Source organism: Rutidosis leptorrhynchoides, chromosome 9, assembly GCF_046630445.1.
Source record: "Rutidosis leptorrhynchoides isolate AG116_Rl617_1_P2 chromosome 9, CSIRO_AGI_Rlap_v1, whole genome shotgun sequence".
NCBI lineage: Eukaryota > Viridiplantae > Streptophyta > Magnoliopsida > Asterales > Asteraceae > Rutidosis > Rutidosis leptorrhynchoides.
The window spans coordinates 345,517,108-345,589,196 of NC_092341.1; the positions used below are offsets into that span (position 1 = coordinate 345,517,108).

The 72,089-nt window shown below is 34.0% G+C and overlaps 2 protein-coding genes across 2 annotated transcripts; both read right to left on the reverse strand.

Annotated features, from left to right (window-relative positions):
* Positions 1 to 9,540: 9,540 nt before the first annotated feature.
* On the reverse strand, positions 9,541 to 10,498 carry LOC139867373 (RING-H2 finger protein ATL74-like). The gene has a single exon (XM_071855740.1). The coding sequence runs from the start codon at positions 10,334 to 10,336 to the stop codon at positions 9,794 to 9,796; it is 543 nt and encodes a 180-aa protein (XP_071711841.1). The 5' UTR covers positions 10,337 to 10,498; the 3' UTR covers positions 9,541 to 9,793.
* Positions 10,499 to 22,673: 12,175 nt separating this feature from the next.
* Positions 22,674 to 41,178, reverse strand: LOC139869156 (uncharacterized). The gene is made up of 3 exons (XM_071857478.1): positions 40,793 to 41,178; positions 40,636 to 40,705; positions 22,674 to 23,135 (listed from the first exon to the last, which is right to left on the reverse strand). Exons 1-3 carry the CDS (start codon positions 41,176 to 41,178, stop codon positions 22,674 to 22,676), a joined length of 918 nt encoding a protein of 305 aa, XP_071713579.1.
* Positions 41,179 to 72,089: the final 30,911 nt, after the last annotated feature.

Genomic DNA, 72,089 nt, shown 5'->3' on the forward strand with positions numbered 1-72,089 from the left:
TATATATATATATATATATATAAACCGATTATTGGACTATCAACTAAGGACTGCTATTATTGGACAATTAAAATGAATTAAAATATTGATTATAACATATGAAACTAAACAATTCTTCAAGTTTGCCACTTGATTTCATCTTAAACCTCATTTGAATCTTGACGATTCCAATCCGTGTTCAAACCTTTCATGATTCTTGAAAACACCTCGATTTGATAACCAATGATCCAGATCCGTTAACTTTGAAAATACTGACGAAGCAGCATGTAGTAAATGGTCTTAATGGCCAAAGGTGATGATAAAAGAATGGAGCGTTGGGAACGCTCGATAGAAAATATTTGGTACTGAAAAACAGATTGAGCTAACCATAAAGGAAACCAAGGAGAAATACAAGTAACATACCCTAAATTCATAGAACCTAGATAAATCTGGATCCGATAAAATCTTTAGAGAATATCTTGCTCCAAAGTCATATTAAAATCTTGCGGAAAATTTTTCTTCATCAACCTTCAAACTTAGAAATTCCAAAATATCATCATAAATATCTTCGATATTTCTGAGGATATTTTCATAAATACTCTTGTTCGAAATTATCTACCTCTTCGTGTTTTCAGTATTTCATTATATTGGAAACTTCTGTAAAATGTAAATATAAATTATGAATGTATTGTGGAGAAGTGTTGGGAATTGAAGCATGGGTTAGTATAATATAATGACGCTTGACCAACGTGATTATATTATAGTAAGTCATGCTGAGTTTCTAATGGAACGTGATGATTCACAGAACATGACGTCATCATGTGCCATGTTACATAACTCTTTCATTCTACTTAACTTCTGAACATATCAAGAAAATGTATTCCCGATAGTTCTATTTTCTGTAATTTTGATAAATTTGAAAATCAAATCGTGCTATCACGTTCCACCCTGCTTAAAACATTATAATCATTCGAAACTCTATATCTACGAATTCTGGACCATTATCCGCTTGATTTGAAGTCGGGAAGAGAAAACAAGAGCATGGAGCTCCGAAAAATAAAGGAAAATATAAAGCCGATCACAAACACATAAATTACAAACCATGTATATCAATGTTTATCGCGACATAAAGACACGGGAGAATTAAAAACACTATAACCCCAAAGGCAAAGTAGAAGAAAGTAGATTTCTCTGGTGGAAGTTGGAAAAGGAGAATGAATGTTGCGATAGTAAGGATGAGGACAAGGATCAGAACTGGATTGAGCATTTTCACAATCGTTTGAAAGTATATGTATCGAGAAAGAAGGAATTAGAGTGATGAAAATAATGAAATGAAAGAAGTTCATTTATAGAGAAGATACCAGACGAAGCAATCGAGACAGATAATCGCATTAAATTAAAGAGGATCCTATTTTTCCATAAATCCCGAAGAATCAAATCATATAGATATCCAAGATTTTCTTTTAAATCCCTTGAATTCCGGAATTCAATCGAGACAACATCAAAAGTTAAGACGAACCTTATTTTCCAAAAATTCAACCATGACTAGTCAAAAGTTTTGATGAAATTTATCTCTCTCGTTTCACTATTTAGTGATAGCTTCATTCGTACCCTTCGAGTAATCGAATTGTCTTATTCATATTACTCAATAGTGATAAAACTCTATTTATCAATTCATATTCGTCATGAAAACATTTTTATTGTTAGTCATGACGACCTCGATCAAATTTCGGGACGAAATTTCTTTAACGGGTAGGTACTGTCACGACCCGGAAAATTTCGACTAATTTTGAACCAAACTCTCGATATGATTTAATATTTTTGACACGATAAGCAAAGTTTGTTAGGTTGAGTCTCAAAAATTTTGAACTGATTCATATTTTCAATTGACCTTCGATTATTCTCGACGATTCACGAACAACTAATTGTAAATAGATATGTATATATAAATATATGTATATAAATAATGACCTAAAATATGTTAATAAACTATTATATGATTTAGTTGTTATAATTTATGAACTAATAAAATATATTATTTTATATATAAGAATATTACCTGAAAACGTTAACTAAATATTAAATGTATAAGGTTATACTTTAGAAATTTATTTGTTTCAATACATATATTTAATATATTTAATTACATAATAAAAGATATAGTCACTAATATTAATTTGACATGGGCCTTAACTGTTGTCTTAAACAAATTAAGCTTTGAAAAATTGAAGTCTTAAATGAGCCTTTTATTAACTCATGTAACTATGAATTAGGCCAAGGATTTTATAGACACATTTGAGCATGACTTGAAATAAAATAAAAATCGTACACATATCGACACATATAGATATTACCCTGACTATTTTTATCAAAGCATGTGGGATTGATTTCTTAAATTCTATTATTGATATTACTTTAACATATTGTATTATTATTATTATTATTATTATTATTATTATTATTATTATTATTATTATTATTATTATTATTATTATTATTATTAATTTATTAATATTAAATAGAATATATAAAAATAAATAATTACGCGTGAATTTTGTTAAGAGATCACAATCAATTTCGTTTGTTTCTTCCATTCTATTTTACTCGTGATTTATTGTTGACAAACAAATTTGTGTAGGTACCAGAAAAGTAGTGTAAATCAATTTCTGCTGTTGCTTGATCTGTCCATTTCTCTCTATGAAATATATATACATATACAATGTATACACTTAGTTGGATGCATACACTAAAATAAATCAAAACACCACCTATAACTCATTCATCCACCATCTTCACTCTATCCACCTTTCATCATGAACACCGCCGACGGACCACCACCGTTTCATTTTTTTTAACCAAGAACACCATATAAACCCACCTACATGAAAACCACCTGCAACTCTTTTCTATTTCTTCTCATGTTTACGTTCGAAAGCAGTCACCAACCAACACGTACCACAATCTTTGTCGTTACTGCTGTAAACCCGTCACTTTAAGCCACCATGTTCGACAGAGTTTTGCTACTTCTGTTACTCACTATTTTCTGTTTTCCCCGTCTTCAAGTTTTATTACAGTCTACAAGCATCACACACATATAGTTATATGATACGTATACATAAAATGATTAATCAACTCTCATCTCTTCATCACCCAAGCTTCACGGCCACCATGATCGACCACCATATTCATCACCACCAAAGTACACCACTAACCTCCACCACTGTAGTAGACCACCATCACTCTTCGTTCTCTCTATCTCTCTCTCTCTTATTTTTTTTTCATGAATTCAAGATCTCCATCACTTCACTTTACTCCCTACAAACCACCGAAAGACAGTCTACTGCAGCTGCTATTGCTACGCTTATTACTTCTGTTTTTTTTATTCGAATATAAATTCAATCCAAAACGAAACCACTTTTTGTTGATTGACCCCATTGAACCCAGTTATTTTTTTTTTGTTGTGAGCACACCACCACCATGAATCGATCATTATTATTCCTGCTGATACTCATAAACAATACGAACCACCATTTGTTTTCTCCCTTGCTACCGCCTGGTTTCATTTATCTTTCCGAGTACTACCCCTAGACGAGCAGCATGCTGATCAGAATCAGCTTTTGATCGCAAACAGCTAGATTGCTGCTTCATAAGCAGTTGTCGAAATTGAGTAGGTGCCAATATGGATATTTGTTAAGGGGCAAAGGAAGTTGTACGAAGCCAAATTGTGATTCGCTGTAGCAGAGAGTGATTAGGTGACCTTTTCTCAATGTATACCAGGGATTTCTTCAGTTTAATAAACCATCAATATGGTGTCACAAAAACTTTATCAATTACCATGCATTGAAAATGGATCAAAAGGACAAAGTGGGATGGTTCCACTTACGAATAAAAAAAAAGAAAAAAAGTGACCAACTAAAGTTTCTTGGATGCTATTATGTTGGCCACTTAAATTAGGCTCATGTTATGGATTACAATAATAAGAGTGATAATAAAATAAAGATGGTAATGATCCGTAATAATGATGATAATTTGATGATGATGAGTATGTCGATGATGATAATGATGTCGTGATATAAGAGGATGAAGGGATAGAATTATGATGATGATCATACGTGATATATGATATGATGGATGATAATAACCGAATTAGTTTAGGAATATATAGATTTAGGTTGGGAATCAAATCACAAAAGCATAGCAGAACAGTTGGTTAGGGAGTTTGTGTTAAACCAAGAGGTCTCGAGTTCGATCCCGGTTTGAGGCATTTATTTTTAGAAAAGGGCTTAAGGTAGTTTACTCATTTTAATTATTATTATTATTATTATTATTATTATTATTATTATTATTATTATTATTATTATCATCATCATTATTATCATTATTTTTATTCATTATTATTATTATCATTATTATTATTATCATTATTATCATATTACAACAAATAAAGTTTTTTTTATACTTAAAATATAATTATTACATATACTATAATTATATTAATATTTCATATAATTATATAACAAACATATTATCATTTTTTTTTGTATAAATATTTATATATAACAAATTAGGTATTTTTAATATAAAACTAATTATATATAGATATTAATATAACTATATAAATATTAATTATTTTAAATATATACAAAAATTAAATATAGAAAATATATTAACTTAAGATATAATATATGAATTTGTTCAATTACGACTATATGTGTTAATATATATATAAATGATATAGGTTCGTGAATCTGAGGCCAACCCTATACTTGTTCAATGACGTCATATGTATTTTTACTACAAAATACAGTATTGTGAGTTTCATTTGCTCCCTTTTTAATTACTTTTGCAATATATATTTTTGGGCTGAGAATACATGCGCTGCTTTTATAAATGTTTACGAAATAGACACAAGTACTTAAAAATATATTCTACGTTGAGTTGTACCACTGGCATACTTCCCTGTAGCTTGGTAACTACTATTTACATGGGTATTGTAAACGCGAATCCTATTGATAGATCGATCGGGCCTGACAACCCCAACCGGACTGGACGACCAGTACTCAACGGTTGCACAGTACTTCGTTTTGTAGACTACACTTGGTACGGTGTAGTGAGATTTCATAATAAAGGGAATATGCGACGTTGATTAAATGTTAAGTATGATTACCAAGTGCTCAACCACTTAGAATGCTTTACATACACTTGCGAGTGTATTATGTTTATGATTATGAAATCTTGTGGTCTATTAATATATTGAAATGATGGTTATGATAAACCTATGAACTCACCAACCTTTTGGTTGACACTTTAAAGCATGTTTATTCTCATGTACGAATTAAGTCTTCCGCTGTGCATTTGCTCAATTTAAGGACATTACTTGGAGTCGATCATCGCAATGGGACCAAATGTTGATGACTTCGTCCAGGTGGATTAGGACGGGGTCGTTTCAATATATATATATATATATCTTACGTATGAGAGAAAGAAGAAAAAGATGTAAAATTTCGTCCAAAACTCGCGAACTTTTTAGGACCAGGCCTGGATTTCAGGGCCATGCGATCGCATGGTTTTTGTTCTTCCAGGCCATGCGATCGCATGGCCAGCTGGGAGAGCTCAAAAGTCTTTAAAAATGTGGGCTGCTTATTTATTTATTATATAATATAATATATATAATTAAATATAATTATATATATATTATATTATATTCTTGTACTCCGTTGACTTGTAATTTTAGCTCCGTTGCGTCGCGCGTTGATAGTTGGTTCATGTCTCGGTTCTGGATTTTCGAACGTCCTTGCGTACAATTTAATATCTTGTATTTTGCGTTCCGCGTCTTGTACTCTTGTAATTTTGAGACGTTTCTCATAAATAATTTGAACCATTTTATTTGTACTTTGTACTTTTGAGCTTTTTGGTCGTTTGCATCTTCAATTCGTCGAATCTGTCTTTTGTCTTCACCTTTTATTATTTAAACGAATATCACTTGTAAATAGAACAATTGCAACTAAAAGCTTGTCTTTCTTGAGGGATAATGCTATGAAATATATGTTTCTTTTTAGCATTATCAGTGACTAACAGTGTTTGCTTGTGGTGAAGGTGGTTCTTGAGGTGATGGTTTTGGGGTGGAGGTGATCGAAGGTGGTGATTGATGGAGGATAACAGAAAAACAATAGCAAGAAAAAAAAATGGATGGTAATGTTTTCTATGATTTAAGTGTATGCCTAACTCTAAGTCCTGAATATGTATATGTATACATATATGATATATAGGTGTGGTTGATTGATGCCATAACAATAATTTATTACAATTATGAAGTCGACATGTAATAACACGCACAAGGTTCTTCAAACAAGAAGAAGAAAACAAGAAGGAAATAAGTCAGATAATGATGGCTAACAGAATCGTACGATTTCTACTATTGATCAGGTTGTTTGTATTGAGAAAAGATTTGGACGTGTAACAAATTGGGGACAGAAAGATTCGTTCAGTACGTAAAGGAAGAAGAAAAAAATATATAAGTAGAAAACGATTTGCAACTACTCTGTTTGTTGTGGAGATCGACCTATAACAGACTTTGGAATGTATTGTTGTTAATCTCATCAATTAGAAACAGTTATCATCAATCAATTTCAGTAATTGAGTGAGATAGGAAACTGATTTTTGGATCTTATGAATTTGAATACGTATTTACCTATTTTTATATAATTAACCATATTATATATATATATATATATATATATATATATATATATATATATATATATATATATATATATATATATACACACCTGAATATGTATTTATATATATAAATCTGTATTTATATATCTTGTTTATATATGTATGTATATATATCAATTTCTTAAATTTTGATATTTAACAAGTATAAACATATTAGTATTATTAATAATACTAATAATAATATTATTAATGATAATATTATTAATAAAGTGACTAGTAATAATAAATGATAAATAATAATATTATTAACAATAATGATAATTTTATTATATTTAATAACTAAATGATAATAATAATCTTATTAGTTATAATAATATTAATATTATCAATGATAATAATATAATAACTTACATATGTCAAAATTTTATATATATATATATATATATATATATATATATATATATATATATATATATTATATTTGAAATAATAATATTTATAATACAAATATTTATATCAATATTAACAATAATAAGAGAAATGATAAAAATATTAATATAACAATTATATTCAATCTTGCAATTAAATTTAATATGATACTACTTATTATTTATGTAATATTATATTATGTAATGATATTTACAGAATAGTTAATATTTATATATTTATATATATTTTTAATAGAAATCATAGATTTATAATAACATATACCTATTTATATATATTAACAGTACTTAATTATTCTACATGTTATTTTTCATTTTAAATTCCAATTATTTAAAGTATACCTTATTAAATCAAATTATTATATATTCTTATATTTATATTTATATAATATATACATATTTATTTACAAGTAGTTGTTCGTGAATCGTCGAAAATAGTTAAAGGGCAAAATGCATTCATGTAAACTGTTCTAAAATTTTGAGACTCAGCTTTACAGAGTTTGCTTATTATGTCGAAACCATATGAAGATTAAGTTTAAATTTGGTCGGAAATTGTCGGGTCGTCACATTTCAACCGGCTGTTCAGGCTCGACAACAACCAGGAAGCTACGGTCAACAACAAAATCAAGTGGGAAGCTGGTACCTGGTCCTCAAGCTGAGATTGGAGCAGAGATATTAATGGGAGAAATAGCGATGAACTTCAAGACCTTTGCAACTTATTGAATTCGTTTGTGAAACAGGATACTCGGATCGACACATGGAATTGGAAACTTGCAAGCAACGGGATTTTTACTACAAAGAAGCTTACGCGAATTATCGATGATATTTATCTCCAAGATGGTAGAACTCGGGTTGAAACATTGAGAAACAATCTAGTACCACTAAAAATTGAAATCTTCATATGGAGGGTTTTAAACCGAAGGATCGTGGTCTGTACCGAACTCGACAAAAGAGGTATAGACCTTGATTTCATTAGCCCATTAAATGGTGGAATATAGGGGTGGTTGCCAATCTTGGCATCAATGATACATTTCGGGGTAAATGCAACCGCCCTCTTTCTCCTCTAGGATCGTGTATTTGGCAAGCGGTTGAGTGGACATGCGCATACCTTATTTGGAGTAACCGTAACAAAAAAGTCTTCTCAAATAAAAGTTGGATTGGTGCAACGGCGCTCATGGAGATTCAATTAAAAATGTTCGAATGGATTGCTCCTCGTTTCAAAAAAGAGAATATAGAATGGTTAGATTGGTTATCTAATCCAATCAAGTATTGTATTGTGTGACGTTTCCATTGTTCTGTTAGTTTTATTGTTGCTCCTTTAGCAACGTGTGTCGTGTTTTTCGATAGATAGCTCCTGTTTCAAGTATGTAATGGAGCTATGCCTCGTATTGTATGGTTTTTATAATATTAATCCAATTGCTTTTCGAAAAAAAAATAAACTTATAAGCTCTAACGAACTTATGCACGCAATCGAGTTGGATCAGTAACGTATCATCTAACACATAATACAATACACCTTAGACAGCCATTAACGCAGTGTGATCGAGCTTTTTTTTGCCCCCATCACGCCTCCATAGCGCCGCTATGGGGCGCGAGCGTATTTTTTTCCGGCGTGATTCGAGCTTCACGGTGGGTGATGGTGGGAAGTTGCGAATGAGAAAGGGACATGTGGGCAATGGTGCAGGAGGGGTTTCAGGGAGCCTTTTTGTATTTATTTTTTTTCTTAAATGTATTACTCCTATATATATATATATATATATATATATATATATATATATATATATATATATATATATATATATATATATACTACACTACATCTCATATCTATATACACTCATTTAATCCCAACTCTCTCTACAAATCTAACATTTCTCAAAATCTCAAAAAATGTCTCAACATCAAGATCCAAACGAGCCCGACCCGAAAGAAAGGAAAAAAGCTTTGAAGTTCAAGAGAAAGATGACCGAACGTTACAAAGAATATCTTTCAAGCGACGAGGACGACGCCGAGTAGTTTTAATTTCTAGTAATTTAATAAAGTAATGGTGTAATGGTATTTTAAGATTTCTTAAGTTTTGTTTTTTTAGGACTTTAATAAATTGTAATCGTTTAATTTTATTAATTTAAGTGTTTTTATTAATATAAACTATTTTATATGTTATATTTTTATTAAAAAAATGATTTTTGTAAATCAAATTAATCAAACAAAAAGAAAAACTAAATAAAAATGTGGGACCAATTTAACTCATCACGCCCACCACTACAAACTCCATCACGCCCTCACCCCATCACATTTGACAACTCACCGGTATACCTCACAAAAATCTCAAAAAAAACCCCATCATCCCAATCACCACTAAATAACGTTTTAAATGAAAGAGTTGACATTTTTAAGAAATAATTTAAAAAAAATCCACTGAACTTGTGCATTGAGTGATTATAACGTATAAGTTTAAAATTAAAAATGAACATCACCCAGCATGAAAACTATCCTAAATTTTCTGGCCACTACCGGAAACAAATCAACCAAAGATCTCCAACAAGTCAGACACAACGAATGTACGTGTATCTCTAACCATATGTCAATACACCTTACATTAACGAATTGTGATATTTTCACAACACGGTTCGATTAATTTATCAAAATTTTTAGTAGATTTATCATCATCCTACATGAAAACCCTCTTATAATCTTTCAACCACCGGTGGCAAGTCAACCAAAGACCGCCGACAAGTCGGACACGACGAATGTGAAGCCAACCATATATCAATACACTTCACATGAAACCCATGATTACATTGTGGCAAGATCCTAACTTTTTCACCATCCATAAACTCTCCAAGACAAATAGGACATTCACTTGCAGGAATCTCAACTCCGGTGCCGTACACCACCACCGGAATCTGCTTTAACACCTTTTCCTTAACCCCTGCTATCACCATAACGCCACCAGTTCCATCACCACCATCAAAAACCAACCTCCGTCTACATCTTAAAGCACAACGTACAATCGAATTCAGCCCCAATGCACAAACTAATGAACAAAGTAAAGCAACTAATATAATCATCATATTAGTATCAAAATTTGCTTCTTTGTTATATGATGAATGCTGTTGGCTGCTACCATCAATAGCACCTCTGTTTTCCGCTGGCGCCAGGTTATTTGAATCCAGTAGCAACCGTTGCATGATAATATATTTTTTTACAACTCCCAAATCCAGCTTCATTTATCAAAATTTTAGCTCCTCATAAATTAATAAATAATGTTTAAGGATTGTTGAAATCGAACAACAAAAGAGATTGAGCAGTGGATTCATTGTAATTATAAACTTTGTTACTTGAACAATTAAATCTCTTGAACTTGAAGTAATTAGGGATTCATGGGTGGATGATATGAAGGATGAATAATTAAAAATTTTAATGAAGTGAAGTTTCTTGATTGTGTATTAAATTTTTTATTTGATCTAGTTATAGGGGAGGTTGTTGGTTTTTGTGGGGTCTTTTTTTATTGATGAATAAATATCTTGGGTGGCTTAAGAATTTTTATTAAGCACCTGATACTTACTTGATCATAATTAAGAAAAAAAATTATACTCCGTAATGATTTATTCCAAAGAAACTTAGCCGATCACATTCTTCATTCCAATTCTTAAGTTTAAAACTTTCCTATTTAAACCTATTATTTAATGTATAAAAAACTTATAGTTTCTTTTTATGTTTACTTTGGTTAGTTAATTTGTCTATTTTGCAAACTTAGATTGTTTTTTTTATTAGCAAGGAAACCCCCTTTTTATGAGCACATTGGCTCTCCATAGAGGTTAAACCTCGGGTAATCAAGTCCTTGAGCGCGAGACCTGGTATCGGGAGAATTGTTGTAAAAAGATAAGTTTGTTATTCTAAAATATATGAAGATTTTGTTAACAAAATACTCAGTACATACTATTAACAAACTGCTGTCAACTCTATCTTAAATTTCACATATAGAGATTATTAAAATTCTTTGGTTTCAAACTTTTTTTTTAAACGGCGACTTTTGCATCAGCGAATCGTTTATTTCAATGACTCTCATTATTCTTGGTTTCAAACTTTGCATAGAGGCAAACATAATACTCCGTGTATATATATATATATATATATATATATATATATATATATATATATATATATATATATATATATATATATATATATATATATATATAAACATTAAAACAAGATTACATTACATTACATTTATATTTATGTTAAGAATGGAAAAGGGATTGATCTTTTGATATGATAAGTTTGTATGACGAGTATATGATTAAAGGATAAAAGTATATATTGACATAAACTAGTTGTGGAGCCCTCGCTTCGCGCCGGGGGCTCCGTTTTGAATGCGAGTTAAAAAAAAAAGTCTTGATCTATTTTGTAAAAAAGAATTTTTTTCGACATCTAATATTGAAGGGTTGTTCCTTTGGTGAAAGTTGTTTCTTTTAGCGTTAAAGTTAGTTGATCTAATTTGTAAAAAAGAATGTTTTTCGACATCTTTTGGTAGCATTGAAGGGTTGTTCCTTTTAAGAAAGTTGCTTCTTTTATTGTTGGAGACAAAAAAAAAATGTAGCACAGTAGTGGCCTATGTGGGTCCTACTGTTTGAGCGCAGTGTACAAGTCGGTAAAGCGTGGTGGGTGTTATTATTCAGTATTTTTGGTGTTAGTGATGGGATAAATAATAATTTAGAATATAGGTATAAAGTGAGGGGTTCGATTTGTATTTTAATGGAAGTTAGGGGGTTAGGTATAAAGTGGGGGTTCAATGTGTATTTTAATGAAAGTTGGGGGGTTATGTTTGTGAAAAGTGAAAAACTAAATAGTACTATTTATTAAAAATAAGACAAATTTTGTCTATTAGTTATAAAAAATAATAATTTAGAATATAAGTATAAAGTGGGAGGTTCGATTTGTATTTTAATAGAAGTTAGGGGGTTAGGTATAAAGTGGGGGGTTCGATTTGTATTTTAATGAAAGTTAGGGGGTTATGTTTGTGAAAAGTGAAAAACTAAATAGTACTATTCATAACAAATAAGAAAAATTTTGTCTATTAGTTATATTGGTAAATTAGCCGCAGTAACTATCACATGATGACTTAATAGTTGACGTTATGATATATTCATGATAGTTTCGGGTTCAAAATTATTATAGGGGTGGTCTAGGACTAGGAGAGGGTTGAAAACGGTAACAAATGTTCACGGGATGATCCTATTAAACCACGCCCATCTGAGTGAAAATAACTTGTCCAGTTTATAAAATAGCCGTACTAAACAATTAAAGGGACCATTTATTTTTATGTTAGTAATCCTAGCTTACTCGGCATGTTTATTGTTAGTTTGTTACATAGTAATAGTCACGGTCATCATACTCTACACGGTTTTTACAATTACTTGTGACAAAGACACTTGTACGGGTTTATTAATTGATCGCACGTTACTGAATTATAATTGATGAATATGAAAACAACGATTGAAGACATACTAACAGTTGGCAAATTATGTTTGTGATGGCAGACAATGACATTCAAATAAGCCAAAAAGTTTGGCAACACCGGATTTGTTTGCTCGACGCCATCTCACGGTCATTCTACCATCGTGTACTGGTGTCAAGGTCTACGGTTACGTGTTGGTGGGACCTTATGTTGAAGAGCTGCTATTCAATTGAAATTGAAATTCATTAAAAGAAGGCAATGTTTATCATCTAAGGAATTCTTCGTTTGTGGTGGTGTAACCATTTTGGGTTAGACGCTATTTAGGATCTTAGAACAAAAGTGGACTCAATTTAGAGGCGGAAAATACTAGAACAAGTTTTAATCGAATAAACTCTAACTTTCGGGATCGATTATCAAACCTATAAGCGATTGGAACGACTTCTAGAGTTATTATTCGTGTTGGGTAGACTTATGATCAATAACTAGACGAAACTAGACGGTTAGGGTATGTGTAGGGTGAGTAAACTATCAAAGTTACTCGACACCCATATTTTAAATTTTAAATATTTATATTTATATATATATTTTTTTTAATACACTATTTGAGGAGCAAAAGTTGGTCGTCTCCTCAGTATAAAAACGACATCCCAAAATGAATTTAAATACCCGGCCCCTCAACAATCAATCAAACTACAATTTTCCAGGGGTATAACCCGTCAAATCGTTATTCTATTAAAAAAATTTAGCCAAATTACACCACAATTTTTATCGGCCCGTATCTTCCCGTAAACATTAAACATTACAATCAACCATTGAATGCACAAATTACGTTTAGAGTAATGCATAAATTTTTTCGGCACCACCGTTCAACTCGAAATAATTTTATGAACACAACGCAACTAACTATCCGCGAAACGGACACTTTTTTAAAAAAAACGCTAAACACACCGACATCTAAAACAAGGCTTAACACGTATTCGCTTCTATAAATACATAACACTACGTTAAATATAACTATGAATATGTAATCCGGAAGGCCCCGACGCAACGCGCGGGCTGATCGGAATCTCGTTTACACTATATGTGGACACAGTCAATCGACTATGTCTCGACTGACTACATCAATCGGTCGTCTGTGATCATATTATTATCAATTAAACATTAAACATTACAATCAACCATTGAATAGTCAAATTACGTTTAGAGTAATGTTCGATAGACAAATGACTAAAGTAACATGCAAAGTAAGAGGGGATCTACATAAAATGCACTAATATCGAGTATCTTTCACTTTATCTAGTTGAGTTGGGATCTTCGGTGCTACTGGGACGTCAGTTTGGCAGAGATTGGTGATTGTGGATTTAGATCGGTGTGATTCACTATGTTCAGTTGGTGGACACCGTTTATTGCAATGCTGTATGGTGTTTATATCAGTTAATTTTGTATTTATTGGTGTATTAGTTCAACATATTGAGATTTTAATAAGGTCTAAGTCAATAAAAAAAATAGATGTAACAAAGATCATATGAGCTTCTAATCCGTCGCAAGTATGAATCAGTTCAAAGACAACTAAATCTTATAATCTATTTTTACTTTAATTTTAAATTCTAACTCTTTTACTCTATTAAATAAGAAGAATTTGTCACATTTAGGGCCATGTTCTAACTCTTTTACTCTATTAAATAACTCTTTTACTCTATGAAAGAGTTTCTACTGACGGAGGACATGACTTCGGATAGGAGCATGTGGAGGAGTAGAACTAGAATAATTGAGTAAGCTATTAGGTGTATGTATGCATGTCTGTATCTGTACCTATATATATATATATATATATACGGATGTATCTAAGTGAATATATTTAAGTTATTTCTATGAATGTATCTATACGTATATGTGTTTAGGTATAGGTATTTATACATGCTTATGTGTGTGTATGTATCTATGTGCATGTATCTAGGTGTATGTATGTATGTATGTATGTATGTATGTATGTATGTATGTATGTATGTATGTATGTATGTATGTATGTATGTATGTATGTATGTTTGTATCTATACTTAGGTATATAGATCTATGAAAATACCTATACGTATATATGTTTATGTATTGGTATATATACCTGCCTGTGTGTGTAGGGGTATAAATTTATGAGTGTGTATGTGTATGTGTAGGTGTATATGTGTGGCTGGGTGTGCGGGTGGGAGGGTGGGTGTGTATTTTGCTTGTTGGTAGGCCTACTTGAAATTACATGTCTATGCGCACTATATTACCCTTGATATTTGTCCTATTGTTATGCTTTACTTGCTATATGTGTCCTCTCTTTATGGCTACTTTGTATGGTTGCATCTTTCTAGGCGCACATAACGTTTACAGGTACGTATCATTTGCCCACATTTTTTGTTTTTATGAGCATTTCTGACCGGAGGTCCTTAGGAAGCAATCTCTTTTGCCTCTAGAGTAGAGGGAGGGAAGACCTGATCTAGGCGCGGGTTTTATACCCGAGGGTGGATTAGTGACTTCTTTCTAATCTAGGGTACGAGGAATGATTGTCTACACTCTACCTCCCCCATACCCTACATTTGTGGGATTGGGTATTGTTGTTGTTGTTGATGTTGTTGTTGTTGTGTTAGGGCCATGTTCATTTTCAGTGCAGAGCTTGCAACCTGAATTTATCCATTCACACAATGAGATCATTTCTTATTACTAGATTAACTTACTTTTATTTTTCATCTAAATATTTTTTATTTCTTCAAAGAAAATGTAAAGTTTATAAAATTACTATTAAAATTATTAAACTCTGAAAAAGAGCCATTCTAAAAAACACAAGGGTGGTATGGTAAAAATTTGACTTAAAAAAAAGGTGAACTCGCTTAAGGTCTCAGGTTTGAATGACTCTTAGTACAAAATAAATCCGTTGTACTGGCTATTCTTGACTACTGGCTATTCTCAAAGCGGGATGTCGTCTTGATGTAAGTCGGTTCGTAAAGTGGATCAGAAACTTAGGTATACCAAAAAAATCATTAAACTCTAAAGTAGTTTCATTTACTTTTATCAATATCAATTTATCAATCATTTTTAAAACGAATTAAAATCAAATATTACTTTTTCTTATTTTTATTCACCTCATTCAGTACAACTAGCCCAACTCGCCTTTAGTGATGGATCAAAAGCAATAGCCTTTGGTAATGGATCAAAAGCCCAAGCCTTTATATAGGCATTATGCAACATGAAAATTGAAAATTTCAAGTATCATTTGATGGGATTATCACCAAAAAGCTCATTTTTTTGAACTTGTTTGCGTGAAAGCCCATAAAAAAAAGTTTGACAATTTACCCTCGCAAAGAGCAAGATGCCTCTTGCTCTCTTGCGTCCTTGCGACCTTAGTCCCACTTGAGAGCAAGGAGCAAGGTGCCTCTTGCTCCCTTGCTCCCAGGTGGAAGCTGTGAAGCCCCGTACAAAATCAACGTGTACGGATCATCAACAACAGGTCCATTACACGGTATAATACTACATGCTGTTTTAAAACAAGTTTTGCATTCATGAAAATGTGACGTCTTTACCAACGTCATATGTTTTACAAAAGATGACGTCTTTACCAACGTCAAATGTTTTACAAAAGATGACGTCTTTACCGACGTCAAATGTTTTATGAAGATAACGTGCTTCTACGAATAGAAAGCATTAACATAAGTACGTGACACAAAGGTCATTACAAAACCATTGTTCAAATGTAACATAAGTTGTGAATGCAAAGTAAAAGTTCCATGATTGAGACATCTCTAAACAATGCAGCAGAAGTCTAACACAGCGAGTCTGTAACAGCAAGTCTATAGCACCAAGACTATAACAGCAAGTCTAACAGCGGAAGCAACAACGTCTAAGCACCTGAGAAATACATGCTTTAAAATGTCAACACGAATGTTGGTGAGCTATAGTTTGTTTGTAATCAGCAATGTAATGTAGACCACGAGATTTTGTATTCAAAACAGTATCTCAAATCCGTATGATAAAGTATATGCTTATCCGTGGACACCCGGTAACTAACTTAACGTAAAATAATATATCACCCCCTAAAAGTACTCTTGGCGAGTGCGTAAGTTTACGAAGTATTAAACACCCGTTGGATGCTAGCGCGACTAGCCCGAGTGGGGATGTCAAACCCTATGGATCCATATCTAAGATTCGCGTTCACCGGTTCATAAACCAATGACTAAACGTTACCGAGATAAGGGGAATCTTTGTGCCGTTATGTCACCCAAACATATATAAAGTTTAAGTACTCGTGTCTAGTATGTAAAACATAAAAAGCGCATGTATTCTCAGTACCAAAAATAGTTAAAGTAAAAAAGGGAAGCTATAACTCACAGTGAATGTGCGGTAAAAGTCGATATGAAAGGTATGCAAGTAGTAAGTCGGTCCGAAAGGTCCTAAACCTAAGTCAAAGGTTACTAAGTCAGTAAATGGTACCCAAAGGTTTAAACGTACATAAGTAAAGTCCTAAGCATCATCATCGTCATCATCATTCGTAAAAGATAAAGTAAGTTTTCAACAAGAATAGAGATCGAAATAAAAGGCAGACTTCAGACAGCTGCTACGACCTCTATACAAACTGAAATGACGCGCCGCCAGTGGCCAAGGCTCCATATGTGAATCCTCGTACCGCTATCCAATTTTCAGATCCTAACTCGATGTCGTTTGACCGTGGCGACGGTTCAAGCGCGAGTAGGTCAGAATTTTCAGCACGTCGTTACAAAGGCGTAGTGATTTTCAGAAGGCTATAAATCCCAAAACGTATATCGGATTTAGGCGAGTCTTGAACGAAAAGTCATCTACTCGAACCAAACTATCTGAAAATCAACTTTACAGAAGAGCCAGGAGTCTGATCAGACCCCGAAAAACAGAAAACAAGTGCTCTAGTGGGTTTCTTGGTGCTTGATGCTTATCACGGTTCTCATCCTTGATGCGTATAAGCCTCAAGTGTACAACTCTTCGATGTTTTAGCATCACTTTGACCAAGTTTCAACCATCAACACACAACTAAAAGTAAAAGCTAATATTCTACAAGTTTTGAACATCAAGGTTGACTCTTTATTGCATAAACACAATAAAGCTTCAACCTTTGTCCTTTTGGTACAAGTTTATGCATCTTCATCATATGAGATGATGAAGACTTGATCTTTATCACCACAAAAATCATAAAAAGGTTCCAAGTAAGTGAGATCTACCATAATAACTTAGATCTCAAGTGTTAAGAAACCCTAAGCTAGAAAGCTTGGATCTTTACAAGATTAACGAGACCATAAGCTAGAAAGCTAAGATCTAGTAAAAGTAATGAGACCATAAGCTAAAAAGCTAAGATCTTAAACAAAATAATGAAACCCTAAGCTAGAAAGCTTGGATCTTTAATGTTCTTGAAGATCCTTGTAACAACCCGAACCAAACCCGTGTAAAATATCACAAATAAAAAAAATTTTGACTGGCCAGCATATGGCGCGGCGCGCGAACCCACCTGGGCAGACTGCTATCCCCGGTAACCAAATACACAAAAATGTTTGGTCGTTTCCCGACATAATTAGACGAAACGCTTTCACCCACAAGTTCATATATGTAAAACTAACACGTTCCATTAATAAAATTAGTTTTACAAAGCGGGGTCCACACGGCCCAATTTACAAGTTTAAATACAAAATATGAGTTTCGACCGCCAAAAGTTTAAGTACCAAACTACACTAAGAGCATGGCGTTTGGGATTACACTACCCAAGTCTCGGTCAAACTCCAAGAACTAACACTTCCAAAAAGCGTCCCCTAATCAATAAAACGGGATCTCTAATCCAAGATAATGCCCTTACCCTTGTCCACAATTGAACCTATAAAAAGGTAAACAACGAGAGGGTAAGCAAAGCTTAGTGAATGCAATAATTATACACGTACATATATAATATATCTACTTGCAAATACTTACTCGCATACCGTATACATGCCAGCAGTCACAATTAGCTTATCGTCCTAAATACAAGCTATAACTTCCCATAATCAAGCTAGCATAACCAAAAGTATATATAACATGAACAAAAGTAATATGCTTACACTACAACACAATAACCATGGTTAACCAATCGTACAAGGAACGGTGTTTAAAGACCGTCGGTGTTCACAACAACCATTAGTGCACTTAACACGTCGCACACTAACCCCTCGGGTGGCATCTTAGCACTTCGATACTTCACCCCGGGTGGTGTCTTAACACATCGACACTTCACCCCGAGTGGTGTCTTAACACATCGACACTTCACTCGTTACATCTCACGAAGTGGCATCTTAACACATCGATGCTTCACTCCCGAGTGGCGTCTTAACACATCGACACTTCACTCGTTACGTGAACGTGGTGTCTTAGCACATCGACACTTCACATATCACCCTACACAAATAAACACATTATATATCTACGCATATAATTATTCCACTCACCTTTCGCCTTCGGTGAATCAATAAACCAAGCTTGAAACTTCAAGGTAACGCACCTATTACAAAGTATATATAATCAATCATTTGTTCAAGTTGGTCAAACTCGCAACACTCACCATTTCTAGGTCATTTTGACCCATTTGGACACCTAACCCTAATATTGTGTCATCTCGCACCAAAACCCTAATCATTTGCCAAGATAGGTTCAAAACACATTTTAGAACAAGGTTTATGCACTAAACGCAAACATTAACCAACTTAGGTCCTTTTTGACCCGTTTGGCCCGTTTAGGGTCAACACACCCATTTCGGGTCATCCACTAACCCACTTAACATCCATTTACATAAATATTGGTGTTCTAGCAATTTACTAACTAATTAAGGTTTATTAACAACAATTAATGCTTGAAAACCCCTAGTTAGTCATCTTTGAGTCAACATAACCCAATTTCACCCAAAACACCCAAATTCACTAACAAATGGGTCTTAGTGTTCATTTCCTACACAAACCCTAACTCTTAAACAATTAAAACAAGAAAATTATGTTTAGGGCTTACCACAACTATCAAAACGTAGTAAATGAGGAGATGAACAACTTTAGTGCTTGCACTTTGACCCGATTCGAGTTTCTTCTTCCTTAATTTGAGCTCTCTCACTCTAGAATCTAACTCTCTCTCTATAATTGATTGGAAGATGATAAGGTGGGTGAATATGGAGTAAATGACACTCCAAACAACTGATCCAAGCCTTAAAGTCGAACCTTAAGTGGTTTTACCAAAATGCCCTTAAAATATCTAATTTAAAAAGAAAAAGGAATCTGTCAGCCCGTAATGGCGCAGCGCGCCATAAGGCCGCGCGGCGCGCCATATGCCCAGTTCAGCTTCTTTTGCCTTTTAATTATATACAACGTAAACCCCACAACTTGAATCACTTATTCACACATATGTACTGTGAAATATTTGGGTCTTACAATTCTTAAAACAAAAAGCTAGATCTACAAGTTACATGAAGATCATAAACACAAGTTTTGATCTTTTTAACAAAATAAAGAGATCATAAGCTAGAAAACTTAGATCCAACAAAGTAAATGAAGATTCAAAGCTAGAAAGCTTGAATCTTTCATGTTCTTAAAGGATTCAAATCAAAGTTTGAATCTACAAGATATAACAAGATCAAGAAGCTAAAAAGCTTGATCTTATGATGATGATGATGATGATGTCGTGTTTAAGAAGAAAGAAGGAAGAAGAAGAAAATTTAAGAACTTACAATTTTAGTGTGAGAAAGACTTTAGAGAAAATTAGAGAGCAAGTGTGTGTAAAATGAGGATGAGATCAAGTGTGAAATGGGAGAATGAGAATTGATATTTATAGTGGTGGAGTGGTGGTGGGTGTCTCCAAAACCGTAGGCACCATGGGGGACAAGGGGGGGACAACTTTTGCTTTTTGCATGGTGGTGGTCTAAAGGTGGTGCTTGTTGTTGGGATCACATGCAACATGTGTAGTAATGGTTAACAAAAATGCTAGTATGTTGGCTCATCTTAATGTGTTTTTGTCCTACATTTTAATGGGTCATAATTCCATTAAAATTAGGCTAACTTAAAAGTCCATTAGCTAGAGTAGAGTGGGCTAAGTCCATTAAGGTAAAAAGTTCATTAAGACTAACTAGTGTGCATTAGTAAAACACTAAGCGTAATTAAGCAACCAATAGGCCAAGTAATTGTCATTAGAAAATAACAATTAGTATTACGTAGTCATAATATTCCAATTATGACAAAAGTTAAACGTGTACCGAGTACGTAGCTCGCTTTAAACGCCAAGTGACACTAACGGTCATAAAAGCATTCGAGGATCAAGTTAAGTGATTAAACACTTAATAGCACATTTCAAGACATTAACGAAAGTAATTATCATGAAATAAGATCTCAGAGCATAAACTAGCTCAGTACGAACATATACGCAGAATCGTGAAAGTATAGAGCACAAAAATATAAGTCGAAAAAGTCGAGTCGTTACAGAAGCAAGGATGCAAGGTGCATCTTGCTCCCTTGCTCCCAGGTGGAAGCAAGGACGCAAGGTGCCTCTTGCTCCCTTGCTCCCAGGTGGAAGCAAGGACGCAAGGTGCATCTTGCTCCCTAGCTTCCACCTGGGAGCAAGGGAGCAAGAGGCACCTTGCTCCCAGGTGGAAGCAAGGGAGCAAGAGGCACCTTGCGTCCTTGCTTCCACCTAGGAGCAAGGGAGCAAGAGGCACCATGCTCCTTGCTCTCAAGTGTGACTAACGTCGCAAGGACCCAAGGCGCAAGGGAGCAAGAGGCATCTTGCTCCTTGCGAGGGCAAATTGTCAAACTTTTTTTTTTATGGGCTCTCACGCAAACAAGTTCAAAAAATGGACTTTTTGGTGATAATCCATTTCTTTTTGCAACTATCATTTTAATCACTGACGTTCAGGTAAATTCGTAAGAAGTTTCATTTGCAAACTTCACTCGCAAATCGCAATACACCAACTTCACTAGCAACACCGATACACATGTAATAACCCGGTAAGTGACATACGAAAAAATAAACCGATACACATGTAATAACCGATACACATGTAATAACCCGGTAAGTGACTAAAGTTAATGGACATATTTAACAAGAGTTGGTGACAGGGATGATTTTGGGATTAAAAAATCACTTTAAGGACTATTTTTGCAGATTGTTTTTGTAAGGGATGAAAAAGGATAAAAAAGACTTAACACAGGGATGATTTCAGTAATTTTGTCTATAATAAATATTAGGTTTCACTAAAATTAAGTCACGTATATCTAAAAGGTAGTGATAATTTCATTTATGTTTTTTATTCATCAACTATAAAATAGTTTCTTTCTAGTATTATCCTCTAATAATTTGAATAAGAAAATTGTATAATACATTATTTAGGGACAATATAGTAATTTTAAGTGGCTTTAGCAAAAAGAGAAGTGAGAATTTTTTTTTTTGGAACGACAGAAATTATATTAAAAAGCTAGCGAAAAAGCTAGAAAAAAATTACAAACTAAAAAATAAAATAAAGAATTACAAAACAAAAAGAGGGTCTTGTAGCCATTTCACCTAATTAATTCTACGTTTGTAGAATCTATAGAACAACCAATTGAACTCGAACGCCACTATAGCATCGAACACATGAGCCTTCTTGAATTTAGCGTTATCGAAGAAATGACTATTGCGCAACCACCAAATGTTCCAAAAAGTCGAAGAAATTATAACATGTAACACCATCCGTTGTAAGTTCGAAATAGGGACTCCATCAACCCAAAGCCAAATGTCATCTAAGGAAATCCAATGAGGGATTTGAAGGTTAAGTCATTTACTTAGTTTACTCCAAATCTGAGCACTAGTGGAACAGTGTCAAAATATATGGTTTTCATCTTCTTGAGGATGATCACATAGGCCACAGTTAAGGCAATTAAATGTAATGCCTCTTGACGCCAAGTTAGAGCGTGTAGGAAGACGATATAAACGAAGACGCCACATGAAAACATTTATTTTAATAGGCATGAATTTGCACCAAACTGATGGCCGAGTAAAGGCTGCACGTTCAGAGGCATCAAGTTTCTAATTGTTGTCACATAAAAGATCCTGGATGGGTCTCTATCCTAAACCCAAACATCGTTCTCTGAACTTGGAACCAATGAAGTGATCAAGATGGAGAGACTTTCGAGATGAGATGTTTCTGCCCCTCCACGAAGCTGCCTTCTCCATGACCCATTTAGAGCAGAACCCGATAAGCTATCCGAGACCATAACATCTTTCAACACCTCAAGAGAGAAAAGTCTTGGAAAACGAGTTGCCAACGGGAGACCTTCCAACCAAGGATCAAACCAAAAGCTAGTAGACGTCCCATTACCAATTTTTACACACATCAAGCTAGAATCAAGAACCTGAGTTTCGTACAAAGAATCAATACAAGCCACGATGGATTTCCAAGTGCCACGCATTGAGCTGTTGGAAGGTAAAGAAGCACCACTACCTTGACCATGAATTGTCCGAATAACTTTCGACCAACTTGAATGTTTGTTAACAAGGAACCTCCATTTCCACTTATATAATTGATAATGCTAAAAACAAACATATAATTCATAGCATTATTCCTCAAGAAAGACAAGCTTTTAGTTGCAATTGTTCTATTTACAAGTAATATTCGTTTAAATAATAAAAGGTGAAGACAAAAGACAGATTCGACGAATTGAAGACGCAAACGACCAAAAAGCTCAAAAGTACAAAAGACAATCAAAAAGGTTCCAATTATTGATAAGAAACGTCTCGAAATTACAAGAGTACAAGATTCAAAACGCAAAGTACAAGATATTAAATTGTACGCAAGGACGTTCGAAAATTCGGAACCGGGACCAGAGTCAACTCTCAACGCTCGACGCAACGGACTAAAAATTACAAGTCAACTATGCACATAAATATAATATAATATTTAAATAATTCTTATAATTATTTAATATATTATATTTATATTTAAATCGTCGGTAAACAAAGAGCCAAACTCCTCTGAGCTGTAAAAGTAAACTCCGCGACTCGCGAAGTTTGAAGGCCAAAAAGGCCGCGAGTCGCGGAGCCCCAAATTCAGAAACCCCCTATAAAGCTCGCGCATTCTGATCGTAAAATATCATCTTTTTCTTCTTCTTCTCATACGTAAAATATATATATATATTTATAATTTATATTTTAATTTTAATTATAATTCTAATAATAAGGGTATGTTAGCGAATATTGTAAGGGTGTAAGTCGAAATTCTGTCCGTGTAACGCTACGCTATTTTTAATCATTGTAAGTTATGTTCAACCTTTTTACATTAATGTCTCGTAGCTAAGTTATTATTATGCTTATTTAAAACGAAGTAATCATGATGTTGGGCTAATTACTAAAATTGGGTAATTGGGCTTTGTACCATAATTGGGGTTTGGACAAAAGAACGACACTTGTGGAAATTAGACTATGGGCTATTAATGGGCTTTATATTTGTTTAACTAAATGATAGTTTGTTAATGTTAATATAAAGATTTACAATTGGGCGTCCCTATAAATTACCATATACACTCAATCGGACACGATGGGCAGGGTATTTATATGTACGAATAATCGTTCATTTAACCGGACACGGGAATGGATTAATAGCCACTAGAATAATTAAAACAGGGGTGAAATTATGTACATGGACACTTGGTATAATTGATAACAAAATATTAAAACCTTGGGTTACTCTTAGTCGACATCCTGGTGTAATTATTAAACAAAGTATTAAAATCTTGTTACAGTTTAAGTCCCCAATTAGTTGGAATATTTAACTTCGGGTATAAGGATAATTTGACGAGGACACTGGCACTTTATATTTATGACTGATGGACTGTTATGGACAAAAACCAGACGAACATATTAAATAATCCAGGACAAAGGACAATTAACCCATGGGCATAAAACTAAAATCAACACGTCAAACATCATGATTACGGAAGTTTAAATAAGCATAATTCTTTTATTTCATATTTAATTTCCTTTATTTTATATTTAATTGCACTTCTAAATATCGCATTTTTATTATTATTGTATTTAATTGCACTTTTAATTATCGTACTTTTTAATTATCGCTAGTTTATTTTATCGCACTTTTATTATTCGCAATTTCATTATCGTTATTTACTTTATGCTTTAATTTAAGTCTTGTATTCATTTTTAATATTTTACATTTGGTTTTAACTGCGACTAAAGTTTTAAAATCGACAAACCGGTCATTAAACGGTAAAAACCCCCCTTTATAATAATAATATTACTTATATATATATATTTGTATTTTTATAAAAGTAAACTAATATAGCGTTAAGCTTTGTTTAAAGATTTTCCCTGTGGAACGAACCGGACTTACTAAAAACTACACTACTGTACGATTAGGTACACTGCCTATAAGTGTTGTAGCAAGGTTTAAGTATATCCATTCTATAAATAAATAAATATCTTGTGTAAAATTGTATCGTATTTAATAGTGTTTCGTTGTAAAATTTAATAGTATTATATACCACTCCGCTACCACATCAAGTATTTTTGGCGCCGCTGCCGGGGAACTTTCTAAACGCCAGAAGCGCAACACTAATATAAAAAAAAAAAATTAGTTAACTTTTATTAAAATTCGTTTTTGTAAAAAATACGTTTTAATTATTCGAAAATATAAAAAGAAAAACAAAAATTTATGTATTTTTAGGAGTTTGATAAATATAAGTTTTATTTTGTAAAAATATGAGTTTTATTTAATTTATTTTATAAATATATTTTATAAATATAAAAAACCGAAAAAAAAAGAAAATATATATATATATAAATCTGTTTTTTTTATTGTTATAAAGTATTTTATTTTTATCTTAGTTATTAAAGATAAGTTTTATTTAGATTACATAAATATTTTAATAAGATAATATAAACAGAAAATATAAAAACAGAAAACAAAAAAAAAAAACAAAAAAAAACGTCGAGTTTTAAACTGTTCCAGGGTTGAATGTTGAAACCCCGCGACTCGCGGGGTTTGTTGTTTGAAATACCGCGACTCGCGGAGTAATTCTGACACCGACAGAAACCCTACTGCAATTAATCACGGAGTAATTATTAATTAATTATTATTATAAACCCTAATTATTATTATTATTATAATTAGTTTTAGTTTAATTTAAGTTTTATTTAATTTATATTTTAGTTTATTAAGTTTAATTAAATTGTAAAATTAATAGTTTAATAAAATAAATAATATAAAAATAATATTTTTATAAAAATTGTACTTTTTACAACTTTTTGTATATTTTTATATTTTGTCCCTTTTCAATCGTTTTAACGTAATATTTGTATTTTTCGCTCATATTTAATTTTAAACTTAGTTTTTGCCATAGTCATTTTTACTCCTAGATTTTTAGGCTTTGCCGTAGAATTCCTTAAGTGCTTTTTCTTTAGACTAAGATTTAGGTACTTTAGAATTTTGCGACGCCTTTTTAAGTTTTAGTTTCTTTTTAAGTTATTTCCATTTGGGATTTAGTTTTTCTTGTAAGCTTTAATATTTTTAGACGACTTTTACCTATGTATCAATTATCATTCCAATTAGTAATTTCAATTTGCGATTATAATTTTAAGTTAGTTGTAGTAATAAGGTTAGGTTAGTCAAATATTTTTAAGTTTTATAAGTTTCTTTTATTTTTTCGTCACCTTTTATTTTTCAACCATTTTTCTTTTTCGACCTTTTTCGACGAACTCTTTTTCTTTCTTATTTCTCGCTATTCTAGTTTTAGGACATAGATTTTTATTCTACTTCTTATCTAAATTTCTTAAAATTACAAAAATTTATTTTGAGTGGTTAAATTAATAGACATCAAAATTTTCTGGTTCGTAGCAATAGTTGGATTTGTACGTGGACCGGGTTATTGGAGCCAAACAGTCCTCAATTATATTGAGACCAAACGAATCCTGCCCCTCTGCTGCATCTTTTGGCTATTCGAAACGTGGGCAAAATCAGAAAAGTCTAATAATTGGATAACTTATTATAATTTTTTTTTCCTTTTTAAAACTAATAGGATATTCAGTGAATGCACCGAGCAAGACGTTCACCACCTTTTGTACGTTCACCACCTGTAACTAGATCAAGACATTTAGCAAATATAACCGCCGTTGATTTTTCTTTAGAATCGTCATCCAGTCGACCAAGTACTTCAGTTCAAATTTCCGATAATCCATTTTTTGAACCCGACCTCACAATTGAGAATCCGGAGAATATTCAGGAACGGTTCGTAGATCCTGAACCACTAAACTTTCCTCCGGAGCCACCAATCATTCAAACAGAGATTGTTGAGGAACGAACCATTAAATCAGAATCATCTAGTGATACCGATTCAACAAATTCAATTATGGAGAATCTGGAACCTTTAAGTATGGAAGACCGAATGAGAGCTAAACGCACTGGCCAAGGTCACGCAATTACTCATCCAGACATTAATGCGCCAGATTATGAAATCAAAGGACAAATTCTACACATGGTGACTAATCAATGCCAATTTAGTGGTGCGCCAAAGGAAGATCCAAATGAACATCTACGTACCTTTAATAGGATCTGCACACTATTTAAAATCCGAGAAGTGGAGGATGAACAGATATATCTCATGTTATTTCCCTGGACTTTAAAGGGAGAAGCCAAAGATTGGTTGGAATCGTTACCTGAAGGGGCGATTGATACATGGGATGTTTTAGTTGACAAATTTCTTAAACAATTCTTTCCTCCATCTAAAGCCGTAAGACTTCAAGCAGAAATTGTTACGTTTACACAGAAACCAAATGAAACTCTATATGAGGCATGGACTAGATATGGAAAGTTGTTAAGAGGATGTCCGCAATATGGTTTAGACACCTGTCAAATAGTACAAATATTCTACCAAGGATGCGACATCACTACAAGAAAAGACATAGATATAGCAGCTGGTGGTTCTATTATGAAGAAAACCGAAACTGATGCTTACAAAATTATTGATAACACTGCTTCCCACTCACATGAGTGGCACCAAGAAAAAGATATCGTTAGATCATCTAAAGCAGCTAGAGCCGATTCTAGCCATGACTTAGATTCCATTTCCGCAAAGATAGATGCTGTGGAGAGACGAATGAAAAAGATGACTAAGGATATTCACTCAATACGAATTAGTTGTGAGCAGTGTGGAGGACCACATTTGACAAAAGATTGTCTCGGTATTGAATTAACAATGGAACAAAGAGAGAATATGTCATACATAAACCAAAGGCCTGGAAATAATTATCAGAATAATTATCAACCGCCAAGACCTATTTACAATCAAAATCAGAACTATAACCGAAATATTCCATACAACAACCAACAAGGTCCTAGCAATCAACAAGTATCCAACAATACTTACAATCAGCAAAGACCTAATTTTCAAAACAAACCACCACAACAAACCGATGATAAAAAGCCGAATTTAGAAGATATGATGACGAAGCTAGTTGAAACTCAAACGCAGTTTTTCACATCTCAGAAACAAATTAATGAACAAAATGCTCAAGCATTTAGAAATCAACAAGCTTCTATTCAAAATCTGGAACAAGAAGTAAGTAACCTAGCAAGGTTAATAGGTGAAAGAAAACCGGGAAGTCTACCTAGTGATACAAATGCTAACCCCCGGAGTGAAACAGCCAAAGCCATTACCACAAGAAGTGGTACAACACTTAAACCATCTGAAATACCTGTAACTTCTGATGAAACTATTCCTACTCCACGAGAACCACAACCTGATCAAGATAAGGAAAAAGAACCGGTAGTTGAAAAGGTTAATGAAGATAACACAGTTAAGGATAAACCTTATGTTAAACCATATCAACCACCACTTCCTTATCCGAGTAAAATGAAGAAAGAGAAACTTGAAGCCGAGCAATCCAAATTCTTGGATATGTTTAAACAGATAAATGTAAATCTTCCTTTCATTGATGTGATTTCAGGAATGCCTAGATATGCTAAATTCTTGAAAGATCTAATCTCAAATAGAAAGAAAATGGAAGAACTCTCGGCTGTTACTATGAATGCTAATTGTTCAGCAGTGCTGTTGAATAAGATACCAGAAAAACTATCTGATCCAGGAAGTTTCACAATTCCATGTTTTCTGGGTAGTCTTAGTTCAATAGAAGCATTGGCAGACTTAGGAGCTAGTATAAATTTAATGCCGTATTCACTATACACTAAACTAGACCTTGGAGAATTGAAACCAACCAGAATAAGCATACAACTAGCCGATAGATCAATAAAATATCCTAGAGGGATAATGGAGAACATGCTAGTTAAAGTTGGTAATTTAGTATTTCCAGTAGATTTTGTTGTTTTGGACATGGAAGAAGATTCTCAAGTTCCTCTCATATTAGGAAGACCATTCTTAAACACGGCTAAAGCAATGATAGACGTGTTCGGTAAGAAACTGACCCTAAGTATAGAGGATGAGAGTGTTACCTTTTCAGTTGATAGAGCAATGCAACAACCACAATCTGCAGATGATACATGTTATTATATTCAAACTATAGATGCACATGCAGAATTATTAGAAGAATTTCCAGAATTACAAGGAACAGGAGAATGTTCTTTAGGAGAAGGTAATGAACCAATTGATGAAGCTGAAATGTTAGCTACACTTATAGCTAATGGATATGAACCAACAACAGAAGAAATTCAAATGCTAAAAGAAGAAGACAGATATCGATACAAATCATCGATAGAAGAACCTCCGAAATTAGAGTTAAAGCCACTTCCAAACCATTTGAAATACGCTTATTTACATGGTGAATCTGAATTACCTGTAATAATATCGTCTTCTCTTACTGAAAATGAGAAATCACAACTCATTTCTGTGTTGAAAGCTCATAAACCAGCCATTGCATGGAAGATTCATGATATTAAAGGAATAAGTCCTTCGTATTGCACACATAAAATCCTTATGGAAGAAGGTCATAAAACGTATGTGCAACGCCAACGAAGACTAAATCCTAATATGCAAGATGTAGTTAAGAAAGAGATTATTAAACTGCTAGATGCAGGTTTGATATATCCAATTTCTGATAGTCCATGGGTAAGCCCAGTTCAATGCGTACCTAAGAAGGGTGGCATGACTGTCATTACAAATGAGAAAAATGAGCTTATTCCTACTAGGACTGTAACAGGATGGCGTGTGTGTATTGATTATAGAAAATTAAATGACGCCAACAGAAAAGATCACTTTCCCTTACCTTTCATAGATCAAATGTTGGAAAGATTAGCCGGAAATAGTTACTATTGTTTTCTAGATGGATTTTCCGGATATTTTCAAATTTCAATAGCACCCGAAGATCAAGAGAAAACCACATTCACGTGCCCTTATGGTACTTTTGCTTACAAACGCATGCCATTTGGACTTTGTAACGCCCCTGCAACCTTTCAAAGGTGTATGATGGCGATTTTTCACGACATGATAGAAGAATGCATGGAAGTATTCATGGATGACTTTTCAGTCTTCGGTGATACATTTGAATCATGTCTAGTTAATCTGGAACGAATGCTAATTAGATGCGAAAAATCAAATCTAGTTCTTAATTGGGAGAAATGCCATTTCATGGTTAAAGAAGGCATCGTTCTTGGACATAAAATTTCAAAAGAAGGAATTGAAGTGGATAGAGCTAAAGTAGATGTAATTGCTAAACTTCCACATCCCACCAATGTTAGAGGAGTTAGGAGTTTTCTAGGGCATGCCGGTTTTTACCGACGTTTCATAAAAGATTTTTCTAAAATTGCCACTCCTATGAATAAACTCCTAGAAAAGGATGCTCCATTCATCTTTTCAGATGAGTGTATCAAATCTTTTAATATTCTTAAAGAGAAACTCACTAATGCACCGATCATGATAACACCAAATTGGAATCTACCATTTGAACTAATGTGCGATGCAAGTGATTTTGCAATGGGAGCCGTTTTAGGACAAAGGATTGAAAAACGATTTCAACCTATATATTATGCTAGTAAGACATTACAAGGAGCACAAACGAACTATATAACTACTGAAAAAGAACTCCTTGCTATTATCTTTGCTTTTGACAAATTTCGATCATATCTCGTTCTAGCAAAAACGGTGGTCTATACCGACCATTCTGCTCTTAGATACTTATTTTCAAAACAAGATGCTAAACCAAGATTAATCCGTTGGATCTTACTCTTACAAGAGTTTGATATTGAAATCCGAGATAAAAGAGGAGCAGAAAATCTCGCCGCTGATCATCTTTCTCGTCTTGAAAATCCCGATTTAGAAGTTCTAAATGAATCAGCCATAAAAGACAACTTTCCTGATGAATATCTATTGAAAATAGATTATAAAGAAATCCCATGGTTTGCAGACTATGCAAACTACTTAGTTTGTGGATTCCTTGAAAAAGGATTATCGTACCAAAGATGAAAGAAATTCTTCAGTGATATAAAACACTATTTTTGGGAAGATCCACATCTGTTTAAAAGTTGTCCCGATGAAATAATACGCCGATGTGTATTTGGAGATGAAGCTAGTAAAATATTAAACCATTGTCACACAGGACCAACAGGAGGGCATTATGGGCCTCAACTAACAGCAAGAAAAGTTTATGATGCTGGATTCTATTGGCCAACAATTTACAAAGACGCACACCTTCTTTGCAAATCCTGTGATGCATGTCAAAGGGCCGGAAAAATAAGTCAACGTGATGAAATGCCACAAAATGTCATCCAAGTATGTGAAGTATTTGACATTTGGGGTATTGACTTTATGGGTCCATTTCCAAAATCTCATAATAATCTATATATACTCGTAGCCATTGATTATGTATCTAAATGGGCGGAAGCACAAGCTCTCCCAACTAACGATGCACGAGTTGTAGTCAACTTTTTAAAATATCTTTTTGCAAGGTTTGGAACACCGAAAGCTTTAATAAGTGATCGGGGTACTCATTTCTGTAATAATCAACTTGAGAAAGTTCTTAAAAGATATGGAGTAACTCATAAAATCTCCACCGCATATCATCCACAAACAAGTGGACAAGTTGAAAATACCAACCGAGCTTTAAAACGTATTCTAGAGAAAACCGTAGGATCAAATCCGAAGGAATGGTCCATTAAATTGGAGGATGCACTCTGGGCTTTTAGAACAGCCTACAAAACTCCAATTGGAACCACACCTTTTAGACTTGTTTATGGAAAAGCATGTCATCTTCCAGTAGAAATTGAACACAAATCATTTTGGGCTTTGAAGACATGTAATCTTGATTTACATGAAGCCGGACGTCTACGATTAAGTCAACTAAACGAATTAGAAGAATTAAGACATGAAGCATACGATAATTCGTTAATCTATAAAGAAAGAACGAAGAAATGGCATGATAAAAGAATCAGAAGTTCAAAAGAATTTAAAGAAGGAGACAGAGTTCTTCTTTTCAATTCACGATTCAAGCTATTTCCTGGAAAATTGAAATCAAGATGGTCTGGACCATTCATAGTCAAAAGAGTTTTCCCATACGGAACGATAGAATTAATAAATTCAAATGGGATTGAATTTAAAGTTAATGATCACAGAGTTAAACATTACATACATGGACCAATGGAAGTCGACAACGAAGTTAATCACAATTTCGACACCACAGCTAACTAAGTGTGGGGAGAATCAAGTCTTTAAAGGATAATATGTATTTCTGTTAGAGTTAGATTGTCTGTTTTCATGTAGTTCTCGAAAATGGAACCCGAATGGTCTTTCCCTAGCAGACCCTAAAGAACTAGTCTTCTCCCCCCATTCTGAATTTTTATTTTTTTAGGTTTTTACAAAATGAAGACTGCCTGTGAACTAAACCATGGTCTAATGCTACACGCTTTGATCACTAAAAGAAATAATGACATTCTACCAAGTGAAATAGTATCAGTAATCAGAGAAAGAATGGACGGAGTTAGAAAAGAATCCAGATGCGAAGATAATAAGTTACAATTTGGTAAAGGAAAATCAAAATCCGCAGCAAAAAGAAGAGCACGACACCTAGAAAGATGTCACAAATGCGGAAAATGGTCACATGGAGGTAAATGTTCAAATAATCAAACCTATTCAAATACCGAATTTGTTACTTTATGCAGAGACGGACCGTTCATATGTTTAGAAGAAAAGACACTGAATGCTCGAGGTTACGCCTATGTAGCCATGGAAAACCAATTAAACCGACTATCTTATGAATGGGATAGATCATATAACTAAGAAATCTATTTCACAGGTATGTCTGTACAGTTTTTATTTTTATTTTTATTTTTAACCTTTTGATAATAAACGCTAATTTGTTCGCTAAAAAGTATTAAATTGGTATTGAATAAAATTAGGTTTGGCGACCGAAATTATTGATATCATTCAAAAATTTATTACATCACTGCGAAATTTAACGTTTATTCTTAAGGTATAAATATCTTTAATCAATCAACCCAAAATATTTCAAAAATTCATCATGAGTGAAATTAGGTTTTGGAACCGAAATTACTTTACCGAAAAGAGGGGCGCATATTTTTGATAATATTTGATTGATTAAAGTGGGATAAAAAGACAAAAAGATTTTAAATTTTATTTTTACCATGTTTTTAAAATTAATATTTAAATCTTAAATTAATATTGTAAACTTTGTAAAAACAATATATTTAAAATTGTAAATATTTGAAAAATTAATATAAGTTTGGTGTGAATTTATAATATGAATTTTTAAATTAAGTTTGGTGTGAATTTTTAAAATATAAATTTTTAATTTTATGCATTTTAAATTTTAAGTTTAGTGTGAATTTTTAATATTAATTTTGAATTTCATATTTAAGTTGTGTGAATTTAAAAACAAAAATTTACTTTATCTCATTAAGTTAAAAATATGATTTTTAAAATTCGTCGTAAGTTGAAGACTAGGTCTTTGAACCGAAATTGCTTTACCCGAGGGAGGGACGAGAACTTTTATTATCATTATTTTTAATCTTATTGAATTAAAGTATGCCAAAAACATTAAAAAACCAAAAATCTTATCTTTTAAAACAATCGCTACAAAAAGATAAATTTTAAAATTTTATCGAGGGACGGACTAGGACATCGATCCGAAACGACCTCGTCCTAAATAACAAGGGAAACAAAATTTTAAAATTAATTACTTAATTGTTTTAATAAGTTAAAGTTTATAAAAAAAAAAAAAAAAAAAAAAAATTACCAAACTCCGCCACTCGCGGAGTTTGGAGGGTTAATCCCCGCGACTCGCGGGAGGACCGGATTACAGAAAAAAAATAAGAGCTGAACCAGCTCATTCCACACAAAACCCACAGAAAAAAACTGCGAACATACTGCCGCAAAAACACGAAAAACACCCCCAAAAATCACAATTTTTAACCGTTAATCACCAAATTTTTTACTAAAATCATGTTGAGAAGGATGCTATCTAGGAATTACTCAAGAAAAACGGTAAATTTCTACACCTAAACACCATTTAATCCGAAATTAGTGTTCTTGAGCAATTTTTTCTCCAATTTGATTTTGATGCTTTTTAGTGTAATTATGCTTAAATTGTTTATGTATTATGCTTGTATAACCTAGATTGATGCTGTTTAACATGATTAGAAGCCTTAAACTTCAAATTTTGAGTAATCTAGGGTTTGTGTTCTTGAGCAAATTTGGGGCTTTTTGATATAAACAGGTTATGGCCGATTTTTGTCATGAATTGTTGCTAAATTGAGTAGTGTAACATGTCTAGGTAGTTAAATGATCCAAACTTTGAGCCTAAACATGATTTTGAGAATTAAAGTGGACTTTTTCAAGTCTAAAATTCATGAACTTGATTTTTGAAAGATAATGCCATTTGAGACTTGTTTAATTGCTAGTAATGATTATTTTGACATGTTATTTGAGTTAAATGCTTATGAACTTGGCGAACATTTTCGTATATGCTTATTTGAAAAAGTGTAGATTTGATGAAAATATGAAAATAAGCTTAAGTTTGATATAAATTGATCATGTCATTGTAATTATTTTGATTGATGATTTTGCTGACACTAATGCATATTTGGATGCACAAAAAAAATTGTGTTTGATGTGTTTTGCAGACTGAAAGGGGTGAATCTTCATCCCAAGCCCGCAATGCTCCTGCTGAGAATGTGGAACAACAGGAGATGGATAACTACTACAAGCAGGATATACCTCATCCAGTCATGACCTTTTCTGATATGCACTTGGAAGAATTGCACCCGAACCTGAGATTTGACAGACTTTGGATAGATTATCCAAAATATCAAAGGGGTTTGCATACTCTTCATTCTAAGGTTGTTGAGGTACCGAGGGTCATAGAATGGGGACCCTTAGAAGCTGTAGAATTGGCCGGGCCAATTAGGAAATTACTTGTACAGAGGTATAGTAATTCTTCTTTTAATGACTGGGTACGTTTATTCACCATGCGTAGACCTGTATATAAAGTATGGTGTGAAGAATTGTTATGTAGTATAGAGTTGAATGATCGGGTAGCTAGTTTAACCGATCGTTCTTTTATTAGATTTTTGTTAGGCGGTTCGATGCGCCACATGTCTTTACTGGACATGGCTCAGGCTTTACGTACATATACGCCTGAGGAGTTAGCATCTGCCGATTGTAGAGGGTTGATACTAAACGGTAGAAAGATAGATGAAAATTTTGATACACACGGTGTGTGGAGTCAAATGACAAGCCATCACCGTTTCAAAGGGGGAAATTACTCTTATTTGGATATAGATAGAGCCGAATTAAGAGTGATTCATAGGTTTTTAGCTAATTCGATTACACAAAGGGGTAAAAACAAGGAAAAAGTAAATGAACAGGATTTGTTTTACCATATGTGTATTCGAGACCCACAAAGCGCTGTAAGTATACCATATTGTGTGGGTTATTATTTATCAGCTATGGTTCGGGGAATGAGACCGCATAGCATAATAGGAGGTGGTATTTTTATTACTTTGATTGGTGAATATCTCGGTGTGGATATAAGTCGGGGGAGATTATTAGTAGAAGAACCGGAACCCCGCGATACTATAGGTTTAAATGTATACCATGGTGCGAAAGTTTTGAAGAGGCGAAATAACGCCGCAGTACAATACCATGGTAGACATCCACAGGTGGAGAGAAACCAACAGCAAGGTAATGTAGGAGGGGGGAATGAGATGCAAGAAATGCAAAGGTTTATAGCTTCTCAGGAATACGAAAATGCTAGACAGAGAGCATTTGAAGATTGGCAAGTTCATCAGAACCAAATCATAGCTCATTGCCAACATATAGGTAGAAACTATATTCCTACACCAAAACCCATCTTCCCTCCCTGGTCTATAGAGATGCAGCCACCGTATCCTACGTATGACCCTGCCGAAGCATTCTATAGCACCTATGGTTATGCCTGGAACCCCTATTGGTACCAGTATCATCCCTAGTATACTTAGTTTTTTTTTTTTGTAATTTGTAATTATTGATACGTTTAATACTTTTGTTAATATTGTAATCATTTTTATAATTATCTAACTTTTATTCTTAGATTTTAATAATTTTTGAATGTGGGGTAATATACCAAACTTCAAAAATATGTATATATGTTTGCAGTTTATCTTATGTACACAACAGGGTAAAACAACGCATTTTCAAAGACTGGCATTAAGTTCAGCAAAAGCAACTAATTTTGACGACAAGATGCAAAATATATGTGAAATAACAACAAGACGGAATGAACAAATGATGTGCACCATTTATCATTCAGCAAACAAACGCCAATATATTTGGAAACTTTGGTAAAATTTAATCATTTTCACACAAATCACCCTCAATAATTTAAATTGTTACTGATTTCTTGCAAATGAGGGCATTGCAAGATCTTAAGTGTGGGAAGGGGTTAAATTCTTTCGGATTTTAAAATTTTTTACTTTATACACTTGGTTACCATTAAAAATACTAGTAAAGCAGTAGTTGTATTAGAATCTAGTGCTCTCTGATAATAAAGAACAGCCCTGGTCTTATATACTGACTACCCAATTCTAGTAAAATTTTTCAAAATTTTCAATTAAATGAACTCAAATTCATGTTTATACATATTTATGAACGATAAAACTAGGTTTTAACACCGAAATTATTGTTACCTCGGAAAGGACATAAATTGAGAAACAAACCAAAATGTTAAAATTCATTTAAAATGGAATAGAGGGCGATAAAAAGGAAAATAAAAGCCAAGTGTGGGAAAATTTACCAAGTTATCTTAAACATATGTCACATATATCTGTAACAAATAACTGAAAATACTTTTGCTTTGGACTAAACTAAACTGTTTTACCCAATGAAAGAAAAGAAAAGATGGATCTACACGATGAATCAATTCTATCATTAAAAGGAAGTAAAGTCTTCCGAAAAAGACACGCGCTTCTTGATTTAGGTCATGAAGTTGTCGTCCAGACCAGCTGTAGGTTGACGAAAAATCTAGAAAAGTCATCACTAAAATCAGCAGGAAATCCACGGACCTCAGCATTAAACAGGGTCGCCAAGTGGTCAGATTTATCCTAACCATGAGAAGGATTTATCTTGTACAATGGGGGGGCACCATGCAAATTAGCTGGATAAGACTAATGAATCAGATCCCCAGAAAGGATAATCTCCTTAAAGATTAAAAATCAGCTTTTAAGTCTGATATTACTCAATCCTAGAGATTGACCTTAAAGATTGAGAATTACAAACTCATGGAATTCAATGATATCTAAACTCGAGCTTGAACGAGAAAATATTTTGATCAAAATTACAAACCGATTTGTTTTCTGAAAACCCTATTTTCAATGCGTTCATTACCATTGAACGTAAAATCCTAGGAATTCACCTGGAATTCATTAGGTCACCTGAACCAAATCGGGTGTCAACCGTAAGAACGGTGGTTGCATAGTGGTCAAAGACAGGACCTTGTGACATACCGAAAAATTATAAGGGTGAGCTTTACTATTGCTCCTACCAAGAATAGTAATTGCGTCCGACACGTTATAGACCATAATTAAAAGCATGTCAGGAGACATTGCCTTAACAGTTGCTTGTTCAACGCTTTCCTTTCAACCGGACGGTAGTTTACCGAAAGGTAATATACGGGACAAGTAAACTGGACGTGTTGCTTTCCAAATACAAGGTTAGCAAGTGGGTGACACAAAACCGCAAGTTTTGAGCTAAAATTTTCAAATCTGAAACCCACCAAACCCACAAAAATATTTTGCAAACACCGGTAAAGGGTTATTCCGGAAAACTTATCTAGGGTAAAAACTAGATTTAATTTTCAAAAGATCAAATGTTTTCATAAAGATCCAATTTCCTTAATGGATCTAAATTTTTATAGTCATGTGGGACTGTAAACCATATCGTTACTACCATTGTTTATACCGCCGTATAGAAAATCACTGATGTACAAAGTGTGAAAAATAAAGAAGTGATTCTAGTATTTCAAGACGATATTGCTTGAGGACAAGCAACGCTCAAGTGTGGGAATATTTGATAATGCTAAAAACGAACATATAATTCATATCATTATTCCTCAAGAAAGACAAGCTTTTAGTTGCAATTGTTCTATTTACAAGTAATATTCGTTTAAATAATAAAAGGTGAAGACAAAAGACAGATTTGACGAATTGAAGACGCAAACGACCAAAAAGCTCAAAAGTACAAAAGACAATAAAAAAGGTTCCAATTATTGATAAGAAACGTCTCGAAATTACAAGAGTACAAGATTCAAAACGCAAAGTACAAGATATTAAATTGTACGCAAGGACGTTCGAAAATCCGGAACCGGGACCAGAGTCAACTCTCAACGCTCGACGCAACGGACTAAAAATTACAAGTCAACTATGCACATAAATATAATATAATATTTAAATAATTCTTATAATTATTTAATATATTATATTTATATTTAAACCGTCGGTAAACAAAGAGCCAAACTCCACTGAGCTGTAAAAGTAAACTCCGCGACTCGCGGAGTTTGAAGGCCAAAAAGGCCGCGAGTCGCGGAGCCCCAAATTCAGAAACCCCCTATAAAGCTCGCGCATTCTGATCGTAAAATATCATCTTTTTCTTCTTCTTCTCATACGTAAAATATATATATATATTTATAATTTATATTTTAATTTTAATTATAATTCTAATAATAAGGGTATGTTAGCGAATATTGTAAGGGTGTAAGTCGAAATTCTGTCCGTGTAACGCTACGCTATTTTTAATCATTGTAAGTTATGTTCAACCTTTTTACATTAATGTTTCGTAGCTAAGTTATTATTATGCTTATTTAAAACGAAGTAATCATGATGTTGGGCTAATTACTAAAATTGGGTAATTGGGCTTTGTACCATAATTGGGGTTTGGACAAAAGAACGACACTTGTGGAAATTAGACTATGGGCTATTAATGGGCTTTATATTTGTTTAACTAAATGATAGTTTGTTAATGTTAATATAAAGATTTACAATTGGGCGTCCCTATAAATTACCATATACACTCAATCGGACACGATGGGCGGGGTATTTATATGTACGAATAATCGTTCATTTAACCGAACACGGGAATGGATTAATAGCCACTAGAATAATTAAAACAGGGGTGAAATTATGTACAAGGACACTTGGTATAATTGATAACAAAATATTAAAACCTTGGGTTACTCTCAGTCGACATCCTGGTGTAATTATTAAACAAAGTATTAAAATCTTGTTACAGTTTAAGTCCCCAATTAGTTGGAATATTTAACTTCGGGTATAAGGATAATTTGACGAGGACACTCGCACTTTATATTTATGACTGATGGACTGTTATGGACAAAAACCAGACGAACATATTAAATAATCCAGGACAAAGGACAATTAACCCATGGGCATAAAACTAAAATCAACACGTCAAACATCATGATTACGGAAGTTTAAATAAGCATAATTCTTTTATTTCATATTTAATTTCCTTTATTTTATATTTAATTGCACTTCTAAATATCGCATTTTTATTATTATTGTATTTAATTGCACTTTTAATTATCGTACTTTTTAATTATAGCAAGTTTATTTTATCGCACTTTTATTATTCGCAATTTCATTATCGTTATTTACTTTATGCTTTAATTTAAGTCTTGTATTCATTTTTAATATTTTACATTTGGTTTTAACTGCGACTAAAGTTTTAAAATCGACAAACCGGTCATTAAACGGTAAAAACCCCCCTTTATAATAATAATATTACTTATATATATATATATATATATTTGTATTTTTATAAAAGTAAACTAATATAGCGTTAAGCTTTGTTTAAAGATTTTCCCTGTGGAACGAACCGGACTTACTAAAAACTACACTACTGTACGATTAGGTACACTGCCTATAAGTGTTGTAGCAAGGTTTAAGTATATTCATTCTATAAATAAATAAATATCTTGTGTAAAATTGTATCGTATTTAATAGTGTTTCGTTGTAAAATTTAATAGTATTATATACCACTCCGCTACCACATCAATAATAAAGCTAGATTAAGAGATCGAAGGCTAGCTACACTAAGACCGCCTTTTTCGAGAGGATTAAGGATTAAACGCCATTTGACCCAATGCACTTTTTGAACATTATCATTTCCACCCCAAAAGAAAGATGAGCGAAGAGATTCTAGTTTATCTATCACCTTTTTTGGAGCTTTAAATAGAGAGAAGTAGTAGGAACCAAGAGCTCCCAATACGGACTTCAATAAGGTGAGTCTTCCGCCAATGAAATCATATTAATTTTCCAATTCCCAAGACGCTTTTTTGCTTTGTCAATAATGAATGACCAACTTTCATTCGGTTCATGGGACGACCAACATGCTAGCCTAGAAACGTGAAAGGAAGCGTACCATTCGAACAACTGATGGAAGAAGCAATGAGATTAGATTCTGATTGGTGAATGTCGATGCCGAACAGAGAAGATTTTAGAAGATTAATCTTCAGGCCCGAAACCGAGAAAAAATAGACGAGAATAGAAATAAGGTTGAGGACATTTACTTCACTCCATTCTCCTACAAAAAGAACATCATCCTCGTACATGCACAAGGAGATGTTGAGAGGAGCTGTTCTACATCCAAAGCGCAGTCCATTATATAAAGAATGTTCTTATGCATCCATAATAGTCGCCCTTAAACCTTCCATACCAATAATAAACAGGAAGGGAGAAAGTGGATCTCCCTGCCGAAGGCCACGAAAGATGGAAAATTCCTCCGAAGGACTGCCATTAAGAAGGAGAGAAGCTTTAGAAGATTCTAAACACGCACGGATCCAACCAATCCACTTCTGACCAAAACCCATAAAGTGTAACATGGATAAGATGTAGTCCCAGTGAATAGAATCGAACGCTTTATCAAAATCAACTTTGAATAACATCGCCTTTTTCTTCTTCTTTTTACACCAATCCACAACCTCATTAATGATCAAAGGACCGTCTAAGATTTGTCTTCCTTTGACGAAAGCCGTTTGATCTGGGCTGATTATATCTTCGATCACTAAAGCAAGACGAGAAGTAAGGGCTTTCGCAATAATTTTGTATTGCATCCCGATTAAACTGATAGGCCTGAAATCCTGGACGTGTACATGATTATCCTTTTTCGGAATCAACGGAAAAAAGAGGAGTTACACCCCCTTGGGATATATCCTGAGACCTGAAAGTTACGAGACATATCAAACACATCGTGGCTAATTAATTCCCAAAAATGTTTAGCAAATTTAAAAGAAAAATTGTCCGGGCCAGGCGATTTGTCAATCCCCATATATAAATATAAGTACGTGTTCTCTCTAGTAAAGTGATTAGCAAAAACCTCTCTGTTCAACCATTTGTTTTCTTTTTGTATAACACTACTAATCTTTTTTTTTGATCTACTATATCGATATCAAATGCTCTCATTTGTCACCCACAAACGCGTTTGAAGGAAATTCAATTCGCAACGATGTTGGCAGTACCATCGAATGTTGGGAAACCCCCCAGAGACCTTTCCAAAACGCATTGATGCTGGCATGACCATCAAAGGTTATAAACTTCCTGCTTAGAGTGAGAATTGAAACTATTGTAAAATGAATAATAGTAACATTTAAGGATCTCGTGCGAATAAAAAGTAAAGTGTGATAATGACATTTATTAAAGTCTGAATTTTTTTTTTAATGTAGATTATTAAATTTGTACGGGTTTATTATTGATGGCAAAATAATTGGTTTGACCAAAAATAGTCACACGAGATTCATACATTCAAACCTAAAAACAGTTATACCTGATGGTATCGGGTCGGGTTTGAGTGATCCCAGATTTGAACCCGGTTAAAAAAAACTCGCCTTAGACCCCGAACCCGTCAGGTCTCCATTTAGTTATTAACTAGCGGGTGAACGGGTTTCTCCACGGGTATTCGGGTCTCCATTTAATTACGAACTATCGAGTAAACGCGTTATTCATGGTTATTCCAGTTTCTTTACGGATATACTGGTCGGGTAAACGGATATACGTGCCGACTAATCGGGTTGTTGGGTAATCGAGTGTACGGACCGGGTATATAGACTCGGATCTTTTTCGAGTATACGGCCGGTTAATCGTATTTGTGTCTAAACCATTCAGAACCCGGACCCACAAAAAAATTAAATACCATCCCCATACCCCCAATCCCGACTCAAGACCCATTTACATGACCCGAACCAGGGAAAAAAAACCCGGTTTCGAGTTTCCATCGTACCTATTTCTTTGCGTTATACTATGATCCATTGATCCCCTATTCCCCTTCAATAAACACACACTGCTTTCCGCTCAAAATTACCTCAACATTATACGCTATTTGCAATGCAAGATCCAAACCCTAATCCGATGAATCCATTTCCATTCCGGTCATCTCACCACCGGCGATCCCACTCCAAAGTCAATAATTTGGTTTGGAAACCTATGGATCCGGATGAGCTTGTTGAATTGTGGACTGGACACCTGATCTCAAACGTGCTAAGAGGTATTTTAAGTTAGTGTTTTTTCAATAAGTATAATATTTGCTATATTGGATGAATGAATTATTGTATAATTTTTTCAGATAGTTTAGGATTTTTATATAAGTACATTTAGTGATTTTTATATAGTTTAGGATTTTGTTAACAATTGCCATTAGGTTAACACGCCTTAAACAGTAGTACATTCATATAACCACCACCACTAAGTAAATAAGTAACCACTATTTGCAACAGTTTAAAGCGGGTTAACGAACACTTTTGGAGCTGTCGTTAGCAAAATCTGTTTAGTTTTTGTGATAAAGTTTACTGTATAAAATTGAAATAGTATCACTTTCTGTGTATAATTAATCCTAGCACGTGAATCGTATTTCCTGATTTAGTATCAGTAGGCTGCCAATTGTATTTATGAATTTTTTTTACTTTTTATTTTCTGATTAGTATTATCAATATCAATATATATATATATATATATATAGTTGATCAAGTTTTAAGATCTCAGTGTCTAGTTGGTTATGGAGATGTAGCCTGTAGGCAGGGGCGATACATAGTGGAGACAGAGGGGGTATCCGCCCCAGCTCGATTCTCTAAAAAAATTACAATAAAAAAGAATTACTAAAGATAAGGGTTTTTTTAGTTTTTACCCCCTTTTCACTAGTTTCGCCCCATCTCAGGTCGAGTTCAAGTTCCGCCACTGCCTGTAGGCATTTGGAAGTGTCATGGTTTGAACCCTGAGCAATGTCATCAAAAGGACCCTATTTTAAGAAAAAATTCCTCAGCATTAGTTGGTTGGGGCATATGGGACCTAGATTTACGTTTCACTTAATTGGCTGGGTTGAGGTCTGTTGTAGCCTTGTATGCCTGTTAGGCTAGCTAAAAATATTAACAATCAGTAAGATAATTGTATTTGATGTACCAACTGTACATTTGATATGTCTTTACCCAAATATAAGTATGTCATGACTGTGAAACAAGTGAGTTGGTTTGATGGCTTGATGCAATAACAAGAAGTTCCAGATCAATTTATTGAATTTCGGTTGTCATCATTTAATCAAAGTTCACCTGCCTGGAATCTTACTACTGTAAAAAATGGAATGTCAGTCATCCTACATTGCAGGGGCTTTAAGGCATACTAAACGGTATTTTTATACGTTTGATGCAGCGAGACTTATCACTTGAGTGTTTCTATAAAGTTTATGTTCGTGGGATGGGCCAGATAAAATACATCCTCATTAGTGGAGTGCGATAAAATGTTGACTTTTTGGCTACTTGACTCTGTTTCAGGTGATTGTTTTTATCTTTCATGGATTGTTATATGAACATAATTATACTACGCTTCATCGGACCATGATCATGTCGACATAAATCAGTGACCATCTGGCGACAAGAGAATATCCTTACGTGTTGCATTGTGGCTCACGTGTATCTAACAAGCATTTTCTCTAAAAGCTTTTCGTGATAAAGTTATCCGCACTGCATTTACACAATCGTACTTTTGTACCTTCTTCTTATCAATAAAAGTTATTTCTCCCCATAGTGTATTGTAATTGCATTTAACCTAATGAACCACCTTACTATTCAAAAAGAAAAAAAGATTATTAGTCTAATAAATATAATTTTTGCAATTGAACTTGAGCAAAATATTTATGGACTGATGTTTTCATTGTGCAGAGAGATACAACCAGCCTATCTTCTGAAAACACAGAGCTTAAGCTCCAATTTTTTTAGAACGACAATTTTGGAATCGAATCCTCTCATTTGCCACCCACACACCCGTTAGGAAGAAATTCTCGCATCCTCTCAATTTTGGCAATTTTTAGAGCTTAAGCTCCAATTACAAGCTTTGGAACAACAAGCTCAGTTACGCGATGGTAATTTCCAAATTCGCCCCTATTAGGAATACACAACGAAAAAACAATTGTTATCCTTGTTTAAATTGTTTGAATAATGCAGCGCAGAATGAGGCACTCAAGCAGGAAGTCGAAAGACTCAAAGTTGCAATAGGACCATCAATTTATGTCGGTGAAAGCAGCAGTACGTTCTGATTCTTATTGTTTCTACATGTTTTCCTGCATTAGTCATCAAATCTTTCAATTGTTCATAGATGATCGACACCTAAATAGCGTTCACATGCACCACTTGGTTCGAAATTTCATTTGTTTATTTTCACATGGTTAGGTTTATAGGCTTTAACAAGTGTCATTTTCTTTATCGTATACTTGTTGTTGTGCTGTTTGAGAAACTGCATCATCTTGTGCTATTCTCTTTAGCTCATTGTGTAGCGTCTGTCATTCAATATACTCATACCATTGCTTGTAAATTACGATTCTCGCAACTTATAGTTACTTTTAACAATGATCATAGTTAAATCGTATTATGGTATTTTCTTGAACTTGCACTTTATAACATAACTATTATATTTCGTCTCTCTTTAAAGATAGATAAAGAACTATGAGTTCAAGACAAATTAAAGAATAAGGATTTATAGAATAACTAAGACCATCCCATCGTCCTGGGAGGACAACGATGGTAGTCAGTTTTGGGTTTAACATTTATACTTTGATTTATTCAATATATATATATATATATATAGGGAAAAATTCAATGCCCCGAAAACCTAAAGGTTCCTCAGCAAGGTTCGTCCACAAAGGGTGAGTCGGGGCTTAAGATCAGGTCGAAAGACGTAGTCGATGGACAGTAGGTGAATATTCATGTACTACCCTTTTTCTCAACTCAAGAGGAAGGACTGGTAACAGACACAATAACATCCATTTTGGTTCTATATTACTTTGAATAAAATGGTTAGCCAATTCTATTCATCTAAAAAAAAAAAAAAAAACTTTTCTTCTTTCAAATTTTCGATCTTCGTGTGTTCTTCTTCCTCCAATTCTTTCTATATTGAGTCTCAGTTTTGTGACTAATATGTTATATGGATGACATGGATTTGAGGAGGAGCTGACGTTGTGTTGATGCAATAGTAAAAAAAAAAAAAAAAAAATAAAATAGTTTCTTGATAAATCTAATTCTGATTATTACTAGTTACCCTAATACTCGTATTAGATGACAGGGTTAGGGTCCATGGGTAGGGTTGGTGTAAACATGTAGGGTGACCTAACTAACGAATAACATAACATAAATTAAATGGGCACATGACATTAATTAAGCGAGACTAATATATGAAGGTTACACTTGTATGGAAAGATCATGTGGGATTGTTGTCTGTTGGCCTGCGATACAAGATCACGTTATTTACTTAACTCTTGATAGTTATTCCTATGTCACGTCTCACAACTATGGGCGGACCTACTATTATATCATTAGTATTATCATTAGTAGCACGGGTTACCACGTAATTTAGAGAAAACTAGTTTACGAACCCTCGCTTCGCGCCGGGGGTTCGGTTTTCAATGTATTTTAGTGCGTTTAGTTTGTAAAATTATTTCGTGGCTAACGATGATGTCGTTGAAGCGCAACTCGAGTCGAACTAAAAGGTATAATTCGTGAAAGATTTAAATGTTATTTTAAATTAACAATATATGTGCTATTTGCATCTCCGCCTTTCGCTATGGAATTGTCGGCTTTTAAAAATTTAACGCAAAATCAACGTGTATGAAAAGTACCTCAAATATTTAGCGTTTTTTTAAAAAGATTCCATTTTGCGTATAGTTAGTGACATTGTGTTCCTAAAATTATTTTGAGTTTAACGATGGTGTCGGAAAAATTTAACTCGTTGCGAGCGAGAAGATATGACCCGTTGAATATTTGGGTGGAGTTTAGTTAAGATTTTTTATGAAAATGGTTATTTGACACTTTACTCCCCTGTTTGGGGGGCAGTTTTAATTTTTGAACAAAGTTTGGGGGGTTTTTTTGGAAAAAGGAAAAAAAAGGTGAAAAAAAAAATAAAAAAATAAAAAAAAGGTGAAAAGACGAAATATATTATATAATATTATTATAGTTATAATAACGGGGAGGCGAGTCGGGTCGGGTCGGGATAAGGGGTAGGGTTGGGGGGTGTTTTGTATTTTCTCGAGAGTGTGAGGTTTTTTTAGGAAAATTGGGGAGGGGCCGATTCGTACTTTGGACAAAGTTTGGGATCCTTAGTGTGAAATTGAGATAGTTCAAAATAGTAGTATTGGGGAGAGGGCCGATTCGTACGTTGGATAAAGTTTGGGGGCATTAGTGTGAGATTGAGATAGTCCAAATAGTACTATTCATTTGGACTATCTCAATTTTTTTTTTGAAAAGCAAGAAGGACTTATATTAAACAATCACGAATAGTACATGGTTGACTGAGCAACCTTAACAACACAATACATCACGAAAGAAATAGAGAAAACAAATTACACCGCCCTAAGCTAATTGCAAAGATTGCAACTAACAAAAGAGAGAAACTAAGGTTGTGAGAACCATTGAAGCCAATCCATAATATGACCCTTGCAGCAACGTGAAATCCAATCGTATGAAAGAACTTGAACCTCGCTAAATAAAGATGGGACCGTCTCGAGCTTATTCTTGAACACCTTTGCATTTCGATTCTTCCATATAATGTAACAAACCACCCAACAAACCGCTTGCCATTGGTTCCTTTTTTGATCATGTGCTACGCAGCCGAAGGTACCATTAAAAATATCCTCATACCCGAATAAAGCCGAATTATACCCACACCATTTAAGGACTTTCGCCCATATGTCTTTGGCCATTTGACAAGAAAAAAGTATATGTTCCACCGTCTCAATGTCACCATCACAAATCGGACATCTCACGTTGTTCAAATCGATGCCCCGTTTATCTAACTCGAACCTTACCGGTATACGACCTAATCTCGCCCGCCAAATAAACACCTCTACTTTTTTTGGAACCAAACCATTTCGCAACGACTCAATTGAATTAACCGCACGTGGTAGGATGACTTTGTCCACTAGAACCGAACAGTCCTTGACCATATATGTACCCTTCGAATTGAGATTCCAGCTCCAACAGTCTTTTTTATCTTCGATCAGCTGCAAGTTCCGAACAGTATCTCGCAATTCAGTTAGTTCACTATTCGTTCGTCCCATAGGTGGATAGGCCCAATTGCCGAGCCCATCTCCCTTAAATTCTTCGGTTTTGTTACTGATGTTGATATCTTTGTCAATCTCGAGCCTGTATAATCTTTTGAATTTGTCTTTGAGGCTTGCGTTCCCCACCCAAATGTCATTCCAAAAAGAGGTGCTTTTCCCGTCCCCGAGCAAGCGTATGAAAGACTTAGAGAAAGAAATCCCTAACCCGTCCACATGATTTCCTGCAACACAAATAGAATTCCAAAGGCTAGCGTTTGGTTTTCGGACAAGCCCGTTTCCAAGCACAAGACCTCCATTAGAACCATAAATGCTACGAATTACGGCGACCCACAAAGTGTTAGTTTCGGTTTTAAACCTCCACCACCACTTACAAAGAAGAGCTAAATTTTTACTTTTTAAGGACATGATATTTAAACCTCCTTCTTCGTGAGGAAGAAGGATTTTTTCCCACTTAACCCATGACATTTTAGAGTTAGAACCCGTCCCGCCCCAAAAAAATTTCCGTCTCACACTCTCGAGAGAATTTAGCACACAAGTAGGGGCACGAAAGAGCGAGAAGTAATAGAGAGGTAGGCTAGAGAGAACCGACTTAACTAAAGTTAACCGTCCACCGAATGAAATCATTTTTGCTCTCCAGTCCGCTAACCTCTTGTTAAATTTCTCGATCACCGGGGACCAATCATTCAATTTCTTCATCTTATTACCCACGGGAATACCCAAATACATGAAAGGCAACCGACCTGCAAGACATGAACACCAAGACGCAAGAGCTTCCACGTTATCATTACTAATGCCTATCCCAAATAATTGACTTTTATTATAATTAACCTTCAACCCCGAAGCCCGTTCAAAACATTCCAACAAGTACAATAAATTTCGCGCATTACGTCTACTCCATTCGCCAAAAAAAATCGTATCATCCGCATATTGCAAATGAGAAATGACGACTTTATCATTACCCACCTCCACCCCTTTATACATCCCTCTCTCAACCGCCTTTTTCGTTAGGATATTAAGTCCCTCCGCTGCAATAATAAAAAGGAAAGGTGATAAGGGATCACCTTGGCGAACGCCCCTTTTAAGATTAAACTCACTTGTCGGAGACCCGTTTATGAGAATGGAGATTGTAGCCGATTTAAGACACGAGGAAATCCACTTACACCATTTGGTACCGAACCCCATACATTTCATCACTTCAAGAAGATAATCCCAATTAATCGAATCAAAGGCTTTCTCGAAGTCTACCTTAAAAATTAGGCCGTGCTTTTTGTTTCGTTTAAGATCTTCGACCACTTCATTTGCAACTAACGCACCGTCTAGAATATATCTACCCCCAAGAAACGCACTCTGTTCCTTCCCTACAAGACTAGGTACCACTTTACAAATTCTCAAAGACAACATCTTCGCGATAATTTTATAATAACTGCAAATAAGACTAATCGGGCGATAATCACTAAAACTCAGCGGGTCCGATTTCTTCGGAATAAGGGAAACAAAAGAGGCATTGCAACCCTTTGAAAACTCGCCAAAAACCCAAAACCAGTTGATAGCACCTACCAAATCATCTTTGATTATGGACCAAAACTTTTTGAAAAAATCAAAGTTGAACCCATCCGGTCCCGGGGCCTTCGAACTACCACAACATTTGACCGATTCCCAAATTTCCCCTTCCGTGAAAGGAGCTTCTAAGAGCTCGGTGTCCGCTGATGTAATCAATTCAGAAAACAGCCCTTCAAGGCTTGGTCCATCCGAATTATGTACCTCGAATATGCTTTTAAAATGGTTGAAAGCAACTTCTTTGATTGTATTAGGATTTTCACACCAAGACCCATTAACATTAATCCCCCGGATGTTGTTTTTATTATATTTCCTCTTTAAAGAATTATGAAAATATTTTGAGTTTTCGTCTCCATCGATCATCCAACGAACACGAGCTTTCTGTTTTAGCATCCCTGTCTTGATTTTTTCCTTTTCCATCCATGTTTTTCTCGAGTTTAGCCATTTAGTCCGCTCTTTATCCTTTAAACTACCTACTTCTGCTTTCATTTCAAGATCCGTTACCACCTTTTTAACCGACTCAATCTCACAATCAAGCTTGCCAAAGTGAACTTTACTCCATTCTTTAAGGTCTCCTTTTAGTCTTTTTAACTTGTTACGAAAAACGCAATCCTTCCGGTTACCCCCCATTGGACCAGACCAAGAATCGGCAATAACCTTGTCAATACCCTCAACCACGAACCAATCATCAAAGATTTTAAACGGTTTAGGCCCAAAATCCACTTCACCATCCGACATCATAATAGGACAATGATCCGATACAGTTCTATCTAAAGCCACCACTTTTAGATCGGTCCAAAAGCTAAGAAAGTCGTCCGAAACCAAGAATCTATCTAGTTTACTCATTTTCAACCCATCATCACTAACCCTAGTAAATTTCCTCCCACCCAAAGGAATGTCCACTAAACTATTTCTATCAATAAACTCGTTAAACCTCCTAGCCCGATTATAAAAAAATTCACAATTCAATCTTTCCGACTTATCTCTAACCTCATTAAAGTCCCCACAAATGACCCACGACACACCATCAATACACAAGATCTTGCCCAGCGAATCCCAAAACTTACATTTATTGGCGTCATCATGCGGACCGTACACATTGACAATAATCGATTCATTTCCCGACTGTTTCCATTTCCCCCGTATAGCAATAAAAAAGTCACCAATTAGCTCACTATAAACCTCGAAGATGTTTTTATCCCAAATTATTAATTGTCCCCCCGACTTACCAATCATTTCTTTTTGAACATACCCACAATCATTAGAACCCCAAAGCCCGAATATCCAATTGTCGACAAGGTTATGACATTTAGTTTCTTGAAATGCTAGAATAGAGGGCCTTTCGACCAAACATAAGCTTTTAACATCACCAAACTTACTTTCTTTCCCGGACCCGAACCCACGAATGTTTAAGGAAATAATCTTCATAAATAAAAAGAAGATACGAACAGAGAAAGAAGACACTTACATATCTTTCTTGGTCCATTTTAGACCAAGATTGGTGCCGAATTCCTCAACTCCAATACTGTTTTCCGATATCAATTGGCTCACCTCCTTCTTCTTGCTATTCCTAGACGACGATGGTTTCTTACTCAGTTTCGATCTTCTACTACCACATGTCACACAATTAATCCCACTTGGATCCTCAACGCCTTTCCCTTTCCTAGTCGATTTTTTCGCATGTAAAATTTTCGATGAAGCTTTCCAGTTGCCGATGGAATTCCAGCAGCAATTGGACGAATCAGAAGCATAAACAACCCCTTTACTTGCTTTTTTAGGCAAATAGTTGTTAGCGGTATCCATAACATTCAACGAGGATGTATCACCGGAAATCTTAGCCTTCTCCACCCCGTCACCACCGTAGTTCTTAACTGGACTTTTACATTCTTCTTCATCCGATGAGCAATCGGTATCACCGAGATCCTCTATCACCACATTATCTCTTGGATCGGCCGACCTAATGACATTAAACTTATTTTGATTAATAGGCCCATCAACACTAAGCACCTTTGCTGGATTATCACGAGATACTGGGCCAGATTTATCAACATGAAAGTTGGGCCCATTTAAGTTGAAGTGAGCTGACCCAACACTAGTACCCGAATAACAACCCTCAGGATTTACTTTTTTATTCGAGACATCAGACCTCACCTTGGTATCCGGAGTCTTGGACTTGGAGATATTTGCATCTATAGGTGATTCTTGCACATTGGACAAAAAAGCATCATCATTATTATCTTTATCAAAAGGTTGCCTAATTCCCATGCAGGAAGACCCATCATCTTCCACCTGCAATGGTAAGCTGCCATGACCGCCACCATTCACCTGACCTTTTTCCGATCGAATCTCCCCATCTTCAAGTTCATCGGAAGCGTCATCACCGGACAAAGAATCCGGAATTTCTTCCTCATCTTCCGAACTGTCCCAATCCGACTGTGGAATATTTTCCAAATCAAGTTCTATTTTATCATCACATTCTGAAATACCAACATGTTTGCACCAGATGCCTGCGACCAATTTTACTATTCCATTGATGCGTTCGTCATTCTTAGTATGAATCAAGACTTTACCCGAAATTAGATTTTGATTACCACGAATAATATTGCAATTCTTGAAATTTGGACTATCTCAATTAGATATAAGGTAGAATAAATTTTGAACTTATAACTAGTGACACATGTAATTTTTTAGCGGATAGTGTTATTCTTTCTGAAAATTTAACTAGTAACACTTTTGACTACAATTCTTAAATCCGCCACTGCTCACGACAATACATTTAAATACCCTATACCACTCCCTATGGTTCCATTATCCGTCATTACCCGCTCATTACCCGTAGTTACCCGTAATGAACCATAGGCACGGCTTAGTTACCCGCGTTAGTTATCCGCACTCACCATGAATTTAATGAAAGAGTTTTGGTTAGTTATAGGAATTGAGGGTCCCAATGACTTTTTATTGTTGGACTTGATGCTTTATTGTTTGTACGTTGTATATTAAGAGGAGTATTATTTTAGCCATGATAGGGAGTGTTTAGTTATGAGTTAGTTATAGGATATTGGTGTTGATGTGGCGCTGATGTGAAAGTTTAAGAAGATGGGTAGTTTAGTTACGATAGAGAGTGGCTTTACACATCACTTAGATATATAGTTGGGTCTCGTTTTGTTCTTAGTTTACGGTTGTTAGGTTCTACGCTTTTGTGTTGTTTCTTTTTAGTTCATTCATCTTAATTCTTAAATTGGGCGTATATTCGAGTCGAGGTTGATGGAGCCATGGAGGCTAATTTTCTCGGCGATAGTCACTACACATCCATGCTCTAATACTCGTGATGGAGTCCTTGTGCTAGCTAGTGGCCTGGTGTGAGTTTTTTCATGATGTATGTCTTAGACCATTTGTAATGAGAAAGGGCATGTGTTTATTGTGTCTTTTTTTTTTTTTTTTGAATAACTATGCAGTGTGAGGTTATAGTGGTGCGGGTTTTTGGTGTGAGTTAGGAGTTGTGATATGTGTTAAACTATAATTGGTAAAGTAGTAAAAAAAAAAATTTAAAATAATATTTTAAAAATAATATAAAATTAATAAACTAAAACTCATAGTTGTTGGTTCTCCCGTTAGAAAGCAACCAACGCCCCCAATTTCTTGAAAAGCAACACCCCATTAGCTAGCCATTTATGGGCGTGACTTTATTGACACATAGAATCCCACGCCGTTTCTTATTTTGCGTTACAACAAGTCTTGTTTACTTTGCTTAACAACAGAAACTACTACACAATTTATAAATGGCGTTTGAATTAAGGTTATGCAATCTTAGGGATATACATGAGTTCAACTCAGTGAGCTACAATTTTGAGGTCAACTCTCATAGAGAGTATACTAAGGGTGTGTTTGATTGTCAATGAATGGGACCAGTCAGCACTGATTGCTGAATCGGTCAGCATTAAGTGTGTTTGGTTCCCGCCTCTGAATGAAACTTGCTGCTGAACGAGAAAATAAAAATCTCTGAACCATTCACATTTTAAAATCTCTCTATACCGTTCAGCATCTTTAATTACCCCAAATGCCCCCATTTTCTGTTAGCCTAATTTCTCTCCCAAGATAAGGATGTTCATCCCTAAATAACCTAATATAGCAAAAGTATACAACAACAATCGTCAGTCGTTAACTGATACAAAGATATTGATGAAATAAAATGATATACAACTAGAAGTGATACAAAGATATTGATGAAGTAAAATCATATACACCAACATGAGGTTTTAGCCCCCCTTTGTCGATAACAATGACAAAAAATTTTAATTTACAACAAAAATTTTCAACGATCCTCTTCTTTAAGGTAAATTGACCAACAATTGAATGAAATGAGAAAATATTGATGAGAGAATTGAATGGTGGAAAGAAGATAAAGATATTCGTGAAGGAGAAAAATGGGGTAGGTGGGTGAAGTGAGATGGAAGTTGTACAAGAAAGTGAAAGTCAAAAGTTTGGGTAAAATATAATTAGCACATATACTTTAAAGAATTTGTTGGATGATGTTGTTTTATTTACGTATTAACTAATAGACAAAAGTTATGAATAGTAATCAGAGGCATTTTCGACTTTTCACTTTTTTTTTAAATTTTAACTAAATTTCATTTTATCAACAAAGCCCCACACACTTTTTTGAAAAAAATCAAATCGACCCCCCAAACAGAGGGGTAAAGTGTCAAATAACCATTTTCATAAAAAAATCTTAAATAAACTCCACCCAAATATTCAACGAGTCATATCTTCTCGCTCGCAACGAGTTAAATTTTTCTGACACCATCGTTAAACTCGAAATAATTTTAGGAATACAATGTCACTAGCTATACGCAAAACGGACGCTTTTTAAAAAACGCTAAATATTTGGGGTACTTTTCATACACGTTGATTTTGCGTTAAATTTTTAAAAGTCGACAATTTCATAGCGAAACACGGAGATGCACATATATTGTTAATTTAAAATAACATTTAAATCTCTCACGGGTTATACCTTTTAGTTCGACTCAAATTGCGCTTCAACGACATAATCGTTAGCCACAAAATAATTTTAATAAACTCAATAAAATACATTGAAAATCGAACCCCCGGCGCGAAGCGAGGGTTCGATAACTAGTTTATATTATTTGTTCATTATTTTAATTTACTCATCGTTTATGTTTTTTTTCCAATATGGCTAAATAAATAAGTTCTAAACAGACCCAGTTAGTTTTATTTATTCGGTATTAAATCATACGAGGTTAAAATTGTACGGAGTAATTTTTAGTTATTCAGAGTGGTGATTCATAAGTCTTATCAAACAGTAAATTTAATTCAGAATCATACTTAATCAGAGCCTTTGAATCATTCAGAACTCTGAATCATTCAGTGCTAAATCATTCAGATTTATCAAACGCACCCTAAGTTGGTTTCGAAGCATATGCCATATATATTATAAAAAAGATATCATTTTCTTCAGTAAGACGGATACTCTACTTAAGTCTGAACCAGTTAGCGTTACTGACTACGAACACTTTTGTACAAAGTATGTGTATATTCATTATTCAAAGTCAAGGCGATACACATGAAAACATGGAAGAGCCATCGATATACTCTGTATAAACATAAACACCGTTTCATATCATGATCACATGTATAGTGTACCTGTTTATTACATGCATTAACATGTATAATGTGACATAACAATAAATCTTTTGATATTGTACAACAAAGGGGCCTTTTTCTCATTCAAGAAATTTGGCAATACAGAAAGAGACAACCCCTTGTGAACAAACCTTACATTGGTCCCCTTGAACAACATGCACAATTTGGATCAAATTCAACATCACACTTTCCCTTTGTGGCTACCATTTAAGGTTGATTAATACTTGTCTCCATTAATATAAGTTTTTATTTATATATTGACACATCATGAACAATGAACAAATTCTTATAATATCAAAATGTAATGGGAAAAAAAAAAAAAACACATATCAATTAAGATAAAACATATCATCGTGCTATAAAACTTGTTCTTTTGGGCACCAATTACCGAAACATTAATGTAGATTGTTGATAAGGCTAAAAAGGAACATATATTTCATAGCAAAATCCCCCAAGAAAGACAAGATTTTAGTTGCAATTGTTCCATTTTCAAGTAATATTCGTTTATTTTAAATAAGTGCGAAGACAAAAGGCGAAAACGACGAATTGAAGACACAAAGGTCCAAAAAGCTCAAAAGTACAAGATACAATCAAAAAGGTTCAAATTATTGATGAGGAACGTCTAAAAATGACAAGAGTACAAGTTACAAAACGCAAAGTACAAAATATAAAATTGTACGCAAGGACGTTCGAAAATCCGGAACCGGGACCAGAGTCAACTCTCAACGCTCGACGCAACGGTGTAAAAATTACGAGTCAACTATGCACAAGAATAAAATATAATATTTAAATAATTCATAATAAGAATAATATTAAATAATAAAAAGTTGTTAATTGAGCATAGTTCAGGGGTCATAAGTGAAAATTCAATTTCTAAATTCGCCTATAAAAGGATTTGTAATCGTAATGTAAAAACACACCTTTTTCTATCTTTTTCTTATTTATCAATATCAATTATCAATATCTATATTCTATATCTCTATCATAATGTTAACTTAATAAGATATAACAATAATCTTAATTTTAATTTTAAATTATGATAATAATAAGATTTATGATAGAGATCGTTTGAGTGTGTAAGTCGAAATTCTGTCCGTGTAACGCTACGCTATTTTTAATCATTGTAAGTTATGTTCAACCTTTTTACATTAATGTATCGTAACTAAGTTATTATTATGCTTATTTGAGCCGAAGTAATCGTAATGTTGGGCTAAAATATTAAGAAGGGGTTATTGAACTTTGGACCATAATTAAGGTTTGGGCAAAAGACCGACACTTGTGGAAATTGAACTATTGACTATTAATAGATGGGGGGTATTGTCTAATTGAGTGACAACTCATTGGAGTCTGTCGAACCTATCTTCAAATTAATTAACCTAATAATTAATAATGATTATGGTTGTCCTATTTAGTGATGTTCATATGGAATCTGTTATAATCATTTAATTAATCAATTGGGTTGGGTAATTGATTATTCATTCTGATCAAGTGGATGAATTAATATTCATAAACTAATTAAAACAGGGGTGGATTACATACAGTGATAACTGGTGTAATTGTTGACAGAAGTGATAACTGCGTCACAGTTTAAATCCTTAATCAGTTGGAATATTTGACTTCGGGTATAAGGGTAATTTGACGAGGATACTCGCACTTTATTTTTATGACCGATGGACTATTATGGACAAAAACCAGATAGACGTATCAAATAAACCAGGACAAAGGGCAATTAACCCATGGTAATAAATTAAAATCAACACGTCAAACATCATGATTACGGAAGTTTAAATAAGCATAATTCTTTTATTATATTTCTCATCGTATCTTTATTTACTGTCATTTTATTACTCGCAATTTTATTTACTGTCATTTTATTTATTGTCATTATTTTACGCACTTTAATTATCGTCATTTATCTTTACGCTTAAAATATAGAATCGACAAACCGGTCATTAAACGGTAAAACCCCCCTTTTATAATAAGATTACTACTTATATAATTATATATATTTTATATAAATATAGTTAAAAATATAGTAAGTATCACCAGCTCCCTGTGGAACGAACCGGACTTACTAAAAACTACACTACTCTACGATTAGGTACACTGCCTATAGTGTTGTAGCAAGGTTTAGGTATATCCCATCTGTAAATTAATAAAACTTGTGTCATATTTTGTAGTATTTCCTAGTAAAAATAATACTATTTCGTACCCTCACGCTACATCATCAAGTTTTTGGCGCCGCTGCCGGGGAGCGCTAAAACGCTATATTTTTAATTATAATAATATTGAAATAAAATATAATAATATAATAATATTGAAATAGAATATAATAATATAATAATATTGAAATAGAATATAATAATATAATAATATTTTAGAATATATTTTGAATCGTAAAAGTTTTAAAAAGTCGTATTTATTAAATACTTCAGGGGTATATTATGTAAATTGTAATTAATAATTTCTATCATGTCGCTTTCATGTGAATAGTAAATTAATTAATTTCTTTTCATTTACTATTCATGAATAGTAAATGAATTAAAAAAAAGTTTTGAAAAAAAAAAATAATTATAAAAAAAAAGTATTAATTTGTAAAAAAAAATCATTTTTTAAAAAAAAAAATTGTAAAAAAAAACGTTTTTTTTTTAGAAAAAAAAATTCGTTTTTTAAAAAAAAAGAAAAAAAAAAAAAAAACTTAAAAAAAAAAAACGTAAAAAAAAAACAAAAACGTAAAAAAAAAAAAAACGTAAAAAAAAAAAAAAAATTATTAAAAAAAAAATATATTTTTTAAGATTTTGTCTATAAAAAAAAAATTGTTTTTTTTAGTTTTATTACCTTTAGATTTTTAGACTATAGTCGCAACTTTTAGTATTAAGTTTAGTTTTGCCATAGTTATTTTTACTTCTAGAATTTTTAGGCTTTGCCGTAAAATCCCTTAAGTGCTTATTCCTTAGACTAAGATTTAGGTGCTTTAGAATTTTGCGACGCCGTTTTTCGCGTTCTTATTTTTATTTTTCGACGCCTATTTTTCGACCTTTTATTTTTCGACCTTTTTCGACGCGCAATCTTTTTCTCTCTTATTTCTCGCTATTCTAGTTTTAGGATAAGATTTTTATTCTACTTCTTATCTAAATTTCTTAAAATTACGAAAATTTATTTTAAGTGGTTAAATTGATAGACATCAAAATTTTCTGGTTCGTAGTAATAGTTGGATTTGTACGTGGACCGGGTTATTGGAGCCAAACAGTACTCAATTATATTGAGACCAAACGAATCCTGCCCCTCTGCTGCATCTTTTGGCTATTCGAAACGTGGGCAAAATCAGAAAAGTCTATTAATTGGATAACTTATATAATTTTTCTTTCCTTTTAAAAACTAATAGGATATTCTGTGAATGCACCGAGTAAAACGTTCACCACCTTTCATACGTTCACCACCTGTAACTCGATCAAGACATCTAGCAAATATTGTCGCCGTTGATTTTTCTTTAGAATCGTCATCCAGTCGACCAAGTACTTCAGTTCAAATTTCCGATAACCCAGTTTTTGAAACAAACCTCACAATTGAGAATCCGGAGAATACTCAGGGACAATTCCGAGACCCTGATCCACTAATTATTCCTCCAGAACCACCAATCATTCAAACAGAGATTGTTGAGGAAGAAACCATTAAATTAGAAACCTCTAGTGATTCGTATTCAACAAATTCAATTATGGAAGTAACGGAACCTCTAAGTATGGAAGATCGAATGAGAGCCACACGCACGGGCCAAGGTCACGCCATTATTAAGCCAGAAGTTAATGCGCCAGATTATGAAATCAAAGGACAAATTCTACACATGGTAACTAACCAATGCCAATTCAGTGGTGCACCGAATGAAGATCCTAACGAACACCTTCGTACATTTAAAAGAATTTGTACACTATTCAAAATCCGAGAAGTGGAAGATGAGCAGATCTATCTCATGTTGTTTCCCTGGACTTTAAAGGGAGAAGCCAAAGATTGGTTAGAATCGTTACCTGAAGGGGCGATTGACACATGGGATGTTTTAGTTGAAAAATTTCTTAAACAATTCTTTCCGGCATCTAAAGCCGTGAGACTTCAAGGAGAAATTGTTACGTTCGCGCAAAAGCCAAATGAAACATTATATGAGGCGTGGACAAGATTCGGAAGGATGTTGAGAGGATGTCCTCAACACGGTTTAGACACTTACCAAATAGTACAAATATTCTACCAAGGTGTCAACGTTGCTACACGAAAAGACATCGACATAACAGCTGGTGGTTCCATTATGAAGAAAACCGCAACTGAAGCTTACAAAATTATTGATAACACAGCCTCCCACTCGCATGAGTGGCACCAAGAAAAAGATATTTTTCGTTCATCTAAAGTGGCTAGAGCCGATTCTAGCCATGACTTTGATTCCGTTTCAGCAAAAATAGATGCTTTCGAAAGACGAATGGAAAAGATGAATAAAGATATTCACGCAATACGAATCAGTTGTGAGCTATGCGGTGGACCACACTTATTGAAAGATTGTCACATTGAACCAACATTGGAACAACGAGAGAATGTTTCCTATATGAACCAAAGGCCTGGAAATAATTATCAAAATAATTATCAACCGCCAAAGCTAAACTTCAATCGAAATCAAAACATTCTTTACAATCCAAAAGGACCCGAAAATAACTGGTATAACCAACAAGGTCCGAATAACCAACCAACTCAAAACAACACTTTCAATCAACAAAGACCTGGCTTATATAAACCACAACAACAAACCGAAGAGAAAAAGTCAAATATGGAAGACGTGGTATTCAAGCTAGTTGAATCTCAAACACAATTTATTGAAACTCAAACCCAAACGAACGAGAGATTTGATCAGTCATTAAGAACTCAACAAGCTTCCATTTTGAATCTAGAAAAACACGTAGGTACTCTTGCTAGCATGATGAGTGAGAGGGAACAAGGAAAGCTACCGAGTAATACTGAAGTAAATCCTCGGAATGAGAATGTTAATATGGTTTCAACGAATTCTGAAAAACCAGCACCAGAAGATGGGAAGGTTTTAGATGAGAGTAACAATGAAGAAGTTACACCACCACCACCCGAGTATGTAAAGCCAGTGGTGGCACCATACAAACCACCCATCCCGTTTCCAAGAAAAGGAGTTGAGTATGAGCAAGTGATAGGTAATAAAGATTGTGATACCTCTGGAAAGAAGAAGAAGAAAAAGAATAAGAAAGTGCAAGAAACAAAAGCCGTAAATATAAACCCGGTGAAGACAGTTCCACCAAATCCTCCACCTAGGGTAGGTGATCCGGGTGAATTTATTGTTCCTTGTCTACTTAGTGACTGTGTCATGTATGATGCACTAGCAGATTTAGGTTCAAGTGTGAGTGTTATGCCTCTTTCATTATATAAGAGATTAGGTGTAGGTGAGTTAACTCCAACGGATATGAGTGTTCGACTCCTTGATCAAACCATTAAGCACCCAGTTGGAATTGCTGACAACCTACCCGTTCAAGTAGGTAATTTAACCTTTCTAGTCGAATTCATTGTCATTGACATAGAAGAGGACTCAAACGTTCCTCTAATTTTAGGTCGACCATTCTTAGCGTCCACCGGGGCGTTATTTGATGTAAGAAAGGGTAGAATGACACTTAGTAATGATGAGAAATCGATCACCTTTATGATTCGAAAGTCTAAATATCCACAAACCAAAACCGTTGAACCGACAAAAACGATTGGTAAGTACCATGTTGTTTTACCAACTCCAACGGTAATGCTTAACAATAATAGAACACCTAAGTGTGGGGAAAATGAAGTAACACCTAATGATGACTTGATAATAAAGAACCCCATAGTTGATACGAAATTAAATAACCCCGTTATTAACAGTTCAATGAAGAAACTTTTTAAACGGGTTATTGATGCTAAAAGTAAGGGAAACTTTAGGTTATATAACCGGTTAGTATCCAATCTGTCGCCTAAAGAAAAGGCGAAGCTAGTTGAATTTGTGGATATTACGGAAAAAGCTGGTCACTGGCTTAAAGCAAAAGTCACAGATATGCAAGTTGATTATGGTCCAAGAGAAATTGACGATGAAGTTAATCACAATTTCGACACCACATCTACCTAAGTGTGAGGAGATTCAAATATTCTAAAAAGAAAATGCTGTTTGGAGTTAGTTGTTCTGTTCTCGTGTAGTTCCGAGAATGGAATTCGATTGGTCTTTTCCGCTAGCAGACACTAAAGAACTAGTTTTCTCCCCCCATTCTGAATTTTTTTTGTTTTTTAGGTTTTATATGAAATTAATATGTTTTCTTTTTAAGTTTTGTGTGAATTTAAAAACAAAAATTTACTTTATTTCATTAAGTTGAAAAAAAATGATTTCTAAAATTCGTCGTGAGTTGAAGACTAGGCCGTTGAGCCGAAATTACTTTACCCGAGGGCGAGGCGAAAATTTTTTTCATCATTATTTTTAATTTTATTGATTTAAAGTATGCCAAAAAAAAATATATTTGATTTTATAAATTTTTGAACGTGGGGTAATATACCCAACTTTAAAAATATGTATATATGTTCGTATTTTATCATGTAAACAACAGGGTAAAACAACGCACTTTCAAAGACTAACATTAAGTTCAGCAAAAGGTACTGATTTTGACGACAAGATGCAAAACAAAAAATGTGATATAATAAATGAAGGAATGAACGATGAGGCGCGCCATCTATCATTCGACGAGCTTTGTAATTACAAACTGGGTATTTTTAATCACTTTTCTACACTAATCACCCTCATGAATTAATAATTATAGTCTGATTTCATGCAAATGAGGGCATTGCATGATCTCAAGTGTGGGGAAGGGTTATAAATTCTCTCGGGTTTATACTTGGCTTATTTTCTAAATATTATGAAAATTTTAAAATTTTTTAACTAAATGAATTCAAAATCATGTTTATACATATTTATGAACGATAAAACTAGGTGTTAATGCCGAAATTATCGTTACCTCGGAAAGGACATAAATTGAGAAACAACCTAAAATGCTTGAATTCATTTAAAATGGAATAAAGGAGAATAAAAAGGCAAAGAAAGAAACTAAGTGTGGGGAGAATGTACCAAGTTATTCAATTAAAAATTATCTATCACATATCTTTGTACAAGATTATTGCAGGTACTTTTGTTTTAGATGATACTAATCAGTTTTACCCGGTTTACTATAATATATTTGAAAGAAAGATGGATCTACACGATGAATCAATTCCATCATTAAAAGGAAGTAAAGTCTTCCGAAAAAGACACACGCTTCTTGATTTAGGTCAAGAAGTTGTCGTCCAGACCAGCTGTAGGTTGACGAAAAATCTAGAAAAGTCATCTCTAAAATCAGCAGGAAATCCACGGACCTCAGCATCAAACAGGGTCGCCAAGTGGTCAGATTTATCCTAACCATGAGAAGGATTTATCTAGTACAATGGGGAGGCACCGTGCAAATTAGCTTGATAAGACTAATGAATCAGATCCCCAGAAAGGATAATCTCCTTAAAGATTAAAAATCAGCTTTTAAGACTGATATTACTCAATCCTTGAGATTGACCTTAAAGATTGAGAATTCAAACTCATGGAATTCAATGATATCTAAACTCGAGCTTGAACGAGAAAATATTTTGATCAAAAATACAAACCGATTTGTTTTCTGAAAACCCATTTTCAATGCGTTCATTACCATTGAACGTAAAATCCTAGGAATTCACCTGGAATTCATTAGGTCACCTGAACCAAATCGGGTGTCAACCGTAAGAACGGTGGTTGCATAGCATGGTCGGAGACAGGACCTTGTGCCAGACCGAAAAATCATAGGATGATCTTTACTATCGCTCCTACCAAGGATAGTTCTAGCATCCGACACGTTAAAAGACCATAATCATCTGCATGTCACGGGACATTGCCTTAACAGTTTCTTGTTCATCGCTTTCCTTTACAACCGGACGGTAGTTTACCGAAAGATAATATACGGAACAAGTAAACTGGATGTGTACTTTCCGATACCGGGATAGCAGTGGATTACACGAACCTAAAAGTTTTAGCCAAAATATTGATCCACAAATATATTTTGCAACACCGATGATGGATCAAATCAGAAAACTTGTCTAGGGTAAAATCTAGCTTGAATTTTCAAAAGATCAAATGTTTTCATAAAGATCCAATTTCCTTAAAGGATCTAAATTTTTATAGTCATGTGGGACTGTAAACCGCCTTTCAAATGTGCACTTTGCTTTGGAAACCGAAAGTAAATAGGCTATTTGATTGCAAGTGTCGTTGTCCTAAACCCAAGGCAACTGTGGATGACACACCCACCTTTAACCATATCGTTACTATCATTGTTTATACCGCTCTATCAAAATCACTGATGTACAAAGTGTGAAGAATAAAGAAGTGATTCGCGTGATGTATTATATTATTTCAAGACTGTATTGCTTGAGGACAAGCAACGCTCAAGTGTGGGGATATTGATAAGGCTAAAAAGGAACATATATTTCATAGCAAAATCCCCCAAGAAAGACAAGATTTTAGTTGCAATTGTTCCATTTTCAAGTAATATTCGTTTATTTTAAATAAGTGCGAAGACAAAAGGCGAAAACGACGAATTGAAGACACAAAGGTCCAAAAAGCTCAAAAGTACAAGATACAATCAAAAAGGTTCAAATTATTGATGAGGAACGTCTAAAAATGACAAGAGTACAAGTTACAAAATGCAAAGTACAAAATATAAAATTGTACGCAAGGACGTTCGAAAATCCGGAACCGGGACCAGAGTCAACTCTCAACGCTCGACGCAACGGTGTAAAAATTACGAGTCAACTATGCACAAGAATAAAATATAATATTTAAATAATTCATAATAAGAATAATATTAAATAATAAAAAGTTGTTAATTGAGCATAGTTCAGGGGTCATAAGTGAAAATTCAATTTCTAAATTCGCCTATAAAAGGCTTTGTAATCGTAATGTAAAAACACACCTTTTTCTATCTTTTTCTTATTTATCAATATCAATTATCAATATCTATATTCTATATCTCTATCATAATGTTAACTTAATAAGATATAACAATAATCTTAATTTTAATTTTAAATTATGATAATAATAAGATTTATGATAGAGATCGTTTGAGTGTGTAAGTCGAAATTCTGTCCGTGTAACGCTACGCTATTTTTAATCATTGTAAGTTATGTTCAACCTTTTTACATTAATGTATCGTAACTAAGTTATTATTATGCTTATTTGAGCCGAAGTAATCGTAATGTTGGGCTAAAATATTAAGAAGGGGTTATTGAACTTTGGACCATAATTAAGGTTTGGGCAAAAGACCGACACTTGTGGAAATTGAACTATTGACTATTAATAGATGGGGGGTATTGTCTAATTGAGTGACAACTCATTGGAGTCTGTCGAACCTATCTTCAAATTAATTAACCTAATAATTAATAATGATTATGGTTGTCCTATTTAGTGATGTTCATATGGAATCTGTTATAATCATTTAATTAATCAATTGGGTTGGGTAATTGATTATTCATTCTGATCAAGTGGATGAATTAATATTCATAAACTAATTAAAACAGGGGTGGATTACATACAGTGATAACTGGTGTAATTGTTGACAGAAGTGATAACTGCGTCACAGTTTAAATCCTTAATCAGTTGGAATATTTGACTTCGGGTATAAGGGTAATTTGACGAGGATACTCGCACTTTATTTTTATGACCGATGGACTATTATGGACAAAAACCAGATAGACGTATCAAATAAACCAGGACAAAGGGCAATTAACCCATGGTAATAAATTAAAATCAACACGTCAAACATCATGATTACGGAAGTTTAAATAAGCATAATTCTTTTATTATATTTCTCATCGTATCTTTATTTACTGTCATTTTATTACTCGCAATTTTATTTACTGTCATTTTATTTATTGTCATTATTTTACGCACTTTAATTATCGTCATTTATCTTTACGCTTAAAATATAGAATCGACAAACCGGTCATTAAACGGTAAAACCCCCCTTTTATAATAAGATTACTACTTATATAATTATATATATTTTATATAAATATAGTTAAAAATATAGTAAGTATCACCAGCTCCCTGTGGAACGAACCGGACTTACTAAAAACTACACTACTCTACGATTAGGTACACTGCCTATAGTGTTGTAGCAAGGTTTAGGTATATCCCATCTGTAAATTAATAAAACTTGTGTCATATTTTGTAGTATTTCCTAGTAAAAATAATACTATTTCGTACCCTCACGCTACATCATCAATTGTAAACAGCCTTATTTGTTGGTTGTACACCTCTTAACGGTAACGTAGATATGTATCTTGTACAAATATTCATATGTTTGCAAAACACTCAATACGCATGTTGTAAGATTGATATTGAGTCATTTAGTCATATTTTTACACGCAATATTGGGTCCTAAACTCTCAATTCCGAAAGTATTTGAAGATAAAATGTTTGTTACCAAGCAAGATTAGTAAAAATGGTACAAGAGTTACAATGTGAAGATATTTGATGATAAGAATTAGAAAGTGAAGATGCTTATTGATTTATTCGTATACGTTGAAGACTCGAGGTGTGTTGCACGAGAAATTGGGAAATAAGAGTGATGAGCCGCATCACTCTTCAATTATTCAAGTCAGGCTAAATTGGTTCCGACGTATTTGTGAAGATGCGACGTACTGTAAATTGGACTATCGTAATTTAGAGTGATGCGTCGCATCACTAATATGATACGGCACATTACTTTGCTTGTTCCGAAAGTCGGTCTACAACTATAAATATTAAAGCCTTTTGTCAGTTTAGGTATCGATTATTTTTACGGCTGGAGCAATTTTTACTTTTGAGGGTATAAACAATTTAGTTTTCTTTTATATTCTTGCAAGGAACAATAGCTAGTAATTGCAACTCAATTTATTCTTCGGTAATTCTTATTCTTCATCTTTAATGTTTATGTTTCAACATTCTTTTTATTTATTTGTTTCTTGCTCCATTATGAGTAGCTAATTTTCTAGTATTCACTTAGATACATGAACTTAGGTGATGGATTGCGATCTTTTGGTTAAATACAATTAATTTTAATTACACATTTTTATGTCTAACTAAGATCAATCGCTATTAAAGCTTATTGATTGTTAGATCACGGAAGTTATTGAATAACTAACGACAGTTAAATTGATTAATAGCTTTTACTAGATTATTGAACGTGAATAATTTAGGAATACGTGAGATTTTATGAGGGACACCGATAATAAAATTAATCGTATAGTGGTTGAGTATGAAATTAGTTGCAATAATTGTAAGGTTGTAAGGGACACCAAACAAACCTAAGTTAGACTATAATCTTGAGTAATATCATCGTGAATTGGTTAGTAATTCTAGGTTAACGACAGTTATACTTAGGTGGCTAGTCTTAAACTGTAGGAATCGACAGATAAATACAGTGTCACATTATCATAATTGTTTAATTAACGGTTTTTAACGAACAATCCTAACCTAGGAAATTGAATCTAAGTGGATACCTTTGTCTCTTATTGAATTAAGTTTAATTAACTTTCGCATTTAATTAGTTTTATAACAAAACTCCCTTTTTAAATCTTAGAATAATTAATAGTTCAAGTTTTTAATTGCCTGCTCTCAGTGGAACGAATTGGTCAAATACTTAATTACTACACGAACTGATTATAGTTGCCTGTATTGTGTGATAATCGATAGGTATTTAGCTAATAATTTAGAGTACGAAATTACACATCAAAGATATATTTCACACAGAGTACCAACTACCAACAATTTTGACCCAGCGGTATTTAATTGTGTTTCAGGCGATCATTAACCATTATATGCTGCAACAGCAATTATCAAAGAATTGCTCGTGAGTTCAAGGTTTTTTTTTTTTTTTTTTTTTTTTTTTTTTTTAAACCAGAAATTTTTATTAAAAAAAAAAAAACAAACTTTACAATATAAACTGGGGTAAATGACTAAATGGTATACTTCACCTTTTAAATCCAACTTTTTATTAACATTAGAATTTGTTTAAAAGGTAGTGGGAAGCTAGGAACAATTTTTTTAACGGAGGTTAGGAGTCACAGACGGAGGTCCGAACGCGATGTCAAAACCCACACAACTGATCATTTTCTGGTACGAACATTACAGTCCTAACACTCCTCACGAGTAAACCCCCACGGTGAATCTATACGTAAAATCGTGAATCGCGTGTGGTAAAACCCCCTCGAATAAGGCTCGACCTAACCACAATGAGTTTTGTAACCACAATATCCAATTAAGATTAGATTGCAGATATAGAAGAAATCTACTCAAAAGCAATAGAAATACTCTTGTTAATAACGAGACACTTTTTTCGATATTGGTAAATAATATCATTTTTTGTGATGCCCCGTACAAAACCATCGTGTACGAATCATCAACAACATGATCATTACAAGGTCAATACTATATGCTGTTTCAAAACAAGTTTGCATTCATGAATAAAGGTGACGTTTTAACCAACGTCAAATGTTTATCAACCAAAATTATGCTTCCACGAATAGCAAGCAATAATAGTACGTGACCCACAGGTCGTTACAAATACATCGTTTCAAAAGTAATAAAGTTTGAATGCAAGATAAAATGTTTCATGCGGTGACATCTCTATAAAAGCGCAGCGGAGTCTACAAGGCATGACTAGTACAACAGCGGAAGCAAGCAACCTTAAGCACCTGAGAAAAACATGCTTAAAAACGTCAACACAAAGGTTGGTGAGCTATAGTTTAAGTATAACAGTATGTAAGGTAGGCCACGAGATTTTAGTGCTTCAACAGCGTTTCAAAACAGTATGAAAAGTATATGTATAACCGTGGGCACTTGGTAACTAACTTAACGTTTATCACCCCCTAAAAGTATACTTGGCGAGTGCGTATATTTACGAAGTATTAAACACCCGTTAAATGCTAGCGCTACTAGCCAGAGTGGGGATGTCAAACCCTATGGATCCATATCTAAGATTCGCGTTCACCGGTTCAAAGACCAATGACTAAACGTTACCGAGCTAAGGGGAAAGTTTATGCCATTGTATAACCCACACATATATAAAGTTTAAGTACTCGTGCCTAGTATGTAAAATGTAAAATGCGCATGTATTCTCAGTTCCCAAAATAGTTAAAGTAAAAAGGGATGCTATAACTCACAGTGAAAAAGTAGTAGTAAAGTTGACTCGGGAAAAGTAAGCAAGTACGTTTGTTCAAAAGGTCCTCAACCTAAGTCAAAAGTTACTAAGTCAGTAAATCATCCCAATAGATTTAAATGTATGTAAATTAGGTCTTAAGTATCATCATCATTCATCATCAAACAAAAAGTATAAAGTAAGTTTCATTCTAGAAAAGAGTTTAAAACAAGGGCTGATTCCATAAGTCGCCACGGCCTCTATACAAACTGAATTGAGGTAGGACCAGTGGCCATGGCTCCGTATATGAGTCCTTTAGTTGCTGTAAAAATTCCAGAACCAAACTCGTCTTCGTTTGACCGTGGCGACGGTTTAAGTGCGAGTAGGTCAGAATTTTCAGCACAACGTTAAAAGGACATAGTGACGTTCGGAGGGCCATAGATCCTAAACCGTAACTCGGATTAAGACGAGTCTTAAACGAAAAATTATCTACTCGAATAGATCTAACTGAAAATAAACTTTACAGTAGCCCAGGTATTCCGATCAGACCCGAAAAATAGTAGGTTTAGTGTTCCGGTGGGTTCTTGGTGCTCGATGCTCATCACGGTTCTCATCCTTGATGCATATAGCTTCAAGTGTACAACTCGTTGATGTGTTTGCATCATCTTTACCAAGTTTTGACCATAATAACACAAGTTTAAGTCTAAGATAAGTAGTACAACTCAATTAAGTGTTGCTAGTAGTTTGATGAACTAAAGTTACATCAAGATCTTAGATCCGACACATACATGAACTCTAAAAGTAATATTAAGCTACAAACTTGAAAGTAAACTAAATAATCAAGATCTTAAGTTGTAGAACATAGTTCTTAGTTAGATCTTGAAGATCCAAGACCCAAAAGTCTAGATCTAAAGTTACTAAGTTAAATCCTAAGTCATAACACTTGAATCTTTACTTTAAAGAAACCATAAGTTATGAAACTTAGATTCTCATCTTGTAAAGTGTATGTAAGCTTACAAGCTCTTGTTTACAACAAAATAAGAAGGCCATAATCTATAGAAACTTAGATCTATCAAAAGTATATGAAGTTGTAACTAGAAAGTTAAACTTCCATGTTCTTGAACTTACAAAGTTAACTTTGGTTCAAAAAAAATGAGATCAAGATTAACTAGTAATACTTGACCATGCTTACAACAATCACAACTTTAAAGCATGAACAAAAGGAAGAAATAAACTAATCTACAAGTTAAAAGTCCATGGTTGTTCATACTTTAAAGATTCAAGCCAAGGCTTTGATCTTTAAGAAAGTAAACCTTAAGTTTACAACATGAACACAAGTATGGTTTTACAACTCATGAACTTTAAATCTTTAAAACATTAAGTGTAGAACCATAAACTAGAAAATTTAGATTCTTTGTTCTTGGTTCTTTACAACAAAAGATGAAAGTAACCAAGATTAGATGAAGATACAAGTTATAGAACTTGATCTTTAACAAAGATAAACAACAAGTAAGTAATCAACAACAAAGAACAAGTAATCAAAACAAATAAATGATGATGATGTATATGTATATATTTCGGTTTTTAAAACAAGGAAAGAAGAGAAAAATTTGTTCATGTTACTTACAATGTAGAGAGAAAATGAGAGGAAAAGAGAAGTTGCAAGTAAGTGTGTGTGAGAGGAATGAAATAATACACTAGTAACAAGTAAAAAAAAATTTGAATCCTCCCTCCTCCCCATTGAAAGTCACGGCCTAGGGTGCCAAAAAAGGAAGGGATCAAATGCTCTTTCAAACATGGGAGAAAGGTGATAGCTAGAAGTGGTATTAAAGTAAAATGGTATGGAAAGATGGTGTAAGTATCTTGTAACTAGTATCTTTACCTCACTAACCATTCTAGTTGCATCATAATGAACTACTTGCATAAAAGATGGGCTAACTTAGTCCATTAAGTGTGTAGGGTGGGCTTCTAAGTCCATGTACATTTATAAAGCCAAGTATGTAAGTAAGTAACAATTAAATAAATAAAGCCCAAGTAATTAACTAGTAACCTTAGTTAATTAAAATGACTAATAATAATTAATCACAAGGTTGCAAAAGACGCGAGACGGGGTCGAGACGGTCGGGTCCTAAAAGGGTCGAGACGGGGTCGAGACGGAGGTCTAGACGGATGTTAACTAACGTTGACTTTTAAATAAAAATGTTATATATTATATATATATATATATATATATATATATATATATATATATATATATATATATATATATATATATATATATATATATATTGTACATTACATTATTCCAAATATAAGCATTTCACACATGTTTAAATACTTCAACATTTCAAACATAAAAAAAAAGAAACCCTAAGTAATAGCACATCGTTTAATATTAAAAAAAAAAAAAAAAAAAAACTTGAAAAAAAATCAGAAAAACCCGTTTTTTCCCGTCTCGGACCGTGTTTGACCGTCTTTTGACCGTTTTTTGGCCGATTTCCGTTTTTTCAAACGTTTTATGTATAAACGGGACGGGGCACTCCAAAATCCGTCTACACCCCCGTTTTTTCCGTTTTTTACAACACTGATTAATCATGAATGTAAATAATATTCGAAAATATTATTCGTGAAAAGTACGTGTGTCACAAAGACGAGTCGGGCATGTAAAGTCAAGTACGGTAGCAAGTAAATGTATAAAAAAATACATTCATTAAACACAAGCATTAATAATAAATATTATTAATTAAACGTTGGAAAATCCAGGGTCGTTACATTACCCACCTATTAAAGAAAATTTCGTCCCGAAATTTTAAGCTGAGGTAGATGGAGGAGTCGGGAAAAGGTGAGGATACTTCTGCATCATTTGATCCTCTCGTTCCCAGATAAACTCAGGTCCTCAGTTGGCATTCCATCATACTCAGACGATCGGAATCTTGTTGTGTTTCAAAGTTTTGACCTCATGGTCCATAATTTCAATAGGCTCTTCCACAAAGTGGAGTTTGTCATCAATCGTAAGTTCCTCCAATGGTATGACATGTTCCGGTTCAGCAAGACACTTCTTCAAATTCGATACATGAAAAGTAGGATGAACGGAGCTCAATTGAGTTGGAAGATCCAAACAGTAAGCAACGGGTCCAACACGCTCCAAGATTTCAAAAGGACCAATGTATCGCGGGTTGAGCTTCCCACGTTTTCCAAAACGGATCACACCTTTCCAAGGTGCGACCTTCAACATTATACGGTCACCCACGTTGAATTCAAAGTCTTTACGTTTTAGGTCGGCATAACTCTTTTGACGATCACGGGCTGTCTTGAGTCTCGCTTGAATCTGGACAACCTTCTCAGTGGTTTCATGGACTATCTCGGGTCCCGTGATTTGCTTTTCGCCCACTTCGGCCCAACAAATAGGAGAACGGTACTTGCGGCCATACAACGCTTCAAAAGGTGCGGCATTAATACTCGAATGATAACTGTTGTTGTAAGAGAATTCGGCTAGCAGCAAATGCCTTTCCCAGGCCTTTCAAAAATCAATGACACATGCACGCAACATGTCCTCCAAAGTCTGAATCATGCGTTCGCTTTGTCCGTCGGTCTGTAGGTGATATGCAGTGCTCATGTCGAGACGAGTTCCCAAGGCTTCTTGTAAAGAACGCCAAAATCTGGAAGCAAAACGGGGATCGCGATCTGAGATGATCGATAAGGTACACCATGACGAGATACAACCTCTTTGATGTATAGTTGAGCAAGTATCTCCATCGTATCCGTTTCCTTCATGGCTAAGAAGTGTGCAGATTTAGTAAGACGGTCAACGATAACCCAGATGGTATCGTATCCGCCCACCGTCTTTGGTAGCTTAGTAATGAAATCCATTGTTATCCTTTCCCACTTCCATTGCGGGATTTCCAGTTGTTGAAGTAATCCAGAGGGCCTCTGATGCTCGGCCTTTACTTTCGAGCAAGTCAAACATTTCCCAACATAA

Bases quoted from the DNA above. Each gene is read 5' to 3' on its own strand.
- LOC139867373 (XM_071855740.1), bottom strand. From the start codon at position 10,336: ATGAAGCTGGATTTGGGAGTTGTAAAAAAATATATTATCATGCAACGG.
- LOC139869156 (XM_071857478.1), bottom strand. From the start codon at position 41,178: ATGCAATACAAAATTATTGCGAAAGCCCTTACTTCTCGTCTTGCTTTA. The intron at 40,706-40,792 runs GTTTATTATTGG...CTTTGGATGTAG, and splicing joins GATCCACTTTCTCCCTTCCT to AACAGCTCCTCTCAACATCT. The intron at 23,136-40,635 runs GTAAATGTCCTC...GTTTGTTTTTAG, and splicing joins TTGTAGGAGAATGGAGTGAA to CATTATCAATTATATAAGTG.